General features: G+C 47.8%; 1 protein-coding gene and 1 pseudogene across 1 annotated transcript; one reads left to right on the forward strand and one right to left on the reverse strand.

The window, feature by feature from the left end:
• Positions 1 to 2,490: 2,490 nt before the first annotated feature.
• HS6ST1 (heparan sulfate 6-O-sulfotransferase 1) lies at positions 2,491 to 46,520 on the reverse strand. The gene is made up of 2 exons (XM_028509137.1): positions 45,651 to 46,520; positions 2,491 to 5,702 (listed from the first exon to the last, which is right to left on the reverse strand). Exons 1-2 carry the CDS (start codon positions 46,178 to 46,180, stop codon positions 4,994 to 4,996), a joined length of 1,239 nt encoding a protein of 412 aa, XP_028364938.1. The 5' UTR covers positions 46,181 to 46,520; the 3' UTR covers positions 2,491 to 4,993.
• A 5,028-nt stretch (positions 46,521 to 51,548) lies between these two features.
• Positions 51,549 to 53,489, forward strand: LOC114494896 (annotated as a pseudogene).
• Positions 53,490 to 71,636: the final 18,147 nt, after the last annotated feature.

Consider the following 71,636-nt stretch of genomic DNA (forward strand, 5'->3'; position numbering starts at 1 on the left):
CAGTATTTGTTTGATGGGAGAGAAGGCAGGTGAGTAACCCAGCCTAACAAGATGGCACTGACCGGGTAAACATGGATGGGACTGGCAGGCTGGGGACTTCGAAGGTTGTCATGATCCTTTTGTGGGGAGTGGAGAAAAAGAGAATAGTTCTTAGGTGAGCCCATAGGAGAGGCTGGGCCCACATGGCTTTCCTCTACCAGTGGCCAGTGAATGAAGTAAGGAGTTAGTGGGTGTAACTTGGTTGGTCATGGGCAGGGTCAGGACTCTGCCATTTTTTGGGCACTTCTTTTTAAAGTTTTTCCTTTTAAAGTTTTTACTTATTTTTTAGAGAGAGGGGAAAAAGAGGGAGAAAGATAGGGAGAGGAACATGGATGTGTGAGAGAAATATCAATTGGTTGCCTCTTGCATTCCCCCAATGGGTGACCTGGCCCAAAACCCAGGCATGTGTCCTGACCAGGAGTTGAACTGGCCACATTTTGGTTTGCAGGCCCATGCTCAATCCACTAAGCCACACCAGCTAAGCCAGGACTCTGCTTTTAACAAGTCTCCTTGTGGCAGCCTGTCTGTGTTTGGGGTTGGAGACGGAGATGAAGGCAGTGTGAGGTATGCCATGCCCGGGTCTATTCGTTCCCCAGAAACAGATGAATCCTTACAGCAACCTTCCCATTTCACAGAGCAGGGCCAACAGTAGGTGAGTGGTCCAGCTGGAATCTAAAACAGAATCTGACAACACAGGTGCACTCCTGGAAGATTTCTCTGTGCTGAGGTATAGAGAAGAGCCAAGGCCAGGCTTCCAACAGTCCAATCTCCATGGAATGAGGTGAAGACCTCCAAGCCAGGCCTTGTCAAAGGGCTAGGTGCCTACCTTGGTCCTAGGAGAGGAACCTGTGAAGAGGGGACCTGGACAGCCAGAAAGGGTGCTGAGAAAAATGTCCCCGAAAACACTGATGCATTCAGTGCCCTCCAGAGGCCTCTTAATCTTGGAGGTCCCTGAGACCAGGTGTGTGCCCTGGAGACGACTACAAGCTTCTCTCCCTCAGGGTTGGCCAGCAGCCCCCAGGGAGCCTGAGTGCTTTGGGCTGGGAGCATGAGGGCCAGAGGATGGACTGTTCTTTGTGCCACTGCAAAGTGGAGCCTGCCTAGCAGGTCAGGTCAGGGCTACTTGCTCTAGGAAGAGAGAAGTGAACTAGGCACAGAGCACCATGTGAAGACAAGTGTTTGCCTGAAAGTTCTGGATGTGAGGATCCAGGGAAGCATATAGGTAGTAGGCCCTCCCCAGGGTGTAGCAACTGGTGGTCAAAGCTGAAATGTTGGGTGTGAAGAGTGACAGTAAGAGAAGCAGGGATGAGGAGGAATGGAGCTGGATGGCAGCTCGACACAAGGGGAGGGAGAATTGTCTAAACCCAGAGACCCAAGGAGCAAGCAGGCTTGCCTATCAGTGCAAGAGGGCAGAGGGACATGGGTGTGGCCGACAGGCTGGGCTGGCACAGGTGAGTACAGGGATGGGGTGAGGGGCCAGGCAGGGACCAGGAGATTCCTGGATCTCAGAATCAGACTTAGTCTTCCATTTTACTACAGGTAGAATGGCAGCCCCACCTCAGGGGGTAAGTGTTCTCAGGACTGACTTCACTTGTCTGATCATACACCGGCCCTGTAGAGCTGAATGGAGCCCACTCTTCCCACCAGAACCAGAGAGGAGAGCACCTCCATCATGGGTTCTTGAAGGAGGAGCAGGCTAAGGGCCCCAGTGAAGTATCCCCAGAGGGGTCTTTGTACAGGCCTCTCCACTCTGTGTTCCTCCCTTGCAAGACTACTTTGTTATTAAATGGATGCTTCTTCAGGAACCAGATGGCAAAGAGCATTGTCTGTATTTGGATGTGAGGAAGGGGTTGAAGGGAGACCCCTGTCTGTCTTCTGCCTCTCCCACGTATGAGAGTTCCAGTGACCAGGAAGTGGCACTCTCTGGGTATCAGCTGTGACCAGGTCCTGGTTTCTGTTCTGCCCTTTGTCCACTTGGTGAGCCTGCCCTTCCCCTTCTGCAGGTGGCATGGCCACCTGGCCCCTCCCTCCAATTCTTCCTCCCATATTCATAGTCGGAACAGATTCCAGATGTAGATTCTGTGAAGGGGAAGAGAAAGTGATCATTTTAGGCCTTGAGGTATGAACCACATAAAAGCTTAAAATGCAAGCATGTGGTGTGTGCATTTCTCTCATTCTGACACTCAGCTGGGTTCATCTTTTCAATTACTGTGGTTAATGATCAATAAATTATCCTTTATGGCCATGATAATCACATCTTTTACTTTCACAAAGCATTACTCAGTGAAACAGAGTGTTTTCTCCCTGGGCCGTCTGTACATGAGGGAAGGCCCTCTGCTCCTGCATCAAGTCCTGTGCTCACAGATGTGCATTTTGAAAATCAAACTGAAGGTCCCTACTACACCACACTGGGCAGACTGCTGTCATCACAGACCACAGCACACCCGAGGCTCCTTTTCAGGGTTTATTTCATTGGCTAACATTCACTCTTGCCCTAGACAAAAACAATTAGATGATTATAACTTGTTTTCCATCAACTCATTTTTTTGTATGAATAACCAAAAGATTTTTTCTCAACACTTTTTTTTTTAATAAGAAGCTATAAATAAATAAAGCTTTAAATGCTCCTGGGTTCAAATTAAACACTTCCAGTTCCCCAAAAGTTTACAGACTTGGACAATTCTGTCGCCCCTGGTTCCTTCCCTGGGAAAGGACACTGCAGGACTGTGTAGGGAGTGAGTGGTTTACTCACTGCATGTTTGCTTCTGTATTCTCAGCCCTGGTAAGAGCCCCTGAGTGGGGCCCACCCCATGTCATCTGTGGAGCCCGGCCCTTGGCAATGACGGAGACAATGTAGGCACAAGGAAACTTCCCCCCAAAGCAGGTGGCCTCCATGGGACGTGCCAGACTGGAGACCGAAGGGGTAACGGGGAACTGCCAACTGGCATGTCTCTGGACACCTCAGTCTTCGTGCTGGCCCAAGACAGGACTTCTTTCCAGATGCAGCAAAGAAACTTAGGAGAGACCCGTGTTTCCAAGCAAACTGGAACAGGTTGTAAGTTAAAACATTCCAATATATACAGAACAGATCCTACGCTCAGGGTCGCACACTCAGGAAACCTACTGCAAGGCCTCGGGTAGACTCATACCCTGGAATTGGCCACCTCTCGAGCTCTTATCAACATGTCCTGCCTGGAGCGTGCATGCCCCAAGTGCTGAGCATCACAGAAGACACATACCCTCCTCCTCCACATGTCCTTCGCCTCCCTTTAAAAGAGTCATTAAAATGGGTGCTTGTGTCCTCAGCATGATGCACCCACTCCTGGGGATGGTCCTGAGTTGGGCTGGCATAATACCCATCCTGACCTTCTGACTGCTCTGCCTTTGGACCACAAGATGAAGTGGTCAGTCAGAGTAAAAAGCTGAAAGGAATAAAGCTAGACAACGAAAGACTAAAGCCACTTTCTGCTGGGCAGCCACCTCATTTGACACCAACTTAGCTTTTCCTGTGCTACAGAAGGTTCCTCGTTCTCCCAATCCTCACTCTCTGGTGGGACTGTTGGGGCACGGAACCACTGGCAGGATCTGCCTGTGAGACCTATGACCCTTACTGCCCTCCTTGAGTCAGGCCTATGGCCTCTGGGCATACGTCCTTTCCTTTTTGGAGAGATGGGGCACCTGTCTACCTCAGTGTGGGGCTCACACTCAACTCCTGCAATCTGCAGGGCTGCTGGAAACAGGGTTTGGTGAGCTTTGGGGGATGGCGGTGGGGCAGGGAAATGCAAGGAGAGCCCAGGGTAGGGAGGGCTGTGAATGTGGGTATCAGCAAGCCAGCTGCCTAAAACCACTTCCTCTAACCCCAGCTGAGAATCTGAAAGCCCTAGTTCCCTTTCCTGGCCATCCAGAATCACCATGGCCTTGAGGTATGGCTCATGGGCAGCAGCTGTGGTCCACCAATGGAGGCTTAACTGGAATTTTGTACATGGGATAGTGGGAGCAGTGGGGTAGGGGCTCTTAATAAGTGTGCAAGTGGTGGGCTTAGGGCAGGGCAGTCTACTAACAAGTTCCAGTAGTTATAAAGGAGAACAGGGCAGGGGGGCTGCAGTTATGATCCCCCTTACTGCCTGAGCTGATGACTGGGTGGTCACCCCAAAGGCCAGCTTGGACTCAGCCTTCCCACTCCTGGAGGCATTCCCCACAGTCTCCTTAGTCTGATGACTTTGGAAAAGGGATTGGGGATCCAGGAGGGATGTCCTATTCTCCTGACCCAAAGCAGGAAGCCAGAGAGAGGAAGAAACTTCCCAGAGACTAGACTAGTCTTCTTGGCTTCAGACCGGTAGTCCTGACACTAAAGATGGGCAGGTGCGGAGCTCCATTCCTGACAACACCTCAAAGGGCTGCTGCATTCCCAGGGAGTGGGGACTTCAAATAGGTCTGGTGCACTGGGGCCAATGGAGGCTGAGGGGCCACTGGGATCGCTTTAGCCTGATGAACCTCCCACTGGCCTATGCGAGGAGAGTGGGTATGTATGTAGTGGGCGTGGAACATACTCCTGGTCTGGCAGGGCTACTTCCCACTCTCAGCTCGTCTTTTTGTCTTCAAACTTTCAGCTGTTTTGACAGTGAGGTGGGGGCCAGGAGAGCAGGGATGGCACTTGCATCTGACCTGTGTAGCCACAAGAGGGGCATCCTTCAAGAACATTTTCTTCTGAGCCGGTGGATGATACAGGTTGGTTTCTCAGACCCCAGGCCTGGGAGAAACCATGAGAACCAGACCCACTGGGCTAGCACTGACTATCCCTGGTCTTTGTTCAAGATGCACCCAACCGCTGGTAAGCAGGTCTGAGGCTCTTCCTATTGGAGTACTGGGCAGGCAGCCCCTTGTGAGCCATCTGTCTGTCTCACTTCACCTCCCCTCCCCTGACTGCCCCTGAGGGGTTCCCCTGGGGCTGCCACTACCACTTCTCGATGATGTGGCTCATGTAATCCTCCGTGGGAACCCGGCCTGGCTCCTCGGTGTCCTCCTGCGGCAGCGCTTCTTTGGCTCGGTGCAGCAGACGCTCCTCGCGGCTTCGGAGGCGCTGCTCCCTGCGCTCCAGCTGCCGCTTATACTGGTAGCGCTGCTGGAACAGGTCCTTGGCGTAGTCGTAGAGCTGCATGTCCAGGTCATTGAGCTCCTCGATACGCCGGATGGTGTCCTCATCTACCTCCACGCCACCTGCCCTGGTGCTGTTGTACTGCATGAAGGGTCGGATGAACTTGAGGTTGAACGTCCGCTCGAACAGGTACTGTGTCTTGCGCTGGAACTCTGTCAGGCCAAAGAAGGCCATGCCCCGCAGGTTCTTTTTGGCACTCTCCAGGAGTAGCTGGGCCCGCTTGCCCTCAGGGATGAAGGACAGGTTGTAGCAGCCCACCAGGCTCAGGTCAGCCAGCATGCGCACCTGGCGATTGTTGGCCAGGTTGTAGGGGCAGTCCATGAACTCCTGCAGTGTGCAGCCAGACCAGTCTGTGCCCTCATAGCAGGATGGCAGCTCCTCGGGTGTGGGCGTGCGCCCGTCACACATATGCAGAGAGGTCTTCCATGTGGCCCCACGCTGCACGTGGCGCCACTCACTCAGGTAGCGGGACACAGGGTCTCGCAGCAGGGTGATGTAGTAGAATTTCCTGCAATGAGATAGGGAGTGGGGTAAGGCAAGGATGCAGAACACAAGGGGACTGTTGTGGGGTGAAGGAGGGAGGAGGCTGGAACCCCAAGTCTGACTGTAGTGCCATGGTGTCCTGCAGGGCCCAGCGTTGGTGCCCTCCCAAATGCCCAGGGTTTGGTGGCCTCTGGAGGCCTTCCCCCAAACCTCAGGCCCGCTCTCTTGCCTGCTCACCCCTGGGGAGAAACAACCTGGCTTTCTGGGGATGGAGCAGGGTAACCCTAGAGCTCATGCTGCTTAGAACCAGTGGTTTAAAGAGCTGTTCCTAGAGGCAGGCACAGTGCCGCCCAAGGGCTTACTCAGCAGAAGTCACTCATTGTCTTAGGCTGCAGGCTATATAGGCAGGCCTAAGGCAGGGCCTCTTACAGGGCATACCCAACCTCAGGCTCCTGAGAAGCACCAGGAGACCCCCAAGCCCAGATCCCCTGAGTGAGCTATAATTTGTTAATTTGTACTGTTTCCCAAGAACTGCTATAGTCCCACAGAGCTGGGCATCTCTCATGAAGTCACCTCCCCCACTGTACAAAAGGAAGTGTCCTTATGATGGGAGAAATGACTCAAGGAAAACTTTGCATCCTACCCTTCCCCTGTGACAGGCATCAAGCATGATCCATGTTTCTGCAGAGTGTGCTATGAGTGGCTCCACAGTGCCAGGACACTGAGCTGTGGGGACAGCCTCCAGATGTTCCTGTGACAGGCCTGGTGTGTGTGGTTCTGCCAGCTATTCTTAGAGGCTCTTCCTCTAGGGCTGGCAGAACTGGCTAACTATGCGTGGTGGAGCAGGCCTCAGAACAAGGAGAACCAGGGCCTAGAATGGGCAGCCTGGAATTTCCTTTAGAGTGGCCCTTCTCACTGGGCCCCACATGCCACTTTTGGGGAAGAAAATCCAGGTTGGACCTCCTCTACCCCCAGCACTCACCTGGACAGCAATACGAAAGTCCACCCACACTGCTGCTCCTCATTAAGGCCCAACAAGAGCACACACCTCATCCACGAACACTCACACTGCACTCTTGGAAAGCCTTGAGACACAAGGCACCTTGAGGGGTTTGGTGGCATCGTCCGGATTTTACCAGGGGTAAGGGGCACTTGAGGTGGGCATATCACCGAAAAGGGCAAAGGTGGTGAGGTACCAATGGAGGTTACCCCAGCCTGAGCAGGTCACATCCAGGAAACTGTGGGGAAAGCAGTTTTGAGCACCTCCTTTAGGGGGCTTGCTCCCCACCCCCCACCTCTAGCAGGACCCATGCAGCAGATGCAGCTTGCTGATGGTGTCAAAGGGGCATACGGTAAGACTAGTTCTGCTATGCCAGATTGCTGAGGAAGAGACAGGGCAGCTGTGTGATACTGGACAGTCCCCCTGGCCTCCATGGGCTGGTGCTGCACACTAAGGCTGGGCAGGGCACATCTAGGGGCTACCACTGAGGTGGCTCGGGCAGATAAGTGGGACAGAGCCTGGACAGAGGGCGCCTGAGGAGCTGAGGGTCCTTTGAAGACTGGGGAAGGGGTTCAGAGCTCCTTTCTTAGTAGCAAGTAAAGAGGAAAGATGACATCTCAACTCCTGACTCCTCCCTGAAGCTTGAGTTCTTATGTCTGCTCTCCACTTCAGGTCATGGCTCCACATTTCCAGCTGCTGCCTGGGCAAGGTCAAGGGGTGAACCTGACAGAACTGCCTTGCCTATATGCCATGACCTCAGCTAGACCATATGCTGTGTCCTCCCTAGCAGTGACCACTTGTTCCTGGCTTCTGCAGCAGCTCATGTTCCAACGCTTGCAGAGGGGTTAGCTTATGGCCTCAGCCAGAACCCCCAGCTCCTGTGGAACACACTTCAGTAGCTCTGGCTGCCCTCGGGAGAGGAACAAAGGTCCACCTGCATGCTCCTAGTCCCTTTTTGACTATTGGGGACCTCCTCTCAGCCTTCTCCCTGGCTCCTGGAGACACCGCAAGGTCTTTGCATGAGCTGTGATCTCTTTCCTTTCTACTTCATCGGCTGACCCTGGCTCACTCTCTAGATCTCAGCCAGTGCTACCTCCCAGGGAAGTCTTGTTCTCCCGACACGACTCCCTCTTGGACCTCTGTCACAGCCGTGACTTCACAGTGACCTCTGAACTGATCCTGGGGTAGAGAGTGGATGGGCAAGGAGCTGGCTCCTGTATGCACACTAAGCAGGTTCATGGTGCCTCCATGGGGACAAGACTAAAAAGGGTGAGGGGTTCCAAAACAGAAGGTGTCTGAGGGCAATCCCCTCACACAGCACCTTCAGCCCCTAGTGGAGGATACCAATCCCTGAGAGATCAAACAGCTGCCTACATGTCCCCAGTGGCTTCAGCACTAGCGTGGGACATGTGGCCAGGCTCCTCTGCAGACCCTGTTTTGGTGGCCTCTGGCAGTGAGAAAGCCCTTGAAAGTGGCCACGACTGGGAAGGTCAATTCACCCAAGTGCCAATTTCCTAGGGACCAAGCGTTAAGATCTTTATAAATCCTGACCAAAAAAACAGCTTCTAAAGAGGCCAAGACAGACAGGTGGGCAGAGGGAAGCAGACAAGGACATGCCTAGAAACACATGCATAAACAAACCCCAAGTACAAGCTGTTGGTATACATCATGTCCACTGCCAAGTTGTAGGGAAAATGAAGTCAGTCAGGCTCCCTCACCCTGATGTCTGTGGCTTAACGGTGTTCATGTGGCATTGAGTAAGGGCCTGCATGCATAGAATGAGGCTAGGAGGTCAGTATTAGCACTTTGCTGGCTTTGTATGCACTTAGCATAAGGGAGTTGGGACTTCCTGCAATGGGACTCGGCTTGTGGCATGCATGGATTGCCCCACGCCAGAATACAGGCATGTCAGATATCCCCACGGCTCTATGAATTTTCCTCCATTTGCTCAAATCCTGTGTGAACCTGCTTGACCTTGAACAGCTGCAAGACAGTTGGTATAGTCACAGTATGGTATGGAGCCATTTGGACCCCTGGAGTGGGGATTGGAGGGGTATCCTGACAACAGTATGTAGTATTCGGTGGCAGGGCTCTTTGTGGCTTGGGCTTCCCCCCACTCCCCAGACTAGCCCAATGTTAGTGGCGCACCTGAGACCCTGGTAGGTGAGATCCTGGAGAAGCTAAGTGCCTGGGTGGCTGCGGGGATTGTGGGTGTTTCTTATAGCTTTGCGAGCTATGATGGAGACTGCACTTTGCAATGTGGCAAAGGTATGAGAACTCCATGAAGGAGAAGAGACCACTTCAAGAGGTGGTGGTTATGAGAGCTCAGAGAGGGAGTGAGAGCCTCTGAGGCTTGGGTGTACCCTGGAGGAAGACCTCTGAACAGCAGAGCCACAGCGATCCCCACTCCCATCATAGTGAATGACTTGGAGGAAGAGGTGGGGAAAGGGAACCAAGTTCCCTGTGGGCCTGCCCAGTAGTGATACAGAAGAAGAAATCCCAACAGCCTATGGCTCTTGGGGGGAATCTGGCTGGCCCTGCCCAGGTGGGTTGAGCACAGAACATACTGCCCCTATATGCAGGCCAAACTAGTTGATCTGGTGAAGCAGTTTCAGCAGGGACCCGGGGAGCCCTCAGCAGCATGGCTCCTCTGCCTTTGGGATTTAGGAGTGGGTAGTATCATGTGCACTGATAATGAGATGGAAAAGTTGTCTTCCATCCTGACTCACCTTCCCTTTGTCAGTGGCTGCAAAATAGCCAGTGGAATGGGAGGGGGCAGGGATCTCATTCTCTATTAGAATGGGTCATGGCTGTGATTCATATGGTCTGGGTGGAAGCAGGAGATGTGCCAGACTGTAATCAATGGAAGTCCCATGCAGACTTTGTGCAGATTCTATGGGAGTTGGGCATGTGCCAGGCCATGTTTAGTCTTAATACTCATGGCCCTGACAATGAATGCTTTATGGCAGGAATGAGGGATTTGGTGCTGCAGCATGCCGCTGCCCCCCCACCCCCGCCCCATTTGGATGTCTCATGGCTATTTTGGCCCCATATGTTGGGCACTGTATTAATGACGTCACCACAGTGGTGACAAGTCTGGAAGAGGTGGAGAGTCAGGAGCAGTAGAAAGTTCGAATGGTGTCTCAAGCCCTCTCTGCTTCTCAGTCAGGCAACCCTGTGTGGGTGACCAGGACCCAGATGTGGGTGGACCTTTTGGGGGCTGGAGTAGATCGAAATAAAATTGATGGAAAGCCAAAAGCTTACTCATTAGAACTGTGGAAACAAATGCGAACTGATCAGCGTTTCCTGCAGCCCCAGAAGGAGGTGGAAGGAAAACCTAGGGACACGACCCAAGAGGCCTGTCCTGTCCAGCTGGAAGACCACCTGGCTGTGCCAACCCCCTGAGAAGAGGGAGGAGATATCCTTTGGCAATTTAAATAGGGGGAGGGCCAAGGAACCTGTCCACAGGGGATAAAGGGGGATTGGAGACTGCATGTGGAATTGCCTATCCACTGGTCCCCTACAAACGTCCAGGCAGGTATTGGCTCTAGTAGACACGGGCAGAATGTATGCTCCTGTATGGAAACCCTAACAAATTTCTGGGACCGATGGCCTCTAGTGATGGTTATAGGAGGGCGCAGTATAAAGATGAAGACTTCGAGGCTTTCCCTGAGTATTGGTGATTGCCCCCCTGTGAATATACTGTTTGTGTGTCCCCCATTCTTGAATATATCCTGGGCATTGATGTGTTCCAAGGACTGTGGCTGCAAACCACTGTGGGAGAGCTCTGCTTGAGAGCGTGAGTGGGAAAAGCCATTGTGTGAGGGCTTGTTCAGCACCACCCTTGTTCAGTTTCCATCCCCATGACTGGTGACGGCGGTGAAGCAGTACTAGCTGCCCAGGGGCCATGAAGAGGTCCCAGCAACTATAGGAGAGTTGGAAAATGTAATGATAATTAGGACTGCTCACAGTCCCTTCAACTATCCCGTGTAGCCAGTGCAGAAGCCAGATGGCCATGTGGAGAACGACGGTAGATTACCAGGAGCTGAATAAGGTTGTTTCCCCAGTACACACCCCTCTGTGATGGACTTGATGGACTGGTTAACTTATGAGCTAAGAACATACCACTTCGTGGCTGGTCTAGCAAATGCCTTTTTCTCCACTGATATTTCTCCAGACAGCCAAGATCAGTTTGCCTTCACATGGGAAGGCTGATGATAATGGACCTCTACAGAGCTTCCTCAAGGGTATTTGCACAACCTGACCGTCTGTCACGGGCTTGTAGCAGAAGACCTGGCTAAGTGGCCAGGGCCTGCAGCAGTGTGCCTTTTCCACTATATTGATGTTTTGCTAACCAGCGATTCTCTTGTAGAATTAGAAGAGGCAGTGCTGCAAGTGTTTCCTATGGGAACTAGCAGGCAGGTGGTGCAGGTACGAGTACCGCTGACTCAGTGGCAGGCTGATATGATCGGACCCCTACCTCGTTCAAAGGGGTATAAGTATGCAATTGCATGTGTGGACATGGCCACTGGACTCTTGGCTGCATACCCTGCACACCACCCGGATCAAAAAGTGGTGAGCCCTGTGCTGGAGTGCTTATGTGCCACCTTTGGGCGACGCTTGATCATTGAAAGTGATCAAGGGTGATGCACTTTACCAGGGCCTTGGTGCAACAATGGGCCCCATGCATGCAGATTGACGGGAAGTTCCATGTGGCCTACCACCCCCAAGCTGCTGGGATGACTGAACGGTATAATGGCTTATTAAAGCAGGGCCTGTGAGCCACAGCTGCCACCCCTACGTTTGGGGACTAGATGAAATACTTATGGATTGCCCTCCAAACTCTAAATGAGAGGAGTCGGAGGGGAGACACAGCTCCAGTGGCAGTGTTACTCCACCAGACCTCAGCTCCAGTTCAGCTACAAGTACAGACTAGGGATGCTTTGCTAAAACCAGGCATGGGGAAACAAGGAAGCATTCTGTTGCCCATACCTGAGGGCTGGAGAAAGGAAAAATGGCCACTTGGACATGGCCTTGGGAGATAAAGGACCCCCACATGTGTAGGGTGGCTCTTGTTGTCCCTTGGGGACAAGAGATGGAGAGAAACTTGCAAATAGTGCTATGCGTGATTGGGACATGGCCCTCATGATTGTGGGTAACATACTCAGGGCCAGCAGACTATGAAACACTGCTTTGTGGCTCCTTTGTGATATCCCCATGGCCCATTATGAGTTCTCCACTCTGATCGCAAGTAGTTGCTGAATCCCCAGTCAAGGTGCAAAAGGTATGGTATTCGTGCCCAGGGAGGCTCTCTCTGCCAGCCACTATCTTGCCGACTGATCAGAAACTTGCCTATATATTGCCTGAAGGTTGTGCTTTTCCATTGTTGGTTCCAATAACTGCTTTGTCTTTTTGCCCCTAGAGTACAAACTAACACCCTAGTTGACTGTGTACCTACCTATGCCTCAGTGACTAACCAATCAGCATGCTGGATCTGCACTGAAATCCCCTTTAGCATGGCTGTTCACCTCCATGGCACATCTCTCCGGCTTCCATTTCCAGTTGAACTTGGTTACAATACCAGTGGAACAGTGCACATTCCTTGTGGAATGCAACCTGACCCAGTATCTATGCTGTGGCAGAGCAGTGGTATGACCAGACCTAGTTGTTAGTTGGCTACTCCATATGGGATGACTTGGGATGGCTCATGGTTGAGGCCATGGAGTTGGCTGGACAAGCCCCTCTCTGTATTGAGAACCTCAAAAAACAAGCCCTAGTGGGCTGGACCCCAACAGGTCTGTGCCAGAAGCATACTCTTAAGCATTACTGGGAGGTGTGGGATAACGCATGGGCTACAGTTTCCACAGGGGACCTCTGGGTGTGTGGTTCACATGGGTGGCCTTACTTGCCTGCCAGAGTTCAGAAAACTCTCATGATTTGGCCAGTTGGGAAGTGTTTAAGGTGTGATACCGGGTAAAGCATACCCCTGGTGGTATTACCCATTAGACATTTTTTTTTCTCAAGCTGTTTCTATTGTCACTAAGGCTGAGATAACTGCTCTGGCTTTGCACACGGCTTGTGCACTGAATGCAACACATGAGGCCTTGAGCCTCTTAAATGAAGAAGTGTATCAATTGAGGAAACTTGCCCTACAAAATAGCATGGACTTGGACATGCTCACTGTATCACAAGGTGGGTATGTGCCCCAGTTGGGGCTGAATGCTGTATATACATTCCAGATGTCCGTAACAATATTAGCCAAGCTCTATGGGGATTAGCTTCAGAGACCCATGCTATTGAATGCCTGACAGGTGATCCCCTGCAGGAATGGTAAGCATCCTTAACTACCGAATGGCAGTGGGTCTTTGCTGTCTGGGGTGGCAGTGCTTGTGTTTTGGTTGTGTGCTGTTGCAGCTTGTATTGCTGTTGTGGCATCTGGGTGCAGGGCTCTGCCCTCCTCACAAGAGACCCTTGCAGAACACACCCTCGCATAGATTGTATGGTGAGGAACCCTAAAGGGGTGGAATGTAGGGAAAATGGAATCAGTCAGGCTCCCTCATCTGGATGTCCAGGTGACTGTGGCTTAGCAGTGTTCAAGGGAGAAGAATTGAATATGGAAGATGGGGGGTGGGTAGAGCAGGGGAGAGTAATGTGGGAAAAAGGGGGACAACTGTAACTGAACAACAACAAAAAATAAAGTATATTACTAGGCTCAGAAGTAAACAGTTTAGAGACATTATAATGCCAAGGGGGTAATGACTTAGTAAAAACTTGAGCTCCACCTTTACTTGGATGGATGGTGTATGGAGAAGGTGGGGTAAGGGCATTGGGGACACTTAATCTTCATCTACCAAAACAGAGTAAACAGGTAATGTTTAAATCAATACATCAACAAAGAGCAATGTAAGTTATTTAGAAATATGGGGGCAAATACATGAAGAATATGGAAAGGAGCAGCAAGTGGTTCTTTGGGTTGGCTGCAAAAGGAGATCTGTGGGTTTTTACCATAAGCCTCTTAGAACTATATATCTGTCTTTAAGTATGTGCATAAATTAACTGAAATAATTAAAACAGTAAGAAAACTGGCTAAAAACAGATGCAAAAATGTTCTACTTCATTAGTCATTAAGGAAATGGTCACAATGTGATACCAACTAACGCTATAAAAGAGAAGTGGGTGATGCCAACTTTTGACAGCTGCTCATGGGGTGTGAATTGGAGACAGTGTTATGGGTGTCTTCCTGGAAAGCTGATGGCATGCATCCAGGGAACCCTGTCTGTGTGCACTGGTAGATGTGGACAAGACTGCAGTGTGCTGCGGTGACTGCCCCAGGGCCTGCCCCAGGGGCACGTGCACACTAATGGTGGCATAGCCTTCCAATGGAATATCACTGAGCAATAAAAATTAACAAACGACAGCTACTCACAACAACTTGGGTAAATTTGATGACAAAGACGTTGCAGGGAAAAAAAGCAAATTAAGAAAATTTAATAAAGTACAATTTTATCAAGCTCCCCAAAATATACAAAGAAAATACTATTTAGTGATATATACGTATATGTTGAAATTATTTTTAAAAAAGGTGATGAGATGATAGACACTAACATTCAAGCTGGAGGTCAGCCTGACAAGTTCCAAAATGGGGAAGTTCTGGTGGCTTCCATAGCGCCAATCCTGTCCTCATTCTTCAGGCAGACAGTGAGGGCACAGGCATACGTTCACACTTTATTTCTTATGTTCATCATGCAAGTTCTTTTACGGGTCCCAGACACTTCGTGATAAGCAGAACAATTTTTAAAAGTGTTACAAACAAAACCAAGATTCTCTAGGGCAGCGTGAGAGGCTCCAATAAGCCTTGCAGGGTGAACCAGCCTTCTTGCCAAACCAGCTTGGTTCCCCAAATTGCAAGTGACCCCACTACCTCTGCTCTGATGCCCACTCTGCTTACAATACCGCCTCCCACCTCTGGTACCTGCCAGCTCCAGGCGTCTTCAGTCCTTCCTTCATGTCCTCTCTACCTTCCCATTATACCTTGTTAAAATAGAGGGTCCACACGGGGATGGAGGATAACTGTGCATGTCACCTTTGGGGACTGTGAGGATAGCCAGTTTTCTGGGTCAGGGCTCCCCTGTGGCTTGTGAACTAACCACACACTAATTGAGCTGGCTGCTGGGTGGCTTCTCCAGGCAGAAACCATAGTTCTTCCCAAGCCCAGGCATCAGCCGGTTGTTGCTTCCGTCGCATCCAGGAGCACCTTGTGGGTAGAAACAGGGCCACCTCCACCTCTGGGGCTCCCTCCACTGCTGCCAATCCTATTGCATAGGGCCAGAGACGATGTTTAGTGACTTGGACAGCAAATTATACTTTCAAGATGAAAAGCTTCTGCCACTTTCTGTGAGCACAGCCCTAAACCCCATGCCAAATGCACCCACTGCTGACCCTTCTTCCAGGAGCCCAGAGCTCTGGCCAGAAACAAGACTTTAACCTGATTCTAACCATGGGAGGTCCAGGGCTGGGTGGGTGCACAGATCCATGATAGGTGAAGAACCCGATCAGTAATTCCATTCCAGGAGGGACTTTGCCCTAAGAAGAGATGAGATGTGGCCACCACAGGATGCTGGCTGAGTGTTAGACTTTCGTGGCTGACATGGAAATAAAGCAGGAGGCAGATCACAGACACACCGCAGACTGTCTGCAGCCAAGGGCAGAGATGCCTCCAAGACTGAAGGCATGAGAAGGGCCTGTGCCTCTGTGAGGTGACTGATGCTCTGTGATCACCACCCAGGGCAGGAACGTGCTATTTAATGGTTATTTTAAGATGGCAAGATTACAGATTTTTCCCCAATATTTTATTTAAAACATTTCAATCTTGGAGAAAAGTTGAAATTTCAGTGAACACCATGTCCCAAAACGAGTAATTTTAACATTGTCTACTTTAAATATTTCTATACTGTCTGCGATAAGTACATAGTACTTAAATAACTGAGATAAATAAATAAAGGTTATGAAACATCCCTGTTGCCTGGAATGAGGTGTTGAGTACAAAGAGGCCATGAGGCAGGCCAGATCACACAGTTTACATTCATTTGTCCTCTATGACAAAACACCAGCAGCTGGCACCTCATAGGGCTGCACTCCTACTAACCTCTCACCTCCTGCCCCAGGAGCCTCCAATCTGAGATCCCCTAACAAAGGTGAATTTTTCTACCAATAGGTGGGTGAGGACACTGTTGTTTAGAATCAGAATTATAAAGTCACCTCCTTTTCAGAGAAGACAAATACATCACAAAGCAGCCCTTGGGGGCTGGCTTTGGGGCAGCAAGAATGTGGGCTACCTTCTCCCCCAGGACAAGTTCTAGAGGTCCCAGTGTGGCAAGGGAAGCTCTGTGAAATGTACTTGGGCCCCTTCCACTCAACCATGTCCTTTGGTCTCCCAGGGCCAGGAATCCTTTCATGAGGACAAAGGCCACACTATAATGCCAGGATCCAGATGGTAGATCTTAACACCGCCCCACAAAAAGCATCTGCAACTTCAGAGGATGCATAGTCCTCACCACGGAGTGTCCCAGTATGCCGGAGCATGAGGGCTGGTGTGGCTGATGTTCTGGTCCCTCCCCAAGGCCTGGGCCCACCTCAAAGGAAGGAAATGACAACCTCAGTGGGTGACCCAAGACAAGAGCCATGGCATGACCAGCCTTGGTTAGGTTGTTATGTCGGGCTTCATCAGTGCTGCCTGTTGCCCACACCAAGCTCCTGGCTCTAGAAAGAGCTGCATGTGGTCAGACCAGTTCTGGGAGGTGTGGTTCCACACCATGAAACAACCCAGCACTGAGTCCAGATGGGGATTCAGTGTCTTAGAAGACATGCAAACCTGATTTTAGCTACAATTCCCACTGTGAGGAAAAGCAGCTGAGTGGCTAGCTGTCTCCTCCTCCTTCCTGTGACAAGAAGCCTACAGGCACAGATCCCCAGGGTAAGGGTCCAACCACTGTCAGCTATGTCACCTGCCCTCTATGATCAGGATCCTCAAGTATATCACTAAGAGAGCCTAGCTGAGGGAGTGGCACAGATGAAGGGAGAGGCTGCAGGAGAGTGAGCAAGCACCTGATGGAGTGAAAAGATTCCTAACTGATGCTGGCCATCACATCCTCCCTGCACCAGACCTAAAGCTATGGGAGCTGCCCTGCTCAGCCCCAAAGCATGGTGCTTCCCCAGGTCCTACAGGAAAAACCAGATCATCAGAGAGCCTCCTCTCCAAATGCATTATAAAAAATGCTGGTCTAAGGATGCCCTTTCCTGGGCAACAAAGACATCAGAGCAGCTGTGAACTCAGGCATTATTTTGGTGGATTAACTGACTCTGTTTCCAAATATGTCTGGGTTGGGAGAGCAGCCCCATAACTCTGGTGGTCAACTGCTGTGTGTTCAAAGGTTTGGCCAGCTCCCACCCCTCCTCCCAGAGCGTCCCCTTCTCCTCAGTACTCCCAGAGGTAGAGTCTAAAATTGACACAACCTTGGCAGAACTGAATAGAATGGAAGCTTGGGGGGTGGGGGCGGTGAACACTAATCAATTCCATGACTGCTCATTGATCACTTAGTGATTGTCCCAGCTGGAGAATCAAATGGCTGGCTCAAGACCACCTGTGGGGCTGTGATTTGAACCAGGGCTGCTGAAGCCCATCGTGAGCACCAAACCCTCTGGCAGGGACAGAGCTGCAGGGCCACCATGCATTGATCCTGTCACCCACCCTATACAAGGGGGTGCACCTGGGGTAGGGCTGGTGCTTGGCTGACCTTACAACCTTGCTTATAGCCCAGTGCACCTCCAGCAAAGTTGGGAGGGCCTCCTTGGCTCACCCAGTGAGCTGAACTCTCACCAACAGTGGGAACAGGATCTAGCTATCAGGAACAGGGCTCATGTGGGCACACAGGTAATGCCACAGGCTTAGGAATTAGCATGGAAGTGAGGAGGAGAAGCCCAGGAGATATTCTGTAGCCAGGTGTGTGGCTGTGTGACTACATTTGGCCATCAGGATGTTCTTACAGGCACCTCTTTCCGATTCTCCTCTTGCTGGCTAGATTGTGGATGTGACTACAGAGTACCAGGAGTCATCTTGGACCATGAGGCAGAAGCCCTGTCCTTTGGGGATGGTTGGGCAAGAGAAAGAGCCTGGGTTCCTGTGGCTGCACCACTAGCCTGGCCCATTTATGTAGGGTCCTTTTTAAGGGGAGGGGAGTAAAGTGCATCCTATTCAGGTCTCTGAACCTAATCCAGGACCAACACACTGAAGACCTGGTCATGATCGGGGGATGAGCTCCTAGGGTGGGCCAGCTAGGTCTGGGGTGGGGACTGAGGTAACAAAGGCTCAATAATAACTGAATTAATTTAGTGAACCCTTAGTGCTTTACCCTGGTCATCTTTGGCACTTACATATGCCCTGTAGGAAGGAAATACTCCCACTTGCAGATGAGGAACCATATACAGAGGTCAGACAGACAAGCTGGCCACAGAGCTGGCTGGTGGCAGTGCTAGGGTTAGATCTAGGTCCACCAGGACCCAGAATGTACCTGCCAGATGAGAATTGCTCACCTGCTTAGCCACAGCCCCTAGAAGGTACAACAACTTGTTGCCTGGCAAAGTTGCCCCTGGCTATCTCCTAACTAGTCACCAAACCACAACAAACTGTGAACACAACTAACATTCCATTCCCTTTAAACTACAGTGAGTTAGTTAAGGGTCAGAGGAGTCAGCATAAAGAAAAACTTGTCCAGGCTTGTGGTGAGGACATGGCAACACTGAACTAAACCACTGTACCTCACGACCGTGACTGTCCTCCTGACAAGGGTGTCTATAATGGGAGCAACCCAACCCAGGTGTGATCCTGCTGTGGGGCGCTGGGCAGACCTCCTGGACAGGTTGGTGTGGCCCCAGCATGCTGGATGCTCCTTGCCCTAGGAACCAAGCCCTTGCTGTTAAGAGGGGATGTCTGAATAGGGGGCACAGGTCCTAGGGACAGGGACTTCCAGCAAGCTCCCAATAGCAGAAGACCCCTCCTCAAGCATCCCCTGCCTATATACCTCTCACCAGGCTAGGTTCTGCCTTGAGGTTTATATACTGTCTACACTCATGAGTGCCTCTGGCTATCAATGATTTCCCAGTGCTGGCTCAGCCTGGGCCTTTCTCCACAGGGAGGATGGCACTGGGAGATGAGAGCCCTGGCCCCCTTCCCTGGGCCAGCATGGACATACAGAAGCTGTCTGCCCCCAAAATAGCTACTCAGGTGAGGATGATGAGAATATAAGGGAGATAGTGGGGGAGGAAGTAGAAGCTCTCTGTGTCCTATGATTTGACTTGAGATTCATCATCAGACTCTGCCAGTGTTCCCCAACCCCATGTGGCCTGGAGTGAGTCATGGACCCCTCTGAACCTCAGCTACCACCTCCTATACTTCCTAGTTTCCTGCATGGCTTTGGTAAAATAGTATATGTAAAAAGCATTATAGCCTAGATGGTCCATAAAGGTGAGAATCTCAGCTGATCAGAGGCAAGGAGCCCTGGGCAGGTATAGAAAGTGTGAACCAGTGACCTCACCTCTCTGCCTCAGGGTCCCACACCCTGTCAAGGGCTCCACCCTCCCCTGCAGTCTCCTTCACAGGAGTGCTGGCTGTACAGGAAGGCACAGCCCTGCCCTCCTGCAGCACCAGGAAAGGCTGGGGGGTGGCCAGAAAACACCCAGATAAGTGCCAGGAGGAAAAGGTCAAGATTTAGGGTCAGGTAGGGCTTCTGAGGCACGACTTCTGAGCCGATACCTGAAGGGAGAGTGAGGACCACAAAGGGGGAAGCAACAAAATAGAGACTGCACTTCATTCAAGTGCAGGGTGGGCAGTAGGAAAGGAACAAGGAATTCCAGTAGAGAAAGGACCTTGTTATTAAATGGTGGGAAAAAATGAACTTTCTGTCCTTGTTTCAAAATTCCAAATTGTTGAAAAATATGAAGAAAAATAAGTTTTATTAGTTTAGGCTTAGAATACACCTCAATAGTCCTGTTCCTCCTCCTCTGACAGTATCTGTGGTTCTGTAGGCAGATAAAAATCTGTCGATTTACAAAAAAGGTTACCAAAGTTTTAGGAAAAGAGAGCAGGTTACCTCACCCCCTGGCTCCACTGCAGACAATCCGGGGCACTGCCTGGGCCCCTGGTTGTCTGGGGGAGGGCAGAAGGGTCACCAGGGCAGGTGGGCCCTTTGAGTGTACTCCAGGGGCCTGAAGCCCTCACTTTCATCCTCAGGACAAGTGACGAGGAAGTAGGGCCCCATGTCTGTAGGAATTCTGAGGTTTCAATCCATCCCCAAACTCCTAGGCATTCATGATCCCTTTGGACCCTCACAAGGAGACCCATGGGACAGGGGCTGACTTAACTGTTGGGTGTAGGCCACACTCGTACCGAGGCACAGATGGGCAGGAAGAGTCCAGACTGGGCTGGGCACCATCAGGGGTAGGGCATCTGAACATGGTCACAGACTGGCTCTGGTGGGCTTCTGGTCAGGCCTCCCTCCTGGCTCTAGCCTGTAAACTGGTCACTCTCCATTCTTGACCAGGGGTGACCACCACCTGCAAGGGCATCTCAGTGACACGCCTAAGACCTGGGGCTCAGGGTGTTCCACCCAGGAATGTGCAGGTGAGGTCACCTTCTCCAGAGACCCACTTCCCAGATACGTGCATTGTGAGATATCCTCTACAATGAGCAAAGGACTTCTGGTGGCCTGCTGGAGGCCTGCCTACTGTCCTCAAACTTACCACAGCTTGGGTCAAACCAAGCCCTAAACTCCTGACCAAGTATCAGAAATGGTGTTTGGCTAGGAACTTTGGACAGGAAGAGCACTTCCTCACAAATCACCCTGTGTCTGACTCTATCAAGCTCCTGCCTGTTGCTCTGGGCTAGCGGGCACTGTCCAGAAGCCCAGTCAGGTCCTGAGGGCCTCATAGCACTGCTCACCTGTGCACAATGGCTGCCCATTTATATTTCACGCCCACCTGACCCTTTCTGGCTCCTGACACCCGGCAGAGAGACTTCACTTCCATCTGAAAACACAGTGCCATCTCAGGGTAAAAGAAAGGGGCTGTGCTCTGCTGCGCTCTGGGTGGGACCATGTGTTTGTGACTTGGCAGAGACCAGAGCCTTGGTCTCCCTCTTGTCATCAGCTTGAATCCCGGCCAAGAGCCTTCAGGCTCACTTTCTGCCTCCAGGCCTTTGCTGAGGCTTTCCCCCAGGTCCTCCAGGTCCCCCACCCTGTAACTGCAGACCTGCTACAGCCACCAGGGGTCTGGGAGGGAGGGGAGCCTGTGAGTAAGACCATAGGTAGCTTTGGGCCTGCAGGGTGTGTAGCAGAGTTGTTTGGCACCTAGCGCAGCCCGCTCTTGCTATCGCCTCAGAAAGCCAGTCTTGGTGCCAGAGACATATCCTGCACCAGTCAGGACTGAATGAAAGGCCCACACAGTGCGGGGACTTGGTGGACTGTCCCAGCAGCTCAGGGCACATGACTTGACACTCAAGTCCAATGACTCCATGGCAACTGGGACACGCAGCCCTGCTAGGAATGGTGCAATGACACAGGATCACACTTATGTATGCAGAGCAAGCAAAAGCACCATATCGAAGCTCGTGGAAAACATGTGAACTGGGCAAAGAGGAAAGATGCCTTCAAGCAGGGCTTGTCTCTGGGCCTGGCGTCCTGCTTTTAATTTTTTTGTATTTTTCCACTTCAAGCATTTTCATATAATCAAGCATGTATTACAAAACAAATAGATGAAAGAATTAAAAGTCCTTTATGTGCCTGATCTAATCTGATTTTCTCACTGGAGGTGTAAAGTTAGAGCCTGGGAGGCTCTGGACCTTCCCAGAGGCAACTCAAAGGTTTCCAAAGCCACAAGTTATCTGCTTTTCTGGGACCGAGGAGGGTTTGGTTTGAGGACCACTAGGGGCATCCGTGGTACTCCCTCCAAGCTCAACCTGCTGACCCCACCAGCTCCAAGCCCCCCAACACCCCTCCTTCCAGGATCCCAAGCAAACCCTCCTGGCTCACTCCCACAAGGACCCATGGAGCTTTTGAACAGAGAGGAGGGGCCTGACACTCTTCCTAGGGAATGATGGCCTTGCATGCTCTTTGAATGTACACTATTTTTCTGCAGAGAGAGAAATTCAGAGACTAAATAGTAGACTGCACACAGAAGCCATTCAATGCCCAAATTAACTGCGATGTCTACCCTACTTTCTCCTGTGGACCATGCTGATCCAGCCCAGCTCTCCCAGGGGCAGTCACCTCTGATTGATGAGCTGTGAGAGCAGTCACCTCAGCAGTGACCATTTTCCTGGGAGCTGGGCGACAGATATGTTACCAGAACCAGGAATCCTCAAGCCATTTTGGGGTCCCTCCATCAAGCGCTTTGGTGGCCAAGGGGTGGGGAGAATAGGGGCTCAGGTTTTATGAGTGGAGTAGGGCCTAGCAGGCATTCACTTGCCTTAACGCTAAAACCTCTGAGGTGGGTACCATGTTCAGGTGGGTGTCTGAGGTTAGACACCCTCTGAAGATTAGCAAACTAAAGTACAAAAGCTCTGCTGAAATCTCCCAGTTACCAGAGGAATCCATGTCTAGTATTTGTCCACCACTGACAGATCCCAGACATGAGGTCTCTGAGAGGAGCTGGGGCAGGGCGCTGTTATCAGCACTAAGAAATCAGTTTCCTAACTTGCCATGGGCTCTACCACTTAGTAAATTCACAGCGATGACAGGTAACCTGAGAAACGTCTCTGGCTGCTGTTTCTTCACTGCATGAGATACACATCCTGCCTCCTAGAGTCCACAGCACAGCACCCACACGCAGGGGCCCATCCCAGGGACCCCCAACCCAGTCAGGAGGAGAGGAGGGCTATTTGAGAAGGGAAACAGCCAGAATGGACTCTTGCCAACCACGGGCATCAGGACAACGTGTGTGTGTGCACACGCACACGCACGTGTGTGTGTGTGTGTGTGTGTGTGAGAGAGAGAGAGAGAGAGAGAGAGAGATGCTGTCAAGTACAGAAATATAAGTAGCCCTATAACCTTAAAAAAAGTCAAAGGTATTGTGGAATGCCTGTAGCCTAATTTCAAATAGTTCTGCAAAAAAGGAACAAAAAAGGCACAAGTACATATATACCCAGATATACACAGATATGAAGAGAGCAAGAGCTAGTACGCATACATAGGCATATATGCCAAAATAGCAAAATGTTAACAATCGGTGTGTCTAGGTAAGAGGTCTAAGGTTTTAACTACTATTTCAACTAATCTGTAGATCTGACATTTTTCAAAATAAAAAGTGGGGGGAAATCCTTACAAAGAAAATGCCAGGTAATTCCTACCAACTTTTAAAAGAACAAATTATCCAACTTTTTGTAAACTCTTCTAGATACCAGTAAAGAAATACATACCCTCCCAACTCACTGTATGAGACCCACATAGCTCCAATACCAAAACCAGACAAAACATGTGAGAAGAAAGGAAAATTACAAACCTTTTCATTCTCAATACAGAATAACAAAGTCAGCTTATCACAGGTATTCAAGGGTGGCTTAATATGAGAAAATCTATCTAGTTGATTCTCCACATCAATAGATATTACCTTGTAGATGTCAACAGGTGAGTAAGAAGCATTTGCTAAACTGCAGAGGAGCCCAGATTTGTCTGGAGAGGAGAGAGCTGGTTGGGAGGGCTGTCTCGGCATTGGTGAGAGGAGTGGACTGGGCAAGGAGAACAAGGACAGGAGGCCAGTGGGGTAGGGCAGAGCAAGCCCTAGACCTGCCCACTGTTATAGGGCCCAGCTTGAGTGACAGGGGTGGGATCTGAGTGGGATTGCCCTTGACTGCCCATGCCTGTCCTATGGAGTGAGAGCCTGGTGGGACATGGGCTCAGACAAGCTCTTGAGATGGTAGGTGGGTCTGAGGCTCCTGACCCATCTTTCCACCACAGATACACATACCCACACCATGTGCTGATGAAGAAGTATTGGCCCCCCCTCATATGAGCCTGGGCACAGAAACAAACCTGATGCTTAAGCCTTGTACTAGGGGAAAAGTATGTTCTGTGCCCAGGAGCTCAGGGACCTTGATTCACAGAAGTAGGCAGAGAGTGTCCATCAGCAGGGCTTGCCAGGCACTGATGAGGGGTGTTACAGGGGAGGATGATGGAAGGTCTACATCTACTACCTTGTTCCGGAGGCACTGACAGTAGAATGGGAAACCACTGGGCATGGGGTGGGAGACACCTGCGTGGATGGGCAGTGGTGGCACAGTGGATGGGGCTGGGACTTGGATGAGGGCAGTGGTGCCCTAAAGCAGAGGAATCAGCATCCGAGGAACTAAGCAGGACCCCATATTCAGGGTGCTCTGAGTGCTGCAGGCCAGGGCACCTGGTATGAGGGGGAGCGCAGTGATGCATTGGGCACATGGTGGGGGGAGGTATCTCAGGGGGAGGATGGGTGCCATCAGCTGACAGGCTCCAGATGGAAAAGACAACTTGACCCACACAGGAGGGCACCTGAGATGCCTAAAAAAGGCAGCTTGAGGGAGGAGGGCTGTGACTGGATCTCTCTGCCTATCCACAGTGATTCCCCTAGTCACCAGTGTTCTTCCCCTGTCAGAGGACACACTCCAGCATGGCAGGCTGCCTTCCCTCCCTGGCTCAGACATGGGGTGGGTAGCCAGTGTGCAGAAGCCTCTGGGAAGATTTAAAGTCTGGGCCTAGAGAGCAAGGCACCATGGGCCCTAACTGTGGAGCATCAAATACCTCAGATGCCCACAGGCAAGGCCAAGGGACCACAGCACAGGATCACACCCCTACTCAACCCTACAAAGGGACGGCTTCTCTGCCAGCCACACAGTCATGTCAGTTTCCACCTGCACACGTCTGTCTGCTCAAGCTTCAGGAGGGCAAAATCCATGGCTAAGGCCTGCCTCAGGTTATTAGTGGCCCAGCCTGCTGGGAGCTCAGGGTGGGTCCCTACTGTGGAGACTCCTCCACTTGGCACAGCGTGACTGGGGGGTTCAGGGGTACTGCTAATTATCTGACGATACATACCCTTTTCAGGACTGAGGTCCCAGCCAGTGCCATAGGTGTCCACTCAGCCCCATAACACCACCTCAGCAAGGGCTGACAGGTGGAGGAACACACACCTGCTGCTACCACATATGGCCAATGCTGCCTTATGTATGCCAGATCCCCAGGGAGGGGGCTCACGGTTCCCATTCACACTGGCTTCCCTCCTGCCTGTCCCTGTGCTCTCCGCTCCCCTCCCAACTGTGCTCTGACTCCTGATGCAAATGGGCCCTGGAGACTACCTGGTGCTTGCCCAGGCCCATGTCTGTGGTCCTTTGTGTGGCTATAGGCCCCACAATTGTGCACAGCCTATGGATTTCTGTCCCCACGGGTCCTGGCGAAGGCTGCTCTCCTGCTCAGCTCCATTTCATGCTGCACTCTCCTTCCCCAATGGCTGAGCCCTGCTGTGCACTGACAGGTAGCCCAGTGTCCATCAACACTCTGCCTCCTTGTCCAAGAAGCATGATGTGCTGCTCTTCCCAGTTCTGTTTCAGAGATTCTTCTCTTGTCTGTTTCCTCTAGTACCCTCCACACCCTGCTGGCCCACCTCAGCCGTGGGCATGCCACCCAAAGTGCTTTTTCCTTTTCTGGCCTGCCTCCCACTAGTCTGGCTTGTTTGCCCAAGTCCCCAGGGCCAGCATGGGGCCTAGACAAGGTGAGAACTCAGAACAGCTAAAGCTTTGAGGTTTGGAATGAAACTAACCTAGGACCACAGTGTTTGCTTCATGAAATCAGGAGCAAAAGGCGTCAGTGGCAGTAACTGACTGTCACCCACCTACTGGACAATTTCCTTGCACAGAGTTAGCGAGGACTTCCAAGAAACCATGCTCCTCCAATCCTTTGAGAGAAGGGGGCCTCTCCAGGCTGTAGGAGCAGCAGCAGAAGATCACAGGCACCAAGGGAGTGGCAAAGCAGAGTGGACCTGGAGATGGGTCCCTTAGGACACTGCAGTATGGGGTATGTCCTAGAAGGCAACACAGAGGCCTCGCTTCATGTCCTCCTGGCATCCACATTTGTACTCCATGGCCAATCCTGCCTGGGGCTCTGCGGTGAGGTCAGGGTGGGGCTGGTCCACACGGGTGGGGCTCACTGCACCACAGGGTCACTAGGCACCACAAGGACTCAGAGTGGGGACACATATATACATACACTTTCAAACCTCACAAGGGGGAATAAAAACATGGCTCAAACTGTCTGGGGGGTTTGCTCGGACCATGACCTTGAGCCCTTCAGGCCACTGCTGTGGCTCTTCTTGCCAGAGAAGGATTTCCTTGTGTGCCCAGGGCCTTTGCGGCTGAGCAGTGGCCTCAGAGGCAAAGGTCCCTGCACTGATCCCAAGATGACACCAATCTTGGCGGGTATCAGGAAACATAGGAATGTGGAGGCTACAGGCCTGCAGGCAGTGACAGCTAGGTCATCCATACCTTGCCTGTGGTCCAGAGCCCCCATGCCTAGGGGAGGGGCACTAAGTCCTTTATAGGCAAATCCCTGGGAGCCTCCAGATCCACAAATGACACTATGCAGGGATTCCCTCATAAATTCAGGGTCCAGGAGGTCTTGAGAGCTTCACATACACTCCCAGCTTCTCCCAGCCTGAGCTACTTGGGACTCAGAGGGACAGATAGGCAGAGAAGATGTCAGGGTGGCCTTGATGGAGGAACTTGAAAATTTTTAGTTTTAATTACAATTGACTGTAATTGAACAATAAAATAATTTTTAAAAAATAAATAAATGAATAAATAAATAATAAAATTCCAGAAGAGACCATAAGCAATCAAGATGGCATCCAAGCCATTGTGTTCCAGGGAGACACATCCTGCACTCAGGACACAGATAAAGAAAATCACACAGGATGTAGGACCCAGACAGAAAGTCACTGGTCAACTGTCAATGGATGAAAGGATGTTAGACTGCAGCTTTTATCTGACCAACCTCTTCCTGAATTCCAAATCCCTCACCTGCACTTCTTCTTCCTTATAAAAAGGCTGGCTAGAAAGGAAATTTAAGACAGTTTGTTAGGGTACATACCTCGCCACCTTCTCAGATCACCTGTCATCTGAATAAAGTGCCCATAAAGATTCAATCCTTGTCTCTGCTTATTGGTTCTAGTAGTGACAGGCAGCATGAACACCGACTTTTCCAGGTTCAGCCTGGCACATGGTGCCCACACATGCACAGACTCAGGCTACCAGTGAAGGAAAGCAAGTCCTACACGCCATGCGGAACCAGGCAGGAGCTGAAATGGCCATGAGGGAAATCCCAGGGGTGGGACCTAGCCCCATTTAGGGGTCTGCACTGAGGTCACTGCAGGGACAAGTGCACCGTGAAGGTGTCATGCCAATGGTTTGCACTCAGATCTGGCTGTAGCAGTCTTCAAGGACAAAACCACAGCAGTCTTCACAGGAAAGAAAGTCCTTCTTAGGGTACAGCCACCCCAAAGAATCCTCAGTGACATGGTAACAAATGAAGTCCATCCAGTCTAAACTTGTACCCCACATGTGTGCAGGGTCCCTCTTCAGTTCTCTCACAGAATGATAGAACCAATGAGAAGACTGAGGGCACCAGACATAGCCTAGGACTCAGGGGTGACCTTTATGAGAACCCTATTTTCTGTTCTTCTGTTGGACAGAGCAGGGGCTCAGCCAGTAGCCCCTTGCACCATGTCTCAACCCATGGTGATCTGGTGACCCCAATAACACGGAGGCGATCTGACACCCCCAATAGCTCATTAGGTGATGCTCTGCCCTCCATTTTCCATATGAACAAACTAGGGCTCCAAGAGGTTTCAGTCTCGCCTTAGGTCACAGGATGACCAGTAGGAGAAAGCCCTCTGCCCGTGGCTGGGCCCTCTTGCTGCTCTTAACTAACTGCCAGAAGTCAACATGACAAACTGTGAATTTGTGCTAGAGTGACAGGAAAAAGACTGGCTTAATTGACAGAAAGATTAAAAGCTCCACTGATCTAAAACTTGTGACACAAAGGTGGACAAGACAGACAATGGGCAGTGCTCTCTCTACCAGGACCCCTCAGCTTGGCACCAGGCAAGCCAGCAGACTCTATTTCCCACCGCAGGTAAGTTGGACAGCCTAACACCAGCCCCATTTAACATATAAGGAAACTAAGGCAAATAGGTCACATTTGCTCAAGGTCACACTAGTGAGGAGTACAGTGGGGCTTAAGCTCGGCTCTGTCCCTGAAGGTCATTACTTATTTGGAAGAACCAGGACCTGCAGGCGAATCATGGTGGCCCAAGCCTGTCTTGAGAGAACCCAGTTGCTAATGGGACAGAGGCCAACAGGGTGGGGGCTGTGGTAGAGAGCAGCTCATGAGCCCTCACCCACTGCCCATCTGCAGACCGGAGCTGGGAGCTCCGAGGTGGTGCAGCAGGGGTGTCCAACCTGCAGCCCACAGGCCACATGTGGCCCAGGATGGCTATGAATGCGGCCCAACACAAAATTGTAAATTTACTGAAACATTATGAGACTTTTTTGTGATTACGTGTCGCAATGTTATGTAAAATAAACAAGCACATGCTCTCGCTATTTGTATGCATTCAAGGCTTCAGTTTTGTGGCAGTGTGCAGCTTCCAATATATTATCTTCTAAGTGCAGACAGTAGAATTGATACCATCAGACGTCATATGTGCTCGTGGTGACTTAGTGAGGCAGCAACTATCAATAATATCTCAACCTGTCATTGCAACGTTAGGCTTTTAATGTTATTTAGAAGTCGGGTGAGCATTCTTATTTGATTATTGAAGGTACTTCCACACCTCGGTGGCACCTCACACATCGCCCACCATGCTTTACGGGTGCCCCAGTGATGGGAGGTGAAAGAGACTTGTAAAAGCAATAGAAGACAATGCAACTGCCGCCCAAAACTCGTATTTGATGAAGTATTATTGCACAGTACATTAAGAAAACTTATGTACAAAAACTTTAAAAATAAATAATGTCATGCAAATCATTATTGAGACTAAATTTCGTAAGAGCCCAGGGATTGAATCATTGCCAATTCCAGGAATTCTATAAAAGGATTGATGCTGACTATGGCGACATCATTTACTTTTCTTAAGTAAGATGGCTAAGTCGAGGCCAAATGTTGAAAAGATTTTATGATTTGTGGCATGTTATGAAGTCATTTATAGCATCAAAACACAAATTTGTGCCAGAACTTGATGGTGAAAACTGGCTTATAGATTTAGCATTTTTAGTGGATTTAACTGCTCATTTAAATGAGATAAACCTGTATCTTCAAGGTGAAAACCAACTTATCAATACCATGTTTCAAACCATAACAGCGTTCCAAATGAGACTGAAATTATGGCAAGCTCAAATTAAGGCAAACAATTTTATGCATTTCGACACCTTGGTTAAACACAGTCCGGGCGACCAGTGAAAAATATGCAGTCTTGTTTTTCAATTTGATTCAAGAATTTGAAAACAGATTTCAGGATTTCTGGGACAATGATATTTTGCTATATTTGTGACTCCATTTTCAGCTGAAATAATATGTTACCTGCCAATTTTCAAATGGAATGCATAGAGCTGCAATCTGATATTCAACTTAGAGAAAAATTTGATCAAGTCTCTACTGAACTTTTATAGGTCCTATCTCCCCAGAGACAAATATCCCTTGCTTCACAATCACACCTTATTCATGCCATCATTACTTGGCAGCGCCTACATTAGTAAGCAACTATTTTCAAGAATGAAATACATTAAGAGTAAAATTAGAACCAAAATATCTGATGAGCACCTTGAGAATTCATTGAGAACTGCAACTACTTCTATCAAATCAGATATTGATGCAGTAGTTTCTCAAATACAGTGTCAAACATTCCACTAGTCTTATGTTGCCCTCTTTTATTTTTATAATAAAAATATTTTAAAAATCAATGACATTTTATTATTTAGATACATACATCCTCTATTATTAGTGATTACAAAGTTGGGACCTGATCAATGATTTTAAAAGGTTATCAAAAGGGCTGCTGCATAATTAGGGTTATTATGTGAAGACTTTTTTGCTTATCTAGGGTGGAGGATATCATGAAAATTACGTACAATCCTTTTTTATGCTCATCAGTTTTCGTTAGTGTTTGTATATTTAATGTGTGGCCCAAGACAACTCTTCTTCTTCCAGTGTGGCCCAGAGATGCCAAAAGGTTGAACACCCCTGTGGTGGAGGAACAAGGTCTACAGCAGCATGAATACCCATACCCAACACCCAGGTATCTCTTACAGGCCCAGCCCCTGCCTGCAGGAGCTGTGCCAACTTTGCTGTCTTCACCAGGCAAAGGATTCCAGGGCTCCCTCCTTCCATATCTTTTACAAAATTTTGCAAAAAAAGAAAAAAAATCCACACCTAGATCTTGACCCCCTAGGTTCCCACAGCCAGAATCACAGCTTATCTAACATCTGGTATGTGCTGAGGGCAGGGGCTGGTGTGGGCCAAGTGGCACTAAAAGGCTCCTGGGTAAAGAGGTTAGGGCCTTGGTCACTGAGTAGCCTTGGTAGCTCCTCAAGTTGCTCAGCTCCCTGGGTGGTAGCTGGGTCTACAAAATGGAGATGGCCACTGAGAGTACCTGTAGCTCCAGGACCCAGGCCACCACCCACACTGGTTAGGGGTGCAGGGTGGTGTGGAAACAGAACAGCTACATTAGACAAAGGGCCCATCACATTCCCCTACTCAAATCCAAACAGCACCTTTCCTGTCAAAACAAGACATACCCAGGAGTGGTGTCCACAGGTGTGCCTCTCCCCTTGCCCTTGCCCTTCTGGTCTATCCAAGGGGGCCATGTATATGTGTATGTGTATGTGTTGTCAACCACAAGAAAGAATGGACCTACCAAGGACTCCCTGTGGTTAATTGGACCCAAATTCATAACCAGAAGTCTCTTACACACTCTGCACATTAGGGACAAGCTGCAGGCTTAGCCAAGGCTTATAAGAAAGCTCCTAGGATTGAAATTTGACCAATGCGCTGAAGACCCATCCCATTCAGTGGGATCTGTGCAACTTCATCCTCACATTTGCATCTTTGCTGACCACTCAGATCAGGACAGGGCCATTTGGGTCACGCTGTGAATATGCATTTCTCATTCGCATGAAAATGGACCAATCAGGAACCAGGGGTCCCCATGCCTCTCTATATAAGCCAGACTCCCCTCTGTATTCATGGAGCTTTCCTTGTTATGAACTGTAACACCTGATCTGCTGTTCCTGAGCCCTCAGGCCTGTGCTTTATGTCTCACAGCCAAACTGTCTCACAATTAGCTGTTTTTAATGAGTAAGTATCCCCTTTATCACACCTCAAATTGGGGATTGCTGTCAGTGTTGAAATTGTTGGTGACAACCTTCCGGTGTGTGTATGTGTGTGTGTGTGTGTCTGTGTACCTCAGTGTGTGTCATGGAAGTGGTATATGTGTCTACCAGGGGGGTCGAGTTCTGTGGGGGTAGTGTGTGTCTGTCAGGGGAGGTGCTGTGCTCACTGGGGTGGTCTCAGCTGCTGAGCAGTTCCTGAGCAGTTCCTGTGGCTGAAGATGTTAGCCCCTCTCCAGTAGGAAAGGGAGGGGCAGCTGGGCCTCCAAACCCAACAATCTGTCAGTGGCCCATTTGTAATTAATCTCTTCAAGCAGGCCTGAAACACAACTGGGGAAGGAAGGGGGGAACATGCATGCCTCATGCCAGAGGTGCATGCATACTCCCAGGCCATGTAGACCTCCTCAATGCCAAGTGTCCCCACAGTCACCTTGTGAGGCCACCCCAAGGATGAGCCTGATGGGGCTACTGCAGAACTAGCTCCACTCTCTGGAGAAGCACAATCCCTAAGCCTGCCAGGGCTCAGGTCCTCCCTTACTGTGGGAGATCTACCTCCATGTCTTCGCAGACATGATGGCAGACAGGGAGTGCCCAGCATACCCCACCCCAGGCCTGCTTAAGAAATGAGAGCTGCTGTCATTGTTTTAGTTAGGTCTCTTCTCCTGGGAGGACAGGAGGGACGAGGGAGCCCTTAGGTCCAGTTGTCTGGAGTCTGATTTTTCAGTCCCATGACAGCCTCCTGCAAAGCCTAGTACCAGTGCTCCCATCTTCTGTGTGGGCAGGGGACTTAAGCCACAGGCTGCCCCCTGTCTGATTCTGCAGCAACAAAAAATCTTCCTGGAAAACACATTTCCCTCATATCCTGGCTACTCCTGAGGGGGCAGGGATGGCCCAGCCACAGAGTAGAAACTTGCTCAGCTCTCAAAGTGGGCTAACTGGAAGGAACTTCAAATGGGAGGAAATGTTCCAAGGTGCCAACCACTTATAAATAAAAATGGTACCTCTGACTCTCCAGCATGAGCTGCTGCTGAGAGTGTGTGTGTGCATGTGTGTTCGTGAAAATGGGTGGGTGCTCAGATAGACTTTGGTCAGCTCCTCACACTCTAGGAGGAGGAGCTAGTGTTCTTGGGGTCCTCACGAAGTCCACCCTGGGCCTGAGGCCACTGATTTGTAATGGCCTGTGCTTAGTGGTGACAGGGAGTACAGATCACAAACTGGACAAGGGGCTGAGCCATGCAGTCATCCCGGAACAGGCCATGGCCAGTCACCCAGTAGCCATTGCCTGTTCCCTCTACCTAAGTGGCATGTACAGCCAGTATGGTGTGGGACAGGGCTTGGAGTCTCTTGGTCATCAGGTGTGTGCACAAGATGGAGGTAGAAGTGCTTGTCCCAACCTTGGGGACACTGTGTGTAGGTTTGAGGCTTGTGACTCTACCCATAGGAGCCTGGCCCCCACAGAATCCTGGGTACCTGTGTAAACCATAGCTGTGTTCGTTCTTAGGGCTGGCCCAAATTGCCTGTTCCTCCACCAGCCCACATTTTGGGAGCCAATGAGCAGTTGGAGACAGCATGCTGTCCTGTGCCTCCCATGCCAGCACCACTCAGAGGTGCCAGCTTAGCTAGAGGGCAGAGGGTCAGGCCTTCCACTGTGCCCACTCATCCTCTCCCTGAACACAGCAAAACATTCCTGCTTCAGCCATCAAGCCAGTCCTGACCCTCAGGAACAGCTGCCAGTGCCTAGAAACCAGTTGGCAGCTGGAAGCACTTTATGGGCTGCCACCTGCTTGACCCCTTACCATGCAGTGTGGCCTCAGTGAGCAGGCTTTCAGCCAGACCTCAGAGAGGTGCAACAAGGGGAGGGAGGGTGTCTGGTTCCAAGCCCCAGGACTTCTTGGCTGGCTCCTGGGCTCCAACAGGTACTACCCTTATAGGAAGAACTAAAGATAAGTATTTAAAAAATAGTGTTCAGTGTTAATCAGCTTAATACCATATGATCTTAACTGTCAGCGGAACCTAATTAATAAAACAAGGAAGCAAGCAAAATATAACCAGAGACATTGAAATTAAGAACAATCTGACAGTAACCAGAGGGGAGGTGGGAGGGGATAATGGCAGGGGAAGGGTTCTCAGGAACAACTATAAAGGACACATGGACAAAACCAAGGTAGAGGGTGAAAGCAGGGGAGGGAGGTGGGGATGGCTGGGGTGGGGGGAGTGGTGAGGGGTAAATGCAGATAACTGTACTTGAACAATTAAATGAATGAATGAATGAATGAATGAACAGAAGTTTTCAGGTCTAGCTCTGAATTGGCATGGCCCTGAGCTCCCCCTTTGCCATATGTAGGACAGACCGGGATGGCTCTGGGCAACAGATGACCTGGCCCAGGATCCTGGCTGCTTTCTTAAGAGAGACTTCTCTCAATAAGTTATTGCTCCTTGGGGCAGGACTAAGACCCATATGAATATCGCCCCCTCTCTGAGGACTGGTTCCAGAGAGATAACTGCCAAGTAGCCCCAGGATGGGGTATGGATAGGTCACAGATAGGGCTCCAAACGCCAGGGCTCAAGTCCCAGGTTGGCTGCCTAAGCTATGTGACCTTTGGCAAGTCACCCAACCTCTGTGAGACAGAAGAGTGGGGAGCTCTCTCACAGTGCACCTATGTATGCCCAGGCCCCCTGGTCCCTGCAGGCCAGGGCTGAGTCTCCAGCAGAGGTCAGTGGAGTAGGAGTACAGGGTGCCTCCAGACTGAGGCTAGAGTAAGTTGTGTGCGAAAGGACTCTGACCTAACGTTACCTGGAGAAAATCAGCATCTGGCCTGGCAGATAGAGGACAGAAATGTCACCAGAGAGTGTCAGGGCCCTTACATTGCTCCTGTGAACTTAAGGAGGCCAACAGCATGACCTAAGGGAAATGCCAAGACCCCTGGGCCCTCCCAGCCATGAACTGTCCATCAGACACAGCTGGGAGCCTTGACACAGGGAGGGTGGGCTGGATCCCATGTCAGTGTCCCTCTCAAGGCTGCGAGGATTCAGTGAAAGCCTGCCAGACATATTAAAAAGACTCAAAAAGGCTCCATGGGAGAGGCCATGCTGGTGTTTCTGTGTTACCTCAGCAGACAACAGCACTGAATGGTGCACAGTTAGGCTGTGATGCCAGCTGACTATGTGACCTGATCCACAGTGATCAGTGCTCACAAGCAACTGCAGGCATCACACCCAGGATCTGGGGTAACACATTTCTTTCAGAGGAAGTGACCTAGGACAGCTCAGGTGATAGGCTGGCAAGACAGGGGCACAGTCCAGCAGGAGGTGGTTGGGCAGGAATGCCACTCCACCCTGCTCCCCATCTGAGGCACTCTGTGAGGCCTGTGCAAGGCAACTCCATCTGCAGTGCTAGGACTAATCCCGCCCCTATGCAGGCACCACCTCAGGCCACCTCTGGCCTGGCCAGCAGAGGGACATAGTAACCAGGCCCAGGCTCTTGGGTGGGCGGGGGAGGCGGCGGGGAGTGGGCAAGAGGAACTGGAGGGTCCTGCTCAGCCTGCTATGCCAAGCAAGGCCCACCTCCCCAGCCAAGGGGTTCCTTGGTCCATAGGGAGCCCCTGCCAACTCAAAACTACTCTGCCACCCAGAAAGAGCTTCATGGGAAGTGCTGGCTGTCCAGACAGGTGCTGTGGCCTCTGCTTCTCAAGCCTTCTGTACATCAGACAGGCAAAGTGAGGGCTGCACGAGGCACGAAGGGCCTGTGAAGTGAAATAAGCCGGAAGATGCCTCAGGCCACCAGGGCCTCCTAAGCATTCATATTCTGGGATTCCGTTGTCCTAATGTGTGTTCTGTAAGCCCTGCCTGACACTCCTGGGTCCCCCTTCACCCCACAGCTTGAAGATACGGTCTGCTCCTGCTCTGGAAGAGCCCCATACCAATCCCGTCCACTTGCCTTTCATCCACTTGGCTAAAACTTTACTCGAACTGGGATTCCTGACTGCCTATGCCTGATGGTTTTAAAGTGAGACTTGATAGGCCTCGAACTTTCAGAGTTCAGACGGAAAGCCATCTGGACTTGTGTGAGCAAAACAAACTGCCAGACCTGCCTGTCCACTACCAGGGAACAGAGAGGAGGAGGGGCCTGTACCTGGAGCTTCAGTCTCCCTTCTTTGGGATGAGGAACCGTAGGGTGCTGCAGTAGGCTGGATGAGAAGGAGGGCTATGGCATGGATCTGAGGCTGCTCATGTGAGCCTTGGTTCTCAGACAGGGCAGGCACTGGACTCCCATGCTGCAGCCCATTTACTCCTTGGCTTTGTGTGTGCCTGGGCAGGATCTTTCCCTACAGGTGACATCAGAAGCCTTCAAATCCTCATGGGAGACTATCTGCTCTGCATTCCCTCTTCCCACCTGTCCTGATACTCTTAGAGGAGCAACGCTCAGACCTAATCTCTCAGCTGTTTCCAGCAAGTGGCCATTCATTCAGCTGCGGCTTGGCAGGCATTTGGGGACCTCCCTCCAGGACCCCAGGACAGCTCATCATCAAAGCAGACATACTGCCCTCCATAACAGGCAGGCAGTGTAGCCAGGTTGGCACCTGGCTCTCCCCTCCTAAGTGAAGACCCTGCCTGCTCTTTGTTACTGGAGAGGGGTTAATGGGAAACCCTGAGGCCCCAGGCCTGGGTGTGAATCCCTACTCTGCTGCAAATGACAGTTGGTAACAAGTTATTTAGGCTCTCCGAGCCTCAGTTTCCTCATCTGCACTGTGGAGCCTTTACTAGTGAGACAAGAACAAGGAAGGCCAGGCACTGAGGGAGCGTGACAGTCATTCCGGCTACTGTTTGCTTCCAGATTGACCTTGGGGCAAGCACACCTGCTCGCTCCACTCCCCAGCACAGTGCAGGCCGTGTAAGTGGGAAACAGTGATGTACTTCACATGACAGCACCTTCCGTAAGTGCTTCCTCAGTCAGCGGCACTCTGGCTAGAGGACTGCCTCCTGCTGTTGCAAAGGTTTTCCTGAGAAGAACATGACCCAGGATTTTGGATAAAATGCCATATTATACTCCAAACCCTGGCCTCCCTGCTCCAGGATGACACCCGATCCTTCCTCTTGCTGTGATGATGTAACGGTAAGACTTCAGTGGTGGCAAGTCTTCACTTCCTGAGTGCACTGATGCTTCACAGAAGTATTCACACATGAACCTTCCAAGCTCATCACTCAAAGGGATGACGCTTACCCACCATGCTCAGACTACAAACATTGCCCACGTTTGTCCCTGAGGCCCTCTAAGCCATCTAATTCCCCATGGACAGTGATTTATGGGCTACCACCCCCAGGCCAGTAGGGAGCAGGAAAGTGGTCTAGGAACAAATGCTGCAAATATGGGACTGGGGCCAAGTGGGGCTTGGTGAGGGTGCATTCTGCTTTTCTCCAGGAGGGGGCAGGAAACTGTCCAGAGGAGAGCCATGCAGGGGCAGCTCTAGGGTATAGCTGTGCAGACGGGACAGGGGACTGAGGACCAGGCACCAGGTTTGAAGCACAGGGACACAGGGAGGCCTCACTCTGGAAAATACCAGCCCGGATTCCTGTTGGGCCAACCAGCCTCATAGGGATCCCAACAAACCAGGGCTGATGGGTGTGAGATGCCAGGTAGGAGGCCTACCCACTCGTCCAGCCTTTTGGGCTTGGACAAGTACAGCCTTCAGCAGCAGCCACCATGGGCACTGCAGAGTGCTTCCAAGGAAGGCCCTGAGGATATCCCTGCTATAGGGAGGGTAGCAGGTCAGACAGCTGTCTGCCTACCCACTCAGTCTTCCAGACCTCTGGTGGGGCCCCCCACTATAAGGGGGTCCTAGAAGGATTCACTTTAGTAGGTCCACTCCCCTCCAACTGTTGCATGTACACGTGGTGCCACTAGCTGGAGAACAGGGCTGTGCAGGCCCCCCACCCCTACAGGTGCAAATGCCCAGACCATGTGCAGTGTGCAAGGACAGTCGGGAAGTGTCTGGCCCATATGCCATCTGCAGAACTTTGTACTAGGGCATATAGGGGGACAAACCACCCCTCGAGGGACAGAGCAGCCCAGAGACCTCAACAGTAAGTGGTGGGGAGAAAACCTCAGTAGCCAGTAATCCAACAGGACACCTATCCTGCTCTGTCATGGAAAAAATGTGCTAAGACCATGGCTACTGGCCTGGCAAAAATGACACTGACAGTCCAAATGGTGGGGAATCTCAGGTATGGCATGTGGGCATTAGAGGAGCCAGTCTGGAGAACACTGGTCCTGTCCAGTAAAGCCAAGGATGGATCACCCAGCCTCCAACCCACTGTTAGGGAGGAGCAGAGGAAGGCAAGCCTAGCCACTGTCACCTGGTCTGTAAAATACTCCCATCTGCTCTCAAAACAAAGTAGAGGAAAAAAAGAGATATATGTAGACAAACTGGATGTTAAATCCAACATAACTTATATATGCACGTCATGGATCAACACAGATAAATCTTAACAACATGGCTGCGTGGAAAAAGCAAGGTGCAGAAGGTCAAGTACAGTCTGATGCGAGCTTTAGGGGGTTCATAACATCCAAACAGTGCTATGTACTGTTTAAGGGGGCACACATGTCTGCAGTGAAAGCGTAAAACACAGCGTAGACAGTGCGGGTGGAGGTAGAGGGGAGGGGAGGCCCTCAGAAAGCTTTCTCTGTGCCCTGTGCTGAGCTCTGAGCCTGCCACGGGGGGTACAAGTATTGGTGACAGAGATCATGGCGATCACCAAGTGAAAACACAAGCCTGCCACCTCATACCTGCTGATGTGAGTGGGTGGGTGACCACAGCCCAGGCTGAAGGCAGGTGGGGGTTTGGGAAGGGGAAAAACCACCACATCCCCACGTTTCTGAAAGGTCTTAGGACTCAGCCAAGCAGGCTTCTCTGCATGGCCAGTGTTACCTACATTTTCACCTCTTCTTCCCCTCACCATTGAGCTCCCCCTGGTAGAGTCTTGAGAATTCTCAGAGAGACAGCTGGGCAAGCTGCTGCTGACACAGGCCACAGACACCAGGACCAAATTTTACATCTCCACAGGCCATTATTTCAGTGCCCTCTTCATCCGGCCAGAGACTGGGGGCTTTCCAGAGATATGGGGAGCAAACATGGCAAAGCCCTTATGTTGAGCGGGCATGGAAAGGAAGAAATGGAGTAGTCCCTGAAGCCACAGCTGGGGTGAGCAGGAGACCCCACAGGTGAGGCATGGCACACCTCAGGTTGCCACGCTGGAAGGCCAGTGATGCCAGTAGATGTTGCAGATAACAGCACTCCAGCTACCTAGACTGCAGCTGCTGTAAAGGAAGTGCCCTGGTGGCCAAGCTGACTGATTCAGAGTGGGGTCAGAAACTGAACTCCCATCTGGCTCTGAAGGGCCCTTCTGTGTTCTCAGAGAAGGAATTTACAGCCTCTTGTAAAAAAAGACTCCTCGTTACCAGGCAAAATTCCGAATGCCTACCTATGAGGCAGTATGCCCATTTTACAGATGGGAAATTGAAGCACATAAGTCACAAAGCTTGTGAGTGACAAAACTGGGATCTCATCCAGCAGGTCTGGCTCTAAGCCTGCCCCCACCCCTGCCAAACCTCTATGGTCACAGGCTTCTGGAAGGCTCTTGCCCTCCAGTCTGCTGTGGCCTGTTTTCTCCTCAGACTTCCTTGCTGCTGGGCTACACCTGGACCACCTCTGTCCTTACTTATTGTGGAGGGTAGACAGAAGTTCCAGGGGCTGACTGCATCCTAAGTCCTCCCACCACTGGCTATGCTGCGTACATGCAGCCCTTAAGCCATGCTCAGCCATCAGAGAACTACCTACTCTTACCGAGGCCCCCTGGGCACCAAGCCCTGCCCCTGCCACCACAGCTAGCCTCCTGCAGTACTGTGGGAGGTCACTGGTGGCCGGCTTTACAGACAAGGCCTGTGCTCCACCTCTGATTGCAGAACTGTAAACAATTACAAGTGGTCACAGCTCCAACAAGACATGAACACAAGCTGGGCTACAGGAGCTGTGAGATCACAGGTTCCTCTATAGAACCAAATGACAAACTGCACATCCCCATTTCAGAGATGGGGACTGAGGCTCAGAGAGACGGTTTCCTTGTAGTCATGAGACCTCTGACTTAGATACAAGGTGAGAGAGTCTGTTCTGGAGGCTCCTCTTTCCTCTTCTGGTTTCCAGCTAAGCTGGCTGAGGCCATGAAGGAACTCTGGGGTGGAGTCCCCACATACCTCTGTCTCTCCTGGAGCCTGAGAGCCCTGTCCACATAGAGAAGACTCCAGACCCTGAGGTGGTTTTGTGAAATTCAGGGCATGTCTGACCCACAGGCAGATCTTGGTGAGCTGGGCTCCTGGGCCCTAGGGTGCTTGCTCGGCTTGGTGAATATACACCAACAGCCAGGTGGGTATGGGGCCTACAAACACTATGGCCACCCAAGGGCAGTGGAAGAGAGGTCCAAGCAGGCAGCCCTGAGAGGTGAGGCCAGGCAAGCTGCACACCCCAAGCTGGCCAGGAGTTGGCTGGGTACAACTGGTGGCAGTAGGAGAGAAAGGCTGCCCAGCCAGGTTTCTGTTTCAAGGAAAACAGGGTCCAGATCTAAGCTGAGGAGGGGGTCTAGCAGCTGAGCAGCCTCCTCCCTTAACACACTCGGCCAACCCTGACATCTAACAGTATCTACTGCAGATCAGGCAGTCTGGAACCAGCATTTTAACTCTCTTTGGTCTCTGGGTATGTGCACCCCGTACTATTCCAAAATAACTGGCTCTGTAAGCTGGGGACTTGGGACAATGCCTACAGAAAAACATAGATTAGGCCACAAGTCCCACAGACAGAAAGTGATAGGCCTGCATTCAGGGGCAGAGTAGACACCAATGCCTGGGCCTCTGTCTGCCCCTCTGGCAGAGCCCTTCCCTACTCACACTGTCTTCCTGTTCCCACTGCCCTCTTTTGCTCTCATTTGTTTTCCCTGTGATTGGCTGTGTGTGTCAGAGGATGTGTCTGGAAACCTAACAGTGGTTCCAAGAACACAACTTCCTTTCTATATTTCTATCCTCCACAAATCCTGTGTGGAGACAGCTTCTACAAGCCACTCAGATGCTACCGGTCATATCTCCTGCTATCACCACCCATATGCCCCCTATTTTTGTGGCTGGGTTAACATCCCCCCCCCCCCCCCCCCGTGCCCCAGCCAAGCTTGAAGATTTTTTCTGCATGTCATCCTCACCTCTGCAAAGAAAGAAAAACACAAATAGACAGCAAAAACTTAACAGGAAGAGAAAAAGCCAACTGAGTTCTGGAAGAGGCAAGAATAGAAGTTCTAAGAGATTAAAACCTTCTTACAAACATGCCTTTTCCACCTGTGAATGCTGGGAAAGGAGGCCAAGGTACAGGCCTCAAGGAAAAGGACAGCAAGGGTGCCAATAGTATCCATGTGGTCCCAAATTCAGTCCCAAAGAGGGTGCTGCTGAGATAGGCACTCAACTGCCACAGGGCAGACTCTCTGAAAAGTAATTTAACACTGATATGGTGAGCATTTAAACATCCAGACCACTCAACTTAGAAATTCCACTTCTAGCAATTTCCAAAGGAAACTGAAGCTGTGCAAAATATTTACACACAGGATGTCCACTCCACTGCAGCACTGCTACAGGAGTCAGAGGCGAGCATCTACATCAACACAGAACCAACGATGGGGTACTAGAGGGCACCTGCAGCCTCTCGTGTGTTACATTTTTAATGACATGGAACAATACTTACGGGGAACTTATATTATGGTTTCAGTTATAGAAAACATGTATGTGTGAAAAATAGGATGACTTTTCTTTTATATTTTAGTTCCAATTACCTATTGCAATCATTACTTTATGACAACAACAAAAAAAGAGGGATGTGCAAGAGAAAGACCTAGGGCCCCTTAAGGATAACAAATGCCCCCACCAACCACCTGCCATTCCCCAAGTGTAGCTGCCAAACCTCTCAGACCTCCCACTAAGAAAGAAACCCCTATTGATGGGGCTTCACTGGTCCTGGGCCCTAGGTCTAGGAGTTGTGCTCACAAGGAGCAGACAAGGCCTCAGACCAGAGCCAGTGCCACAACACAGTGGTCCAATCCATCTGCACAGCTCCAGGCTTCATAAGTGAAGTGCCTACGAGTACGGGAAGCGCTGGTTTTGCAAGTCCTACAGTGCATTAAGGCAATAGGCATTCTAGAGCATGGTAATTTCACAAGCCAGAGAACCATTTAAAAAAATTGTCAGTAAGCCATTTGAAAGTTTGCCTAAAAATAAAGTTCTCATGCATTTGCTTAACAGGTTCTTCTTTTTTTAAAAAAAATGAAAATCTAATTCTGAACATTCTGACTTCAGATTCCTTTTATCTCAGCCTAAGTCCTCTCTAGGTGACTCAGCCATGATGACACCCCAACCAGGTCCTTTAGGTGGCTGGGCCCTATTTACTGGTTCCAGTCCCAAGCCCTAGGTGACATCTGCCCCACAATAGGCAAATGTAGGTTTGGTCCCTTGATGGCATAGAAGAAAGGGTCTGTGAAGGCAAGGTGGGAAATGCTGTGTGTCACAGAAAACAGTCACAGAACCACTCTAATCTAACCCTGCCCACATGGGTTTGGCCCCCAAGTAGTCCCGACTTCTTGAACCTGACTTGTCTGAGGAAAGCCAGTTGAGCACAGCTCCTAGAGAGTCTGCAGGTCCAGGAGGAGAATTCTTGTAGTTCTTGTTGGTTATTATAGGTACCAACATGCGGGAAGCACACATTTGGCATCTGGCCAGAGCCAACCAACAGGCTATGGAATGACAGGATGCAGAGTGGCCAAGGGCACCTAAGGCAACAGAAGGCTTACTGGAGTAAGAGGCAGCAGAAAGGAGGCTGAATGGAGAGATGTAGCCTACAGAGTTGTGGAAGGAGATAAGGGTAAGCTGGGCAGAGAGCAGCCCAGGAATACTTCTGAGGATTTTGGAATGGGGGAGGAGGGCATGTGACCAGAGATGAGGCTGCGGAACTGATAGGGCACACTACTTCAATGCTAGAGCTTCTGTGTGCTCTTCGAGGAAGCAGATTCTGTAGGGCAACATCACAGATGCTGGGAGCCCACTAGGGGCTCCAGGGTGGCCCTGCTACAGAGAGGACATGGCTGAACTCAGGCCAGGATCCCACAAAGATGGCCCAGAAGCCACATTCAGGTCCCAAATGCCCTTATTAGTTCCAAGTGAAGCCTGCATGATTTCAGGGACATTTCCAGGGCAATCCAGGCAAGACCCTGACTGTGTCTTCTGTCCCATTCAGGCAGATGAAGAGAGGAAGGAGGAGGATTCTGGCCTTAAGGTGCACCACTCCAACCCTACAAGGTGACACAAGAGTGTGGGGTGCGGAGACACTCTAACCAAAGTAGATCTTGGCCAGTCCTTCCTGAGGGGCCTTATAAGCTTTTCTGGCTGATGCCAGCAACTGCGGCAGCCCCCTCGATGGACACAGGATGAAAAAGGGACCTGCCAATACTTCACTCATACACCTGTTCTTCTCTGCCAAGTCAGAAAGCACTAAGAGCTGCTAGAAGTTCTACACCATATTCCAGGAAGATAATGAAAACCTGTCCATCTTCATCTGTCACCTCAACACAGACCCAACTTAGCAGACTATACCCTATGATGAGAAATAGCTTTGAACACTCTGATTTCCTGCACAAGGCCCACTTCTCCAAGGTCTCAAAATACCATAGACACTACCCTGGCCAGGTAGCTCAGTTGGGTAGAGTACTGTTCTGTACACCAAAAGGTTGTGGGTCAATCCCCAATCAGGGCATGCATGTGAGGCAACCAATCAGTGTTTCCTCTTTCCTCTTCTCTCTCTCTCTAAAATCAATAAACACATTAGAAAAATACTGCAGACACTGGACCCAGGAACTGGGAGAGGCTCTGTGAAAGTGCCCTCATGACACAAAGGCATCGTCCAAGCCCTGCAATGTGCTTGCCCCTGAGAGGAGAAAGAAAAGGTCCTCACTCCTGGCCCTGACCTGAAGGGGCTCCGTCAAGAAAGCTCTTGGAGCCAGGGCCACCCCTCCTCAGTTCACTAGCCAGGGGTTGCTCCAATACCCACAGGGAGGGTGGGATCTGGCCCTGCTGGAAGGAAAGCGAGGGTGACATCTGAGACTCATGAAACTAGGTACCACCAACCCCAGGTATCCCATGGAGGACAAGGCTGGCCACCATCCCAAGAGGTATTAAGTCTCTGCACAAACGGGAGAACTGCATCCAACCTCCACAGACTAGGGGAACACTTGGCAGGTGAACCTCAGGGCAGGTAGGCTTGTAAACTCACAAAGCCAAGATTACCTTGGCCTCTTCAGGAAGCTCATTAAAAAAAAACAATCTATCTAGTGCCTGGAACAGAAATGAAAGGAGGAGGGGAAGAAGAGTGAAGGTGAAGCTCCGTCACCTGCCTGGCAGCACAGACAACTCCCAGAGTGGACAACAGAACAAGGGCCTCCAGATCACCCTGGAAGCCCCTCCTTCACCAGGCCTGCTTCTGCTGAGCTCAGCAACTTCCAGGATGGGAGGGGGTGGGGTCTGGCAGCCCATTGCAGCAAGAAGCATCTGGCGGACCAAGCAGAACATACGGCATTTATTTTCCTTTCTTGTTACACACAAGCGGGGGCACTGAGACTCACTCGGTGTAGCACAGGGGTGGGTTTGGGTGGGGAGAGCAGCAATAAGCTCCACTTGATCCTCCCACTTCTGTCTGTGAGGGAGGCTGATCTGTTCTGATGGACAAACTCCAGAACAGAGTCCAGGGGCCCTTCACCCTGGTGACGCCAAGGGAAAATCAACCTCTGTTCTGGTTGCAAACTAGGGCCAAAGCCATATCTACTGGCCCAGCTTGATTCAGGCCTCATGACAGCCTCCAGAGCAGATTCTGCACACTCTCCCTAAAGGGGTTCTCTGGAGCTAATTCCCTCTGGAAGACAGGATGGTGTCAGTCCCCATCCCCCCTTCCTGCAAGCAGTATGGTACCCACCTGGGCCTATCGAGGTTGGCACCGCCCAGTTCCAAGGGCCTACTGTGGATGAGCAGCCGCAAGCCTCCAGGCCAAGCTCAGTCTAGCACAGCTAGGCTGAATCATGGGGGGTGGGGGGGTGCGCGGGGGACAGGGAGGTGCTGGGGAAGGAGGTGTGGGTGTCATGCCAGGAAAAGTGCATCTCTGCAGAGCAGACCAAGCGTGGGCAGGAAAAAAATGCTTCAGGGGCCCTGGATAAGCGGATCTGTGAGCCCTTCGGCTTTCACAGACCAGGAATATTATTCCTCCAGTTGAGAGCTGCTTTTTTACTTTTTTTTTTGTAGGAGGCAACACAGCCAGGGGAAAGTGGGAAGAACCCCCCACAACCCCCACCAGCTCTAAGACCTCAAGTTCTTGACAGTTGGGAAAGGTCACATGAAAAGGACAAGGGCTGAACAGGAAGAGAGAAATGTATGGATTGCTCAGCTCCAGGCTGGTGAGATGCCTAACTTTCATTTTTCAAACTCACTAGAAAGCCTGTACCTTCCTGACAGAGTGTGGACGAATGCGATTACACGGGCCACACAGTTCCCCACCTCAGCCAGTCTGCAAATGAAGTCCTAAGGCAAACATAGACCATCAACAAAAAGCAAGCACCTTCAGAAGAAAGCCCCACAAAGTACCAACACCAACAGAAGGGGAAAAAAACCAACTTTAACCACTGGAAACCCTGCACTGCCCTAGGTTTCTGGCTACAAAGTGCTTCCCAGGAGAGCTGTCCCCCACACGGGTCAGCCCTGTGTCCCCAAACTCCACAGAAATGGGGGGCTCCTAGGGAAGGTGTCTGGTTGCACCTGTCCCAGACCAAGCCAGCTTCCCCAACATAGCTGTTGGCCCACTTTTGTTCCTTTTTCAGAGTAAGTTCACACCTGGTTCTGGCACAGTAGCACTGCCTCCTGCACTCGTCCAAGTCACACTGGGGCCTTTGTTCTGACTGCACACGCAGAGGCCAACAACCCTTCCCTGGCAGCGTGTCCCCTCAAGACAGGATGGGGGCTCCAAAGGTGCAAGGAGAAAGGCACACTACTTTCCCAATTTGGTTGGGTATGAGACCCGCGCAAGACAGCGAACACACCAGGTGGGCTACACACACACAGAACCTACTTTCCTGCCCGACATTCCAAGGCCAGCCTGGGCTTATAACTGGGGCCGGCTTCATTTTACACCGGCCCGCGATGACCGGATGGAAGTTCAGGTACGAAGAGCCAAGCAGGAGACCAGAAAAGCAGAGGCAGGAGGGGAGAGCGAAATTAGTGGATGGCGGCCTGAGGACCTGGAACGCGGGAGGAGATGATCCAGCGAGGCTGGGGCGAGTGGGGTCACCAGAGGGCAGGAGAGGAGGGCAGGGGGGCATAACGGGTCCAGGACAGCCCATGGAGCCACCGCACAAGCTGGGCCACGCGCTCAGTCCTGCTAGCCTGCGTAGCTGGTTAGCCTCACCTGTGCGTGGGCAGCGCGGCGGGGTCGCGGCGGTCTAGCACGCCGGGCACGCAGTTAGTGAGCTCCGTCCAGTCAGCGTGCAGCCCACAGCTCCAACCGGTAGAGAAGCGGGAGAAGAGCCAGGTTTCGCGGCGGTTGGGCCGGTAGCAGGTGCACTTCTTCTGGCCAGGCCGGCAGTCGCAGGGCACCTCCAGGCGCACGTTCTGCACTAGGTGGCGGCCGAAGGTGGTACCGCCCGTCTTCTGTATGTGCAGGAAGACGATCACGTCGTCGCCCTTCATGTCGAAGCGCAGCGAGCGTTCCAGTTCGCGCACCGGGAAGTAATACTTCTTTTCGTAGTGCGGATCCGGCGTGGGGAAGAGGTCCAGGTCGTCGGGCGGCCCGCGGCCGCCGGGCGCGCCCAGGCTCAGCCCCGGGCCTGCGTACTGGTACAGGATGAGCATGAAGCACACCGAGCCCGCCACCACCAGCACGAACTTGCTGGCGCGCTCAACCATGGTCCCACCGCCGGCGCGCCGCCGTCGCCGCATGTGTCACCATCGCCAGCAGACTGCGCTCGGGGCCTGCGGGGGCAGGGGGCGCGGAAGCAGCTATCTCAGCTGCCCGCACTCTGGCCCGGCCTAGCTACTCAGCGCCAAGCTTCCTGCAGAGTCTCCTTCCCTAGTTCTGTGCGGCGCCATGACTGTTCTCCGCTGCTCTCGGCTCCCCAGACCCCCAGGGCCCACCCCAGGCTGGGCTCCGGCAGAACTCCAGCCCGGCCTCAGCCCGCACCCCAGTGGGCATTGGTTCTGCGCCGCGCAGGGACTGCGCAGCCCTGCGCGGAGCCGCGGCACCGCAGTCCGCCTGCCCCGCCCTCAGCCCGCCCCCGCGGCGACTCTTTGCCGTTACCGCCCGCGCGGGTCCTCGGCTCCACCCCCAGAGCTCGGTGGGCAGTAGGCCCAGGCTCCCCGCTTGGACCTACTCTGGCCGTGGCGGGATGCTACTTACTGGGAACCGATTCCCGTGCGCAGAGGCCTGGGGAGCGACTGGGGGACGTGGAACCCGGGAGCGGCGGCCCTTCTAGGTGGGAGGGTGCCTCTGGACCTGGGTCCTCCTCTCCCGCGGATCTAAGCTGGGGGATGAAAGATCTCCTGCCCCACTTCTACGGAGGGGGCATTTGACCTGCACTCAGGGGAACTGTAAAGATCTGAACGACAGAAGGCCGGCTGAACTTGGAGGGACCTGGGGGCGGTGAGGGTCAAAAGCACTGCGCTAGCTGGGCGGCAGGCAAGGGCCAAGGAGAGAAGGAAGGGTTGGGACCACTCCCAAACCCACCCTGTGGATTTGGGACAAAGAGCCTCGGCCCCTCGTGGAGAGATGCTTACGTGCCCGCAGATACTTTTCAGCCAGCTCTATGCATTTTTTCTCCGCTATTGTTACAACCTCAATGAAAAAGTTGTAGAAAGTTGAGCCAATATTTAAAAATTGCGAGAGCGCACACAGAAAAATCCATCTTCCAGCTGGGACCCCGTGCAGGGCTTCCAGGGCCCTTCCCTGCTGGTGGCTGAGTTGTAAAAATGTCCTGCGTGGAATTTCAGCGTGGTCATTAGGGGTGGTCCTAGTGTTTTGACTCAGGCCAGAGTGGTCTCTAGAGGGAAAACAGCTGCCATGCCTGGGTTCAACCATTCCATGCCTAGAATCCTTGGTTTCCTTTTATTGTGGTTCCTGAAAGCATGGGGAGAGGGTTTGCGAGGGTTTATTGTGTCAATAATAAACTGTTTAAACAGTAAAACTGTTAAAATTATACTAAATCGCACCAGAAAGTCCTCCTGGAAGGAAACCCAGAGAACTGAAAAAGTCACCCAGCATCCAAAATCCACTAAGATGGGAACATTTGATTGTCAAATGGGGCTGAAGGAACAGCCACTCCCGACAGAAAGGCACAGTGTCCTGAACACAATTCACAATGATTTAGAGCTGCTGGGGGTGGGGTGGGGGTGGGTATTCTTGATGTGTTCTAGGGTCCCAAAGCCCGGGTCATCCGTAGCTGCTTTAAAACTCCCCCTGGCCCAGGAAGCCTGTGTCAGCCTGATCAGACCTCCCTTTGATGATTCCTTCTTGCCAGGAGTGGTGCTGGCACAGGCAGGAGTGAGCTAGGAGATGCCCATCTCTGTCTTCAGTCACCTGACTCTTCTTTAGGCTGAGTCCTGGGGAGTCATCTTTTATCAGCCTGGAGGCAGAAGCCCACACCTGTAGGGCAGAGCTGCCCTCGGTCAACCACAAGGCATCCTTAGATGACAATTCTTTACCAAGTGGTAAATCACAATTGAGGCTGCTCTTCATTCAGAACTACTGTAGATGAGTTATTCCTAATCCATTCCCTGTAAAACTGGCATAAACATGCACATTAAAGGGCAGTTGTGAATTTGAAGCGAGGTCGCAGACCACAGCCAACCACACAGTACTGAGTAGTATAAGGCTACCCTTGGTCCTAAGATTGTATATGAACATAACTAGGTCTAACTGTTTGCTGGAGGCAGCACCCAGCCCTGACTGTTTTCAGAGTTCAGGTAGAAGCAATTGCTGCTCTTCTGCTCTGTGACTTTTTCTCGTGAATATCCACTTCATAAATTCTTTAATGTGTGTATGGTCTTTAACTTAATGCCAAAGAAAAAGAAAACAAGGCGAGGAAGTCATAAAATAAAAGCAAGTCATTATACTTCTTCTCCAGAGAAAGGCAAGCAGCGATGAAATTTGGCTTTAGGAATGAAAGGTAATTTGTTTTAAATTTAAAATAGCCTCAGAATCCAAATGTAAGTTTTCCCTCCCTCATATTCCCTCACGGTCTGAGAACCAGGAGATCAACCCGCGAGTCCCTCCCTCCTGGGCTGCAGTCCCGCAGAAGGGCATGCGGGGGCAGCACCACGGTCCAAGCCTGCTCCCGAGTTTGGGGGTATTTTTGCGAGACGGGGGTTTTTCCACAATGCGTTCCCTCTTTCTCTTTCCGTCTGTCGCCAGTTGTGGTTTCCGAAGGGGAGGAGGGCGGCTGAGTCTGTCCTCAGAACCTCCTCCAAGGGTGACCATGCTTCCCACGTGGGGCGAGAGATCGGGTTGATTTGGGGGCAAGTTTTTCCAGGAGAATCTGAATAGCTGCAGAATCCGTGTCACTTCTGAGCAGACCCACCCTAGGGACGGGTCCTGGGGATGTGAGCGTCAGCCCAGACTCTGGTAGCTGGCCCCTCAGGACCGAGGTGGAGGGTTGGGGGCGGGGGGGGGGGGCGACTCGTGGCCACTCTGGTTTCACCAGCGTCATCCTCTCTGTTCAGGTTCACTTCTTCTGAGGTTTCCCTGTTAGACACCTAGCTGGTCCTTCCTGTGCCTTCACAGTACCCTCTGCCCTGTCTGCTGGAACGGCAGGCTCACCTATGTAAGGCTTCCTCCAGGGAGCTGTCGCCCACTCTTTCCCGCCGCAGGGCAGTCTCCATGGCCGGGTGCCCCTCCAGCAGGACTACTCAGGCTCTGTGAGGCCTGCCCCAGCCCAGCACAGAGGCCTGCCCTTTGTCTTCACAGGGTGGTTGTTTTGTGGGTTGAAGGTCTCAGGCTTTAAGAGTTCACTGGAGTCACTGGGGCTCCTGCTGCCCCATCTTTACCTGAACTTTGAAGGGCAGGGCATGCCAGACAAAGGGAAGGGAAGCTCAGAACTGCGTACAGGAGTTCTCTCGCTCTGGAGGACTCTCTGCTTGTCCTGACCGATGGAAGACAGTGGGCAGTGGCTGGAGGGTCTAGCAGAACCTCCTGAGCAGCACCCTGCACTGCCTTTCTGAATAGGCTGGACCTCCTTTTCATCTCTTCCTCCTCACTTTTCTTTGTGTTCTCTCTTGTTGGATTTTAGTCTCCTTAAATCCTTTGGCGGGGAGTGGGAGTGTAAATCAATTTAGGAGAATCAGAACAATTCAGATATAAATAACATGGCCCTTATCTTCCACCCACCCCCAAAAGCTGAAGTTTGTGACCTAATTGTGGTCCACAGGGGAAACTGGTGTGGTCCTTCCACTACCCTGGCCCTGCAGAGCCTAGCTGGGTGACCACTGATACCTGGGAGCTTGGCCCTGCCCTGTCTGTGGGTAGTTGGGCAGGGACCCACTTGGCTTGCTTGCTGGCCTGGATGCCTTGTCTGGCAGTGGCAATATTGTTCTGGTTCTCCCTCCCCATCTGGACCACGGAGTAGGCAGCAAAGCTCCCCCTCTCCCTGTAAGCATCCTGCCAGCAGGGTTGTTGACAGGGCAAGGGCATATTCTGTTAGCTTAGTGAGACATGGACAGGCATAATGTTATCCCGAGGTCATTGTTTTCTTTCTTATATTATTCTTGGGACCTCCCCTAAAGGAACACATCTTTAGAAATTCCAGAGCAAAGTCAGGCTCGCAAAGCCTGAGTGGATAGGGTGAGGTAAGAGGTGAGGGCATCTAGCTCCAAGCAGGACCTCATCTCAGATTTATATTATTGTTTTTTCCTCCCACAAAGGGCTCCAACCCAGCTCAGTTAGGGGGAGCTACCAGGGAGGGCAGTGGGAGCACTTTGGAAATAGGTACTGATGGGAATATTCCTTCAGGGGCATAGTAAATTTAAGGGTTAAAAGCAATAGACAGAGATGAGCCCCCAGGACTGTGGTGTTTGTTGCCGTTGCCCCCACCGCAGCTCCATGAGCCAGCTTGAGTAGGGTATGGGAAGTGAAGGAGGGTCTGACCAGGGGCCCTGATGACTTTGCAGATATGGGGGTGGCCCTCCTGTTAGTCTTAACTCTTGGTTCAGATTTGTGACCAGCTCATGCCTCTTTGTGCTTAGCTGGTCACCTCTCACTAGGTGGTTTGCCCTTATATGTACTTCTCTGTGGAACTCACCGGGGAGGTGTATTTCCCCCTCTTGCCAGCTATTCTTCCTGGACATAAGGCTCTACCTACTCTCTTATCTGGCCTGGCTCTTATTAACTCCATTAATCTTAAATGTTATTACAGGTCACCCTTCTCATAGATTTAAGTCAGTGTGACAAGTCAGATGAATTTTCTGGTAGAGGCTTCTTTCCTGGGCAGGGCCACAGGGCCTATTCTAATGAAGTCTGAACCATGAGTGGGCACACAAAGTCGGGACACTGATGGCTCCATGGAGAGGGTTGGGTTTCAAAGAGGCTACGTCTTGTATGGACTGCCTGCCCCAGCATCACTGTGGGGAAAGGGCTCATCTGTCCCAGAGACCAGGCCCTAGCAGGCACTGCCCCTCTGCCTCCAGTACAAGCAGCTGGGAACCTGACTGGCCATAGCACTTTCTTCAAGTTCTGCAGTGACCACCTTTTTAAAATCCAAGTGGGAATGTTTATTTCTCTCCCTTCCCCTCTTTACCAGCCTCCTTTAAAAAGGAGCCTTTTATGGTAATGAGATACAGTCTGGCTCAGGTGTTCTGAGTAGCCAATGAAAGGGCAACATCACTCTCTGGGCACCAAAAGAGGGGTGGTGGGCATGCAGGGAGTCTGGCCCACAGCCATAGCATCTATAGACTTTATTGTACTTCACTTTATTGTGTTATGGAGATGTTTTTTGTAGCAACTCTGGAGCAAGTCTACCAACATGATTTTTTCAATAGCATTTGCTCACTTTGTGTCTCTGTGCCACATTTTGGTGATTCTTGTAATATTTCAAACTTTTTAATTATATTTGTTATGGTGATCAGTGATTAGTGACCTCTGATGTTACCATTGTAATTATTTTGGGGTACTATAGCAGCACTCTTAATTGATAAATGTATGTGTCCTGACTGTTCCATCAACTGCTCTCCCCCACTTCCAATCTCTTCTCTTCATATTCTCAAACCTCCCTATTCCCAGAGACACAACAATATTGAAATGAAGCCAATTAATTTCCCTATAATGGCCTCTAATAAGTGTCTGAGTGAAAAAAAAATAGTCACATCACTCTGACTCTAAATCAAAAGGTAGAAACAATTAAGCTTAGTGAGGAAATCATGTTGAAAGCTGAGATAGGCTGAAAGGTAGGTCTCTTGTGCCAAACAGTTAGCCAAATTGGGAATGCAAAGGAAGTTAAAAGTGCTATTCCAATGTACACATGAATGATTAAAAAGTGAAACAGTCTGATAAGAAAGTGAAACAGTCTTATTGCTGATATGGAGAAAGTTTTAGTGGTCTATATAAAAGATCAGACCAACCACAACATTCCCTTAAGCTATAACCTCATCCAGACCAAGATCCTAACTGTCTTCTATTCTATGAAGGCCGACAGAGGCAAGGAAGCTTCAGAAGAAACATCTGAAGCTACCAGAGTTTGGTTCATGAGGTTTGAGGAAAGAAGTTGTCTCCATAACATCAAAGTTCAAGATGAAGCAGCAAGTGCTGATGTAGAAGCTGTAGTGATTTATTCAGGAGATAGAAATAAGGTAATAAGTGAAGGTGGCTATAGTAAAAACAGATTTTCAATGTATATGAAACAGTCTCATATTGGAAGAAAATGCAACCTAGGACTTTCATAACTAGAAAGGAGAAGTCAATGCCTATCTTCAAAGAGTCAAAAAACAGGCTGACTCTCTTGTTAGGGGTTCATGCAGCTGTGATGTTAAGTTGAGGCCAATACTCATCTACCACTCCAAAAATCCTAGGGCCCTTAAAAACCATGCTAAATCTACTCTGCGTGTGCATTGTAAATGCAACAACAAATCCTGGATGACAACACATCTGTTTATAACATGGTTTGAATATCTTAAGCCCACTGTTGAGACCTACTGCTCAGAAAAAAAAAGATTTCTTTTAAATTATTCCTGCTCATTGACAATGTACTTGATCACCAAAGATTTCTGATGGAGATGGGCAATGATATTAATGTTGTTGTTGTTTAAAGACTTTATTTATTTATTTTTAAAAAAGAGGATAAGAGAGGGAAAAAGAGAAGGAGAGAAACATCAATGTGTGGTTGCCTCTCATGTGCCCTGCCACTGGGGACCTGGCCCACAATCCAGGCACATGCCCTGCCTGGGAATCAAACCAGCAACCTCTTGGTTCACAGGCTAGAACTCAATCCACTGAGCCACACCAGCCAGGGCAGATTAATGCTGTTTTTATGCTGCTAACACAACATCCATTCTGTAGCCTATGAATCAAGGAGTAATTTAAATTTCTAAGTCTTATTATTTAAGAAATACATTTCATAAAGCTATGGCTGTCATAGATAGTGAATCCTTTGATGGACCTGGGCAAAGTAAATCTTTCTGGAAAGTATTCACCATGCAGGATGTCATTTAAAAACATTTGTGATTCATGGGAAGAAGTCAAAATAGCAACATTAATGGGAGTTAATTGAAAGAAGTTGATTCCAACTCTCATGGATGACTTTAAGGGGTGCAGTACTTTCATGGAGGAAGTAAATACAGATGTGGTGGAAATAGCAACAGAATTAGAAGTGGAGACTGAAATTGTGACTGAATCACTGCAATCTCATGATAGAACTTTAATGATGAAGAGTTGCTGCTTCTGGATGAGCAAAGAAAGTGGTTTCTTGAGATGGAATTGAATCCTGGTGAAGATGCTGTGAAGATTGTTGAAATGGTAACAAGTGATTTAGAATATCACATAAACTTAGTTGATAAAGCTATGACAAGGTTTGAGAGGATTGAGTTCAATTTTGAAAGGAGTTCTACAGGGTAAATGCTATCAAATAGCATCCCATGCCACAGAGAAGTCTTTTGTGAAAGGAAGAGTTGATTGACTCATTGAACTTTATTGTCTTATTTTAAGATATTCCCACAGCCACCCCAACCCTCACCAACAACCACCCTGATCAGTCAGCACCAACAACCTTGAGGACTGACCCCACCCCCCACCAGGAAAAAGATTATGACTTGCTGAAGGCTTAATGACTGTTAACATTTTTTTTGCAATAAAATATGTTTAAACTAAGGTATGTACACAATATTTTTAGACATGATGTTATTGTGCACTGACTACAATGTAGTACAACATAACTTTTATATGCCCTAAAAGACCCCAAATTCATGTGACTTGCTTCATTGTGATATTTGTTTTACTGTGGTGGTGTGGGACAAAACCCACAATATCTCTGAACTGTTCTTTGACAGCTGCAGGGGCATGGGGTCATTTCACATTTGTGTGGTACACCAGGATGTTTACCTGGCTGAAGGCCTGGGCTGGCAGTAAGGCCTTATCAAGGCTGCACCCACAATGATGTCAGGCAGGATGCACAGAGTAGCAAATGTGGGCTCCCCTTGAAAGCAGTAGAAGTGGCAGTTGGTAGTAGACTCAGAGCCCCATGCCATATCTCAGACAAGAACTAGCTCTACTGGCTGGTGCTGCACAAAAGCACTCTCCTTCAATGAGTCCACAGCACAGAAATTCTGTGGTCATATCCATCATTAACCCTCTTTACAGAGGAGGATGCCAATACTCAGGGAGGCCAGGTCTCTTAGGAAGGCCACAGCCAGGAGAAGGCAGGGGCTAAATGGAGACCTGTGCCTCTAGAGCTGAAGCCTGAAAGGCAGGAAGAGGCTATATGTCAGGTAAGGAAGGGGCCTGAACTGCTAAGTCTGCCTCCTGGGTCCTGGTCCACACTGGGCTGGGCAAGGATCTTCTTGTGGGTGTTTGACTCCTTATTTGGCTGTTGAGTGACTGGGGATGGACATTCCCTCCCTCTTCAGGCTAGTTCCGGAGGCCCACATGGACTGGAGGCCCAAAGAGGAAGGTCTCAGCTTCAGCTAAATAAAAATAGTCAGTTAGGGCTGTTAGGAGCAAGAGTGCAGCATTCACACTCAGCCCTGCTTTAACTAGCTGTGTGACCTGGGGCAAGTTACTTAAATTCTCTGAGCCTTGATTTTCTCACCAGTAAGAACACAGACTGTCAGTTCACTTCTAGATTTCAAGTTCCTGGGATATATATAGACTCCACAGGTAGAAGATGCTAAACAGATATTTATGATATGAATGAAAGGTGAAAAATGGTATCTCAATGTTTTTTAAATTTACACTTATTTAATTACTAATGAAAATATTTTTTTGCCCATTATTTTTTCTTTATTTTAAAACTACCCACTTAATTCCTCAGTTTATATTTATATTGAGATTTTATTCTTTTGGTTTTTAATAGTTCTCTAAACAATGGTATTAACTCCCTGTCTACCATAGGTTTTAGAAATACTTGCTCACAGACTTTTATATATTTCTTAATTTATATTATTTGCCATCTTTTTTTCTGTTTGTTTAATTAAATCCATCCATTTCTGAAGGGATCCAAGATGGCAGAGGACTGAGTAGAAGGCACACTAACTTCCTCCCAGGATCAATTTGGAATTACAACTAAATTGTGGGGAAATCACCTGGAAAAACCAATTGAACAATAGCGCGAGAGAAGCCTTATAACCTCAGACAGACAGAAGAATCAGCTTTAGCACAACCTGGCTGCAACTGCACAACAGCATACAAGACATGGTGGTCAGAGTGACCCTCAGTCAACCAACTGGAGAGAAGGACCCACCAAAGAATGACCCAACAATAATCAAAAGCCAATTACATCCAGAAATCCAACATAAAGGGCATAAGGGGTATCCCAAGAGCATCAAGTACAGGAGATCAAGGAGACTGTACCACTGAATCCAACAAATCTCCTACCATAGGATTCATACCACAAAGACAGGGAATCAAAGAAGATCAATTTGAGAAGCAGAAACAAACAAGAAGAGTCTTCTCTACAGTGGGGAGACAAAGAAACAACTCTCAATCAAAAGGATAGTAGGAATCCCCACAAAGAGTGGTAAATGAAATAGAGGCAAGTAAACTATCAGACATTGAGTGCAAAAACAATGTTTAGAAGAAAGCTCAGTGAGAATTACAAAGAACTAGAGGGAAGATACAAAGAACTTACCATGAACAATATCAGCATGAAAAAGGACATAGAAACTGTCAACAAGAGCCAAGAAGAAATGAAGAACACAATTTCTGAATTGAAGAACACAGTAGAAGGAATCAAAAGGGGGCTAGATTAAGGGGGATCAAAACAATGAGCTGGAGGACAAGGTAGAAAAAAATGCTCTTTCCCAGAAAGAGCAAGAAAAGGAAAGATGATGCAAAAATGGATAAAGGGAGCTGCAGGACAACATGAAACATAATAATATCCATATAATAGGGATACCAGAAGGAGGAGAAGAGGAGTAAGGGCTAGAAAAATTGAAAAAATAATGATAGAAAAATTCCCTAGTTTGATGAGAGAAAAGGTCACACAAGTCCAGGAAGCAGAGAGGCTTCCAATCAAGATGAACCCAAAGAGGCCCATGCCAAGACACATCATAATTAAAATGGTAAAATTCAGAGACAAAGAGAGAATCTTAAAGGCAGCAAGGGAGAAACAGGGACTAAAATATAAGGGAGCCCCAATAAGGCTAGCAGCTGACTTCTCAATGGAAATGCTACAAGCCAGAAGGGAATGGCAAGAAATATTCCAAGTAATGAAAAGCTAAGGCCTGCAACCAAGAATACACAGCAAGTCTCTCATTTAAAATGAAAGGTGAAATAAGGAGTTTCCCAGACAAAAGAAGGCTCAAAGAATATACCTCCACCAAACCAGTGCTGCAAGAGATGCTAAAGGGACTGCTTTAACAAAAGAAGAAAAAAAAGAGAGAGAGGTACACAGGCAGAAAGTGGGGAAATGGCAATTAATGAGTACCTAATACTCCAATCAAAGACAGGATAGTTGAATGAATAAGAAAACATGACCTCATATATGCTGCCTACAAGAGACCCATCTCAGAACAAAAGACCTACACAGACTGAAAGTGAAGGGTTAGAAAAAAAATATTCCAAGAAAATGGACAGCAAAAGAACAGCTGGTGTAGCAATATTTTATTAGACAAAATAGGCTTGAAAACAAAAGCCATAAAAAGAGACACAGAAGGACACTTCATAATACTCAAGGGAAGAATCCATCCTGAAGACATAAGCATTGTAAACATATATGCACCCACCCTGGCTGGTGTGGCTCAGTGGATTGAGCGCGGGCTGCGAACCAAAGTGTCGCAAGTTCGATTCCCAGCCAGGGTACATGCCTGGGTTGCAGGCCATGACCCCCACCAACTGCACATTGATGTTTCTCTCTCTCTATCTCCCTCCCTTCCCACTCTGAAAATAAATAAATAAAATCTTTAAAAAAAAAGAAAATTCTAAAAGAAAATAATTTAAAAAACCCACAAAAAACATATATGCATCCAACACTGGAGCACCCAATATATAAGAAAAATTTTGGAGGACTTCAACAAAGATATAGACAGCAACACACTTATCCTAGGGGATTTTAACACCCCACTATCAAAAATGAATACAGCTTCCAAACAAAATATCAACGATGATATTGTGGCATTGAATGATGTCCTAGATCAAATGGACTTTATATATGTATATAACATTTCATCCTAAAGAAGCAAAGTGCATTCTTTTCAAACACATGTGGAATATTTTCAAAGATAGACCACATAGTAGAACGCAAAAGAAGCCTCAACAAATTCAAGAAAATTAAAATCATATCTACCATTTCTTTGACTATAAGGTACTGAAACTAGAAACCAACTGCAAGGAAAAAATTCAAAAACACTCAAATTCATGGAGACTAAATACCATTGTATTAAACAATGAGTGGATTAAGAATGATATCAAGGAAGAAATCAAAAAGTTTCTGGAAACAAAGAAAATGAACACACAACAGTCCAAATCTTATGGGACACAGAAGAGGCAGTCTTGAGAGGGAAGTTGATAGCAATATAGGCCTGTCCTAAAAAGATAGAAACATTTCAAATAAACAACCTAATCCTACATCTACAACAACTGCAGGAACAACAAACAAAGCCCAGAGAGAGTAGAAAGAAACACATAACCAAGATCATAGCTGAGTTAAATGACACAGAGACTAAAACAATGATACAAAGGGTCAATAAATCCAGGAGCTGGTTCTTTGAAAAGATAAACAAAATTGACAAGCCTTGAAGCAGACTCATCAAGAAAAAAGAGAAAGAACTGAACTAAACAAAATCAGAAATGAAAGGGGAAGATTACAAGCTATACCACAGAAATACAAGGAATTGTAAGAAATTATTACATACAACTATTTATTTGCCAATAAATTTGAAAATCAGTGTGAAATAGACAAATTTCTAAAAAATATAATCTCTCAAAACTGAATGAAGAAGCAGAAAGCCTGAATACACTGATAACAGTGGAGGAAATCGAAGTAGTAATCAAAAAAGTCCTGGCACACAAACTTCCAGCCATGATGAAGGTATAGATAGATACACTTTGCCTCCTCACACAATGAAAAGAAAGACAACAACAAATTTAAAAACAGAAAATAATCAGAATTGCCAGAAAATTGAACTGTATGGAAGTCCAATAACCAAAGAGTTAAAGAAGAAACATTTGTCCAGACTGGTAGGAGTGGTGAAAATGGGCAGCCATGGTGGAGAGCACTCACAGCAAGGTGGTCACTAGAGGACTGGGGTGGGCAGGGCGATGGCTGGTGGAGTGGGCAGCCCCACATTTGCATGTGGCTAAGCCATGAGGAACAACTGGGGAGCAAGACAGACCATGCAACACAGGGTTCCAGCATGGGGAAATAAAGCCTCAAAACCTCTGAGTAAAAAATCCTGTGGGCTTGAGGTGACAAGAAAATTCCCAGCCTCACAGGAGAGTTTGTTGGAGAGGCCCATAGGGAACTAGAACATAAACAAAACCACCTACCTAGGAATAAGCACCAGCAGGGCACAATTTGCTTGTGGTTAGTGGAGGAAGTGACTGAAAGCCGGTTAAGACCTGAGCAAGTGGCATTGTACCCTATCAAATGCCTCCCCCACATGTAGTATTACAATGCAGCTACCTGGGTTGCCCCACCATGGTGAATACCTAAAGCTCTGCTCCTTACTACATACCAGGTGCACTGAGAAAAAAATATGGCCCAAATGAAAGAACAGATCAAATCTCCAGAAAAAATACAATTAAGTGATGAAGAGATAGCCAACCTCTCAGATGCGGTGTTCAAAACACTGGTAATCAGGCAGACCCAATTTCATAGCTCACAGAAATGGTTGAGTATGGTCATAAAATAGAGGAAAAAGGGAAGGCTATGCAAAGTCAAATAAAGGAAAATGCACAGGGAACCAACAGTGATGGGAAGGAATCCAGGACTCAGATAAACAGTTTGGAGCAGAAGGAAGAAATAAACATTCAACCAGAACAGAATGAAGAAAGAATTAAAAAAAGAAAAAGAGAGAGAGAGAGAGAGAGAGAGAGAGAGAGAGAGAGAGAGAGAGATAGAGAGGGGAGAGGAGAGGAGAGGGAACAGGCTTAGGAATGTTTGGGACAACTGAAATGTTCCAACATCTGAATCAGAGGTGTCAAGCTCATTTCCTCCCCGGGGCCACATTAACCTCACAGTTGCCTTCAAAGAGCTCAATGTAATTTCAACTCCTTAACAGTTAAGGAATAGTTACATTTATACAGTCTTAATAAACTATTTTGGCACTTTGAAGACAACTGTGAGGCTGAAGTGGCCCCTGGTGAAAATGAGTTTGACACCCCTGATCTAAATCATGGGGGTGCCAGAAGGATAAGAGAAAGAGCAAGAAATTGAAAATTTATTTGAAAAAATAATGGAGAACTTCCCTAATCTGGCGAAGGAAATAGATCTCCACGAAGTCCCGGAAGCTCAGAGAGTCTCAAAGAAGTTGGACCCATGGAAGCACACACCAAGGCACATCATAATTACATTATCCAAGATTAAAGATAAGGAGAGAATCTTAAAAAGCAGCAAGAGAAAAGGAGAAAGTTACCTACAAAGTAGTTCTCATAAGACTAACTGATTTCTTTTTTTTAAATTTAAAGTATTTTACTGTTATTCAATTACAGTTGTCCATATTTTCTCCCCACCCATGCCCCCCACCCCCTCCAAACCCACCTCCCTCCCTTGCTTCCACCTTCCCCTTGGTTTTGTTCATGTGTCTTTTATAGTAGTTCTCAAAAACCCTTCTTCCCACTGTCCCCTCCCCACTCCCCTGTGGCTATTGTTAGATTGTTCTTAATTTCAATGATTCTGGTTATACTTTGTTTGCTTTCTTCTTTTGTTGATTATCTTACAGTTAAAGGTGAGTTCTTACCTTGCAGGCAAGAAGGGGCTGGAAAGAAGTATTCCAAAGTCATGAAAGGCAAGGACCTATATCCAAGATTCCTCTATCCAGCAAAGCTATCACTTAGAATGGAAGGGCAGATAAAGTGCTTCCCAGATAAGCTCAAGTTAGAGGAGTTCATCATCACCAAGCCCTTATTATATGAAATGTTGAAGGGACTTATCTAAGAAAAAGAAGATGATCAAAAATATGAACAGAAAAATGACAACAAACTCACAATTGTTAACAACTGAACCTAAAAACAAAAGCAAAAACAAACATAGCAAACAACTAGAACAGGAACAGAATCACAGAAATAGAGATCACATAGAGGGTTATCAGCGGGGAGGGGGAGAGGAGAGGCTGAGGAAAAGATATATAAAAGATATATAGACAGAGGAGGTTTAGAATAGCGTGGGAAATGGAGAAGCCAAAGAACTTAAATTTATGATCCATGGACATGAACTATGGTGGGGGAATGCTGGTGGAAGGGTTGGTACAGGGCAGAGGGGAATAAAGGGGAGAAAAAAATGAAGCAACTGAAAAACAGAATCAATAAAATATATTTAAAAATAAATAGTAAATCTATACAGATGATTTAAAGTTCTGGCTCATACTGGCTTTCTTCCACAAAGGATTTATTGTGGGTAGAGAGCCTTATTCAGTCTGGTTTGAGCTCGTTTAAAAGTGGGCTTCAGAATTTTCTGAGAGCTGTCATATCTTTATTCCTATTATGGTATTTCATTCTTACTCCTACAATGGAATTTGGGGTGTTTACCAGAGTACTTTGGTGGGCCTAGAAGTTCCACTTATCTTTTCAGTCCAGAGAGACTGCCAAAAGCTCTGATCATGTCTCTTATCTATTTCTTTCCTCTAGCTTTCTTAACCCCTCTGCCTAAAGATAAGTATATGTCTTAATAGAAAGTGTGGGCAGATAGTTTTTCACATTTCAAAACACTCCCCTTTTCTGTGGTCTCTTGGACTATCCTCAGCTAAATGACTTAGAGTCCAAATGTCCACATTCAATTTCATAGTCTCATGGGACTACATGAGGCTCAGGTCAGTTTTCCAATCCAACTGTAGTCACTGCTTTCTGCTTGGCTATTGAGCTTCTGAGCCCCATGTCACTTATGAAATGTGAAACGTCCTAAAGGAAAAACCCCTCTGGGTTGAACCCATCTCAGTGTGCTTTCCTTCATCCTCAGATTCTGGTATTTTCATTTCTGGTTGATTTACTAATCTAATACCTTTTAAAAGATTTGATTTTGTATTGTCTTTTTTATATGTGTAACATTTTAATTTTATTTTTATGATTATCTCCCTTATTATTTCTTCCTTTTTGTTGTCCAGTTACAGTTGTCTACATTCCCCTGCCCTTTACTATCCCCCACTCCACCCATTCTCACCTTCTATTCAATTCTCTGCACCTCTTCTCTTTATCCATGGGTCCTTCATACATATTCCTTGACTTGACCCTTCCCATTCTTAACCCCGTCATCCCACTCTCCCTACCCCTCTGGTTACTGTCAGTTTGTTCTTTATTTCCATGTCTCTAGTTCTATTTAGCTCATTTTGTTGTTGTTGTTGTTGATTCAGTTCCATTTATAGGTGAGATTATACGGTATTTGTCTTTCACTGCCTGACTTATTTTACTTAGCATAATGCTCTCCACATCCATCCAAGCTGTTCGCAAAGGGTTGGAGCTCCTCCTTTCTTTCTGCTGTGCAGTATTCCATTGTGTAAATGTACCACAGTTTCTGATCCACTCATTTACTGATGGGCACTTAGATTGGTTCCAGGACTTGGCTATTGTAAATTGTGCTGCTATGAACATTGGGGTGCATACATTCTTTTGAATTGGTATTTTTGGATTCTTAGTGTATAGGCAGGCCACCAATGGAATTGCTGAGTCAAATCACTGTTCAATATTTAGTTTTCTGAGGAAATTCCTTATGGTTATCTACAGTGGCTCAATCAGTCTACATTCCCACCAACAGTGTACTAGGGTTGGCTTTTCTCCACAACCTTGGTAGTATTTGTTGTTTGTTGATTTGGCTATGATGGCCATTCTGATCAATGTGATGTGGTATCTCATTGTGGTTTTAATTTGCATCTTTCTGATGGCTAATGCTAATGAGCATCCATTCATATATCTCTGGGTCTTCTGTATGTCCTCCTTGGAGAAGGCTCTGTTCAGGCCCTTTGCCCATTTTTTTAATTTGGTTGCTTGACTTCCTGGAGTGGATTTGTGTGAGTTCTTTATATATGTTGGAGATCAAACCCTTGTCTGAGGTATCATTTGCAAATATATTTTCCCATACTCTGGTTCCCTTTTCATTTTGCTGATGTTTTCTTTAGCTGTGCAGAAGCTTTTTATTTTGTTGAGATCCCATTCATTTATTCTTTCCTTTAAGTTCCTTGCTCTAGGGGACATCCCAGTGAAAATATTACTGCATGGATTATCTGAGATTTTCCTGCCTATGTTCTCCTCCAGGACTTTTATGGTGTCATGACTTATATTTAAGTCTTTTATCCATCTTGAGTTTATTTTTGTGTATGCCATAAGTTGGTGGTCCAATTTCATTTTTTTTCATATAGCTGTCCAGATCTCCCAACACCATTTGCTGAAGAGGCTACTTTTACTACATTTTATGCTTTTGTCATAGAGACTTTTTAAATATTAATTTGCCATAGAGACTTGGGTTTAGTTCTGGGTTCTCTATTCTCTTCCATTGATCTATGTATCTGTTCTTATATCAGTGCCATATGTTTTGATTACCATGGCCTCGTAATACAGTTTGATATCAGGTATTATGATCCCTCCTATTTTGTTCTTCTTTTTCAAAATTTCTGCAGCTATTTGGAGTCATTTGTGGTTCCATATAACTATTTGAAATGTTTCTTCTATATCTGTGAAATATGTCATTGATGTTTTAGTAGGGATTGTGTTGAATCTATAAATTGCTTTGTGTAGTATGGACATTTTGATGATGTTAATTCTCCCAATCCATGAACATGGCACATGGTTTCATTTATTTGTGTCTTCCTTAATTTCTTTCCTTAGTATTGTGTAGTTTTCTGAGTACAGGTATTTTCCTTCCTTGGTTAGGTTTATTCCTAGTACTTTCTTTTTCTTGTTGCTATAGCAAATGGGATTTCCCCCCTGATTTCTGTTTCTGATATTTCATTGTTGGTGTACAAAAATATGCCTTCATCTTCTGAATAATGACTTTGTATCCTGCCATTTTGAAAAAATTTATTTACTAGGTCAAGCAGTGTTTTGGTAGAGTCTATAGAGTTTTCTATGTATACTATCATGTCATCAGCAAACTGTCACAGCTTTATTTCCTCCTTTCCACCTTAGATGTCTTTTCTTTTTCTTGCCTGATCACTGTGGCTGGGACTTTGAATACTATGTTGAATAGGAGTGGTGAAAGCAGACATTGTTGTCTTGTCCTGATCTTATTGGGAAAGCTTATAGTTTTTGACTGATGAGTGTGATATTGGCTGTAGGTATCTTGTGCATGGCCTTTATTGTTTTGAGGTATTCTCCCTCTACTCCTACTTGCTGAGTGTTTTTATCATAAATGGGGGCTAGACCTTATCAAATGCCTTTTCCAAATATATTGATATGATCATGTGAATTTTGTTTTTTCTTTTTTTGATGTGATGTATTACGTTTATTGATTTGTGAATATTGTACCATCCTTGCATCCCTGGGAAGAATCTCACTTGGTCATAGTGTATGATCATTTTAATGTATTGCTGGATGTGGTTTGGCAATATCTTGTTGACAATTTTAGCATTTATGTTCATCAGAGATATTGGCCTGTAGTTTTCTTTCTTTTTTGTGTCTTTCTCTGGTTTTGGGATTAGGATGATGCTGGCTTCATAAAAAGACTTTGGGAGTTTTGGGAATAGTCTGTGAAGAATAGGGGTTAGTTCTTCCTCAAATATTTTCCAAATTTCTCTAGTGAAACTATCCAGTCCAGGGCTTTTGTGTGCCAGAAGTTTTTTGATTACTGCTTGGATTTCTCTAGCTATTACTGGCCTGTTCAGGCTGCTTCTTCTTCATTCAGCTTTGGAAGATTATTTTTTTTTCTAGAAATTTGTCCATTTCACCTACATTTTCAGATTTCTTGGCATATAGTTCTTCATAGTAATTTCTTTTTTTCAATTTTTTAAAAGATTTTATTTATTTATTTTTAGAGAGGGAAGGGAGGGAGATAGATAGATAGAGAGAAACATCAATGTCTGGTTGCTGGGGGTCATGGCCTGCAACCCAGGCATGTACCCTGACTGGGAATCAAACCTACAACACTTTGGTTCGCAGCCTGCGCTCAATCCACTGAGCTACGCCAGCCAAGGGCCTTCATAGTAATTTCTTACAATTCCTTGTATTTCTGTGGTGTCAGTTGTAATCTCTCCTCTTTCATTTCTGATTGTGTTTATTTGAGTCCTCTCTCTTTTTTCTTGATGAGTCTGCTTAAAGGCTTACCAATTTTGTTTATCTTTTCAAAGAATCAGCTCCTGAATTTATCGATCCTTTGCATTGTCCTTCTGTGTCTGTGTCATTTAATTGTGCTCTGATTTTGATTATTGCCTTATATTTGCTCCCGTCTTTGTTCAGTTGTTGTAGATGTAGTCTTAGGTTGTTTATCTGAGATGTTTCTATCTTTTTTAGACAGGCCTGTATCACTGTGAACTTCTCTCTCAGGACTGCCTTTGCTGTGTGTCCCATAAGATTTGGACTGTTGTGTGTTCATTTTCTTTGTTTCCAGAAACTTTTTTTTTTAACAGATTTTTTTTAAAGATTTTATTTATTTACTTTTAGGGAGGGAAGGGAGGGGGGGAGAGAGAGAAAGAGAGAGAGAGAGGGAGAGAAACATCAATGTGTGGTTGCTGGGGGTTATGGCCTGCAACCCAGGAACGTACCCTGGCTGGGAATCAAACCTGGGACACTTTGGTTCCCAGCCCATTCTCAATCCACTGAGCTACACCAGCCAGGGCTGTTTCCAGAAACTTTTTGATCTCTTCCTTGGTTTCATTATTAATCCACTCATTGTTTAGTACAGTGGTATTCAGTATCCATGAATTTGAGTGTTTTTTAATTTTTTCCTTGCAGTTGGTTTCTAGTTTCAGTACCTTGTGTTCCAAGAAGATGCTTGATATGATTTCAATTTTCTTGAATTTGTTGATGCTTGTTTTATGTACTATCATGTCCTATCATGGTCTATCTTTGAAAATATTCCATGTGTCTTTGAAAAGAATGTGTACTTTGCTTCTTTGGGATGAAATGTTCTTGCTCTCTTTATATATATCTGTTAAGCTCATTTGATCTAAGATATTGTTTAATTCCACAATATCCTTGTTGATGTTTTGTTTGGAAGATCTATCCATTTTTGACAGTGAGGTGTTAAAATCTTTAATATAAGTGTGTTTCTGTTTTTATCTTTCTTGAAGTCCTCCAAGATTTTTGTTATATATTTGTGTACTCCTATATTGGGTGAATATATGTTTATAATGTTTCTGTCTTCTTGATGGATTACTCTCTTGAGTATTATGAGATGTCCTTCTGTGTCTCTTTTTATGGCTCTTGTCCTGAAGTCTATTTTGTGTGGTAAGAGAATTGCTACCCTGGCTTCCTTTCCTGTCCATTTGCTTGTAATATTTTCCCAACCCTTCACTTTCAGCCTGTGTAGGTCTTTTATTCTGAGGTGGGTCTCTTGTAGACAGCATATGTGTGGGTCATATTTTCTTATCCATTCATCTGCTCTATGTCTTTTGATTGGAGTATTTAAGCCATTTATATTTAAGGTTAATATTGATAGGTACTTATTGCCATTTTACTCTTTTTGTACCTGTGTTCCTATCTCTCACTGTTTTTCCCCTTTTTTAAAGTAGTCCCTGTAGCATATCTTACATTGCTGGATGGTGGAGGTTATTCTTTGGGCTTCTTTTGTCTGGGAAACTCCTTATTTTGCCTTCAATTTTAATTGAGAACTTTACTGGGTAAAGTAGTCTTGGTTGCAGGCCTTAGCTTTTTATTACTTGGAATATTTCTTGCCATTCCCTTTTGGCTTATAGCATTTCCATTGAGAAGTCAGCTATCAGCCTTATCAGGGCTCTCTTGTTATTACTTCCTGTTTCTCCTTTGCTGCCTTTAAGATTCTCTCTTTGTCTTGGGATTTTGCCATTTTAATTATGACGTGTCTTGGTGTGGGCCTCTTTATGATTCTCTTGACTGGAACCCTCTGTGCTTCCTGCATTTGCATGATCTCTACCCTTTACTTTTTGAAAAAGTTATCACTTGCTCTTTTGCTTCTCCTTCTGGTAACCCTATTGTTCAGATATTATTATGTTTCCTTTTGACATACATTTGGTTCCCTTAACATCTCTTTGTTCTTTTTGAGTCTTTTTTTCTTTTCTTGCTCTATCTGGGATTTTTTTTTTTTTACCTTGTCCTCTAGCTCATTGTTTTGGTCCTTTGCTTCATCTAGCCTGCTTTTGATTCCTTCTACTGCATTCTTCAATTTAGAAATTGTATTCTTCATTTCTTCTTGGCTCTTATTGATATTTTCTGTTTCTTTTTTCATGTTGATATAGTTTGCAGTAAGTTCCTCTTAGTTTCACTGGAGTTTTTGGTAATTCTAAGTGGGCTCATTGAATTTCCTTATCACCATTATATTGAACTCTGTATCTGTTAGTTGACTTACGTCTATTTCATTTAGCATTCTTTCTGAGGATCCCTCCTTTCCTTTCATTTGGTGGTCGTTTCTTTGTCTTTCCAATATTTGTGAGACTCTTCGTGTTTGCTTCTTCTTCTACATTGATCTGTTTTGACTCCCTGAGTTTGTGTTATGAATTTCCATGGTAGGAGACTTGTGAGAATCACTGGGGCAGTCTCCTTGATCTCCTGAACTTGATGCTCTTGGGATGCCTTTTATGCTGTTTATGTTGGCTTTCTGGGTGTAATTGGGTTTTGATTGTTGTAGGGTGTTTCTTTGGTGGGTCTCTCCCTCCAGATGGTTGACTGATGGTCACTTCTCCTACCACATCTTGTATGCTGTTTTTTAGGTGCTACTAGAACAAAACCACAAAGCCCAGGGAAGAAATCCACATCCTAACAATATCTCACCCCTGGAATTCCTCTATAAACAGCAAATGAGCCAGTATTATTAAGGCTGTAAAGAGATTAAGACTATTATAAAATGAGTGAGAAATAAACTATAGTATAAAATCTAGTAACTTAATATGCACAAAATTGCTGGAGAAGAAATGAATGTTAAAAAGCAATTCAGGGAAGAAAATATTACTAATCATGGAGAAGACCACAGTGGATTTTGTCTTGGTAGCCTCTAGTATTTACCACTGTTTGTTCTTTTTTGATCTGCCTCTGGTGATGTCAGATGTTGACCCCATCTGACCTTAGGCAGCCTGCTCTGAGACTTCCAGGGACCCCTCTCTATGGCTGTCTCCTTCAGCTGGTAATCTAGTCACTCAGCACTCAGCAGTGAGTAAGCCCCATAGGGTGGGGCAGAATCCCTCCTGGGGTTGGTGCTATTGTTTTTCCTCAGGCTGCTGCTGCTCAGAGGGAAGTGGTTTGCCTGATCAGAATGGCTGCTGCTGGAAGGTTGATGACTCAGCTGGGATCCTGGGGGCTACTCTTTCAATTCTCTTCCTGAAGCTTCAGTCCCCAGTCTCTCCTCAAGTGTCTCTAGTACACTCTGCCCCTTCTGTGCTCAGATCTACTGTCTGGTTGTCTCCTTCAGTTGTTAATCTAGTCACTCTGCACTCAACAGTGAGACTTTTAAGCACCATAGGGAGGGGCAAAGTCTCTGTTGGGGTTGGGGCTGTTGTTTCCCCTCAGGCTTGTGTGACTATGGGGGAGTGATCTGCCTGAATGTGAGGGTTGCTGTGTATGGGGGATGATTCAGCACCAGGATCAGGCTGTATATTCTCTTAGCTTTCTCTCCAAAGCTTCTGTCCCCAGTCTCTCCTCATGCATCTCTAGCCCACTCTGCCCCCACCTTTTCCAGAGCACAAGGTAAGTGGCAGTCAGTCAGTGCTGTAGATGATTCTTCTGTCTGTCCAAGGTTTTAAGGCTTCTCTGGCTATTGTTCAGTTGTTTGCTCCAGGTTATTTCTCCATAATTTACTTGTAATTCCAGATTGGTCCTGGGAGGAAGTTAATGTGCCTTTCATTCACTTCTATGCTATCCTGACTGAAGCTAAAAATTTTTTGTAATTTTATTTTATTGTTTTCATTGTTGTTCAACTACAGTTGTCTCCATTCTCTCCCACCACTCCTCCCAGTCCCACTTATCCCCACCATCCACCCTCAGTCCTGTCCCCTTTGTCTTTGTCCTTGTGTTCATTATACATAGTCCTTGGCAACCTTTCCCTTATTTTCCGCCATTATCACTTTCCCCCCTTGTAGGGTAAGTGGAGGCAGTCTGGCTTCCTGAGTCATGTGTCTGAGTAACTAAGAGGAGCAGTGTTCCCATAGCCTTGGAGAGGCCTGATAACCAGCGTTCTCATAGCCTTGAGACTAGGTTCGATAAACTGTACCCATAACATGAAGTGAGCTTGTATGCACAGAACTATGTTATGTTATGTAAAGTTCTGGCAGTTTTCCAGCTTTGTTCCCCTCTAGTACTTAAACAGGTATGGGCTTCCCACTAGTGAGGCACGCAGCTTGTGGCATGCATGGTTGCCCACCCATGAATAAAGCCATGTCAAGCCTCCCCATGGCTCAGCACATTTTCTTCCATCTACTGGAGGCAAGAGTGAATCTGTCTGGCCTTGATTGGTTGCAACACACTCCTCCCCTCTGGTTACAGTCAGTTTGTTCTTTATTTCAATGTCTCTAGTTCTATTTTGCTTCCTTTTTTGTTTTGTTGATTAGGTTCCACTTATAGGTGAGATCATATGGTATTTGTCTTTCACCGCCTGGCTTATTTCACTTAGCATAATGCTCTCCAGATCTATCCATGGTGTTGCAAAGTGTAGGACCTCCTTCTTTCTTTCTGCTGTGTAGTATTCCATTGTGTAAATGTACCACAGTTTTTTATCTACTTATTTACTGGTGGGCACTTAGGTTGCTTCTAACACTTGCCTATTGTAAATTTGTTGCTATAGACATGGGGGTGCATAGGTTCTTTTGAAATGGTGTTTCAGGATTCTTAGGGTATAATCCCAGCAGTGTAATTGCTGGCTCAAAAGGCAGTTACATTTTTAGTTTTCTGACGAAATTCCATACTGTTTTCTGATGTGGACCCCAGCCTGTGGGGTCTGCAATATTGTGGATGGGGGAGAGACATTCACACAGACTACCAAATCCTGTGGAGGAAAAGGGCGAGCAGCTTCACTCTCAAGGGTAGCAAGAAGCCATGGCCTCCGCCATGACTGGCCTTCATTTCTCTTTCTGATCACATTACGTGATGGTCCTCATTTACTATGCCCTGGTTGACTTTAGGTGGTTACCTTTTACAGAAAACAAAGGAGCTAATCACTAATCACATCACAAAAGATGGATATTTGCAAATGAAAAAGGAAAAGTAGTTGAACCAATTACACTATCCTTGGAAGGTTTAGCATGGATTTTAGGAAGTTACAGTAAGCACTTGCTGTCTCAGTTCAAGGTGAAGGAGTTTTTATCAAAAAGCAAGACTCATAGAGGCCTAGGTACATAGCAGGCCTGATTCCCCACGGGAGAACCTATTCGTGGGCATGGGTCCTGTGCATCTCCAAGTGGGAGCTGGGCCCACACCACACAGAATGGTCCCTTACAGTTTTCCACAGTGGCTGTACCAGTCTGCATTCTCACCAACAGTGGACTAGGGTTCCCTTTTTCCACAACCTCACCATCACTTGTTTGTTGATTTGTTTATGATGGCCATTCTTAGTGGTGTGAAGTAGTATCTCATTGTGGTTTTAATTCACATGTCCTTGGTGGCTAGTGATGCTGAGCATCCTTTCATATGTCTCTGGACCCTCTGTATTTCCTCTGTGGAGAAGTATCTGTTCAGGTCCTTTGCCCATTTTTAATTGGGTTGTTTGTCTTTCTAGAGTGGAGTTATGTGAGTTCTTTATATATTTTGGAGATCAAACTCTTATCTGTGGTATCACTTGCAAATATATTTTCCCATATAGTTGGTTCTCTTTTCACTTTGCTGATGTTTTCTTTCACTGTGCAGAAGCTTTTTTTTTTTTTTTTGATGAAGTCCTTTTGTCACAGGTGTGCACAGGTAACCAGGTTCTTAGTGATTGAGGATAAAGAATTGAACCGAACACACAAAGTTTATAGCATAAAGAAAGAGGGAAGATTTATTAAGTGATAGTACACTCCACAGGACATGGGAGTGGGCCAACTCTGAGCAGAGAGGGAACACATGGGCTGGGGGGATTCTATTCTTATAGGTCAGAAGCTCCCCGGCTAGTCTTTGGCGGGCTTTTCCTGCGCAGGTACAAGGAGTTGGATTTCAAAGCTACTACGCATGTGTGGTTTCCTATGATTTTCTTGATTGGCTACTGGAGAAGGGAGTCTCACAATGTGAGTAGTGCGTGGGCACATCCCATGATTCAGAGTTATCCCAGAAAACAGGAACAACTGGTCTTAGGGGGTCTTTGTCATGTGTAGATGTTTTTTACCTCAGCCCTGGGGGGCCTTTGGAGTTTCCTTCCTGATTATCTCCTGCCTCACTTTTACCAGACTCATCATGAAAAAAAAAAAAAAAAAGAGAGAAATGACCCAAATAAATAAAATAAGAAATGAAAGAGGAGACATTACAACTTATACCACAGAAATACAAAGGAGTGTAAGAAATTACTACAAGCAAGTATATGCTGAGAAGTTTGAAAACTTGGCAAAATAGACAAATTTCAAGAAAAATATAATCTTCCAAAACTGAATGAATAAGCAGGAAGCCTGAACATTCTGAGAACAGCTGGTGAAATCGAAGCAGTAATGAGAAAACTCACAGCACACAAAAGTCCTGGACCAGATGTTTTCACAAGAGAATTTTATAAAATATTTAAGGAAAAGCTAACCCCTATCCTTCTCAGACTATTCCAAAATATCCAAGAAGAGGGAAGACACCTATACTCTTTTTGTGAATCCCTTTTCATTTTGATGATGGTTTCTTTTTCTTGCAGAAGCTTTTTAATTTGATACAGAACAATTTTTAAAAATATATTCCTTTATTTCTCTTGCTGTAGGAGATATATTGGCAAAAGTATTGGTACGTGGTATATCTGAAATTTTATTTCCAATGTATTTATTCAGTATTATTATGTTTCATAACTTATATTTAAGGTTCTTATTCATTCAGTTTATTCTGGTGTATGGTGTAAATTGTTTTTTGAGTTTCTTTTTGTTTTTTTGCATGTACCAATCTAGTTTTCCCAATATCATTTATTGAAGAGACTATCTCTATTCCACTGTATGCTCATGCCCCCTTTGTGAAATATTAATTGACCATAAAAACTTAGGTTTATTTGTTTTTTTCTGTCTGTTCCATTAATCTATGTGTTTGTTCTTATGCCAGTGTCAGACCATTTTGATTACAGTGGCCTTGTAGTATAGTTTGATATTGGGTATTGTGATCCCTCCTACTTTGTTCTTTCTTAAGATTGCTGAGGTATTTGGGGTCTTTTTTGGTACCATGTAAAATTTTCAAATATTTCTTCTAGATTTGAAGATACCATTGGTATTTTAATAGGAATTGCATTGAATCTATAGATTGCTCTGGGTAGTATAGTCATTTTAATGTTAATTCTTCCAATCCACAAACATG

This window comes from Phyllostomus discolor, chromosome 4 (assembly GCF_004126475.2).
Source record: "Phyllostomus discolor isolate MPI-MPIP mPhyDis1 chromosome 4, mPhyDis1.pri.v3, whole genome shotgun sequence".
Classification (NCBI taxonomy): domain Eukaryota; kingdom Metazoa; phylum Chordata; class Mammalia; order Chiroptera; family Phyllostomidae; genus Phyllostomus; species Phyllostomus discolor.

Excerpts from the sequence above, each read along its gene's own strand:
- HS6ST1 (XM_028509137.1), bottom strand. The coding sequence starts at position 46,180 with ATGCGGCGACGGCGGCGCGCCGGCGGTGGGACCATGGTTGAGCGCGCC. Across the intron at positions 5,703-45,650 it reads GCCGCGCTGCCCACGCACAG|GAAATTCTACTACATCACCC; the intron begins GTGAGGCTAACC and ends ATCTCATTGCAG.